Source organism: Triticum aestivum, chromosome 1A, assembly GCF_018294505.1.
Source record: "Triticum aestivum cultivar Chinese Spring chromosome 1A, IWGSC CS RefSeq v2.1, whole genome shotgun sequence".
Taxonomy (NCBI): domain Eukaryota; kingdom Viridiplantae; phylum Streptophyta; class Magnoliopsida; order Poales; family Poaceae; genus Triticum; species Triticum aestivum.
In genome coordinates, this window is record NC_057794.1 from 447709090 (window position 1) to 447780493 (window position 71404).

General features: G+C 47.2%; 3 protein-coding genes across 3 annotated transcripts; 1 reads left to right on the forward strand and 2 right to left on the reverse strand.

Annotated features, from left to right (window-relative positions):
* Positions 1 to 10783: 10783 nt before the first annotated feature.
* LOC123055273 (uncharacterized protein At4g15545) lies at positions 10784 to 13650 on the forward strand. Its single transcript, XM_044479267.1, has 9 exons — positions 10784 to 11282; positions 11452 to 11520; positions 11895 to 11951; positions 12090 to 12150; positions 12244 to 12336; positions 12432 to 12650; positions 12854 to 12896; positions 13157 to 13235; positions 13324 to 13650. Exons 1-9 carry the CDS (start codon positions 10986 to 10988, stop codon positions 13414 to 13416), a joined length of 1011 nt encoding a protein of 336 aa, XP_044335202.1. The 5' UTR covers positions 10784 to 10985; the 3' UTR covers positions 13417 to 13650.
* Positions 13581 to 27169, reverse strand: LOC123055265 (uncharacterized). Its single transcript, XM_044479258.1, has 7 exons — positions 26822 to 27169; positions 26529 to 26708; positions 15228 to 15425; positions 14896 to 15131; positions 14649 to 14826; positions 14253 to 14558; positions 13581 to 14136 (listed from the first exon to the last, which is right to left on the reverse strand). Exons 1-7 carry the CDS (start codon positions 27017 to 27019, stop codon positions 13819 to 13821), a joined length of 1614 nt encoding a protein of 537 aa, XP_044335193.1. The 5' UTR covers positions 27020 to 27169; the 3' UTR covers positions 13581 to 13818.
* A 3049-nt stretch (positions 27170 to 30218) lies between these two features.
* LOC123055280 (uncharacterized) lies at positions 30219 to 34730 on the reverse strand. The gene is made up of 10 exons (XM_044479278.1): positions 34391 to 34730; positions 33693 to 33872; positions 33020 to 33595; positions 32629 to 32913; positions 32415 to 32537; positions 31910 to 32107; positions 31570 to 31805; positions 31297 to 31474; positions 30903 to 31208; positions 30219 to 30764 (listed from the first exon to the last, which is right to left on the reverse strand). The coding sequence occupies exons 1-10, from the start codon at positions 34586 to 34588 to the stop codon at positions 30447 to 30449; spliced, it is 2598 nt and encodes an 865-aa protein (XP_044335213.1). The 5' UTR covers positions 34589 to 34730; the 3' UTR covers positions 30219 to 30446.
* Between the last annotated feature and the right edge of the window lie 36674 nt (positions 34731 to 71404).

The window sequence follows — 71404 nt, forward strand, 5'->3', positions numbered from 1 at the left end:
GTAGAGATGGCCGGCGGCTAGGGCAAAGAGAAGATGAACGAGGATAAAGGGAAAAAGACAACCCTTCAGCCCCGTCGAGTATATATAGGCCCGTAGACACGCCCCGGTAGAACCGCTAAGGGGAGCGGTTGTACCGCTCGTCTGGTGCAGACCGGTGGTTGGAGGTGATACTTCCGGTGCCTGGGAGGCAGCAGTAGTACCGCTTGGCGACAGCCGGTAGTACCGGACGTAGGTTACCGTGGGTTGGGCGGTGGAACCACCCAAGCACCGATCCATTGGGACGGCACAACTCGATACCAGCGGTAGAACCGCCCGTGATACCGGTTGTACCGCCCGACCACCTATACCCAAGCCAAGATCAAATGAGTGCAATCCGAAGGGAGGAAGAAAGAGCACAAAAGCAACACCCAAGGAGAACCCAACACAAAGAGCAAAGAAGGAACGAGAGAAAACAACACGAGGACAACAAGGCTAACTCCAACCTCTCGAAGAGAGGACGACGACCGAGGCCACCTATGTTTGAGTCAATTGGTATGGCACCGCGAAGAATTATCCTTGGGTCCATGGCCAAAACTCGTCTTTGAAGCACAAGTACCATCAAACATGGCTAATGTGAAAAGACTCGATCAATTTATGCATAATAGGGGGAGGGAGAGTTCATTGAGAGAACATCACTCCCCCTATGTTCATGCCTACATCTAAACAAGACAACATGTTGAGTACGGTGGGGTGTGCAAGAGTTCAAGCAACATTGCTTGAATCAATGATATTTAGCTCATGCCTTAACTCGTGAAATCTTGCTTCATCCAAGGGCTTCGTGAAGATATCTGCAAGGTTATCATGAGTGTTGACATAGTTGAGCTCGATCTCTCCTCACCTAATGTGATCCCGGATGAAGTGATACCGGATCTCAATATGCTTCGTCTTGAAGTGTTGCACCGGGTTGAGAGAGATCTTGATGGCACTTTCATTATCACACCAAAGGGGCACTTTGTCACAAATGACACTGTAATCCTTTAGAGTTTGCCTCATCCATAAGAGTTGTGCACAACAACTCCCAGCTACAACATACTCTGCCTCGATGGACGAGAGAGACACACAACTTTGCTTTTTGGAAGACCAACTTACCAAAGAGCAACCAAGGAATTGGAACCCTCCGGAAGTGGACTGCCTATCCACTTTGTCTCCCGCCCAATCGGAATCCGAGTACCCTACAAGCTTGAAGTTTGATCCTCTTGGATACCATAAGCCAAAGTTTGGGGTATGAGCCAAATATCGAAAGATTCGTTTGACCGCCACATAGTGACTTTCCTTAGGTGCAGCTTGAAACCATGCACAAATTCCCACACTCAACATGATATCCGGTCTAGATGCACAAAGGTAAAGCAAGGAACCAATCATGGAGTGATATACCTTTTGATCCACCACTTTACCATTGGGATCTAAGTCATGTTGGCACTTGGTGGGCATTGGAGTGGAAGTCGGCTTGACGTCACTTAGTTTGAATCTCTTGAGCATGTCTTGAGTGTATTTGGATTGATTGATGAAGGTTCCTTCTCTTCTTTGCTTCACTTCGAACCCTAGAAAGAACTTCAACTCTCCCATGGAGGACATCTCGAACTTTGAGGTCATGAGAGCGGCAAATTCCTCATTGAAAGCTTTGTTAGGAGAACCAAAGATAATGTCATCAACATATAATTGGCACACAAACAACTCCTCTTTGACCTTCTTAGTAAAAAGAGTGGGGTCGATTAGACCAACTTCAAAACCACGATCTTGTAGCAACTCGGTAAGGTGGTCATACCACACACGTGGGGCTTGTTTAAGGCCATAGAGTGCCTTATCGAGTTGATACACATGATCGGGAAGGTAGGGATCCTCAAAGACGGGGGGTTGCTTGACGTAAACCAATTCATTAATAGGACCATTAAGAAAAGCACCCTTCACATCCATTTGTTGTAACTTAAAGTTATGATGAGAAGCATATGCAATCAACATGCGAATGGATTCAAGACGAGCAACGGGAGCAAAGGTTTCACCGTAGTCAATACCCTCGACTTGGGAGTAGCCTTGTGCTACCAAACGAGCCTTGTTGCGAATGATCATCCCATGGGCATCTTGCTTGTTCTTGAATATCCACTTGGTTCCAATGACATTGTGGTTCCCCATTGGCCTTGGCACCAATCTCCACACTTTGTTGCGCTCGAAGTTGTTGAGTTCTTCATGCATGGCATTGAGCCAATCCGGATCTTCTAGCGCCTCATAGACCTTGTGGGGTTCCACACAAGAGACAAACGCGTGATGCTCACAATAATTTGCTAATTGTCTACGAGTGCTTACCCCCTTTTTTAAGCTTCCAAGCACATTCATCATGAGATGATCCTTGGTGGAGAGCTTGGATGCAATCTTGGCGGCATGACGCTCTAATTCCTCCTCGGTGGTGAGTTGAGGAGCGGTTACTTGATCATCTTGAGCGCCGTCATGAACTTGTTCTTGATCTTGAACTTGCTCGGGGGAGAGAACTTGACCTTGGGCATCACTTGGTGTCAACACCGTCTTGAGTATGATATTGCCCTTGGTCTTGTTCATGAGGTTGAGGGCCTTCACTTTGTTCTTCAAAAGCGTGTGGGCCTTGGGTTGGTGATGGATCCACTTGAGTGGAGCATTGTCCTTCTCCTTCGGCCACAAGGGTTTCCTCAATGGGTAGGATAAAACCAACACCCATTATTCTTATGGCTTGAGGAGGAATTTCATCACCTACATCACAAGTGCCACTTTGCTCCACTTGGGAGCCGTTATTCTCATCAAACTCCATGTTACACGTCTCCTCAATAAGTCTCGTGGATTTATTGAGGACACGGTAAGCATGAGAGTTTGTAGCATAACCAACAAATATGCCCTCATAAGCTCTAGCCTCAAATTTAGACAACCGAACACCTTTCTTGAGAATGAAACACTTACACCCGAATACCCGGAAGTACTTGAGGTTGGGCTTATTACCGGTGAGTATCTCATATGGAGTCTTGTTCAAGCCCTTGCGGAGGTAGAGCCGATTGGATGCATGACACGCGGTGTTGATGGCTTCGGCCCAAAAGTTGTACGGAGACTTGAACTCCGCCATCATGGTCCTTGCCGCATCCATCAACGTCCGGTTCTTCCTCTCCGCAACACCGTTTTGTTGAGGGGTGTAGGGTGCGGAATATTGATGCTTGATTCCCTCATCACTAAGAAACTCATCCAAGGTGTAGTTCTTGAACTCGGTGCCGTTGTCACTTATTATTGTCAAGATCTTTGCATTATGTTGACGTTGTGCTTCATTTGCAAAGTCAATGACAGTTTGTTGGGTCTCGCTCTTCCTCTTGAAGAAATACACCCACGTGTACCTTGAGTAGTCATCCACAATCACCAAGCAATACTTCCTACCTCCAAGACTATCGAAGGATGGAGGCCCAAAGAGATCCATGTGAAGGAGCTCCAAAGGCCTCTTTGAATAAATGATAGTCGTGGGAGGGTGAGCCTTCTCATGTAGCTTTCCTTCGATACAGGCACTGCAAGCACGATCTTTAGCAAAACTAACATTCGTTAGTCCACGGACATGGTCCCCCTTGAGGAGACTTTGCAAAGATCTCATATTGACATGGGCTAAACGGCGATGCCAAAGCCATCCCACATCAACTTTAGCCATTAGGCATGTCGCGGTCTTAGTGGGTCGCTCCGAAAAGTTAATCACATATAGACCGTTCTCGACATGCCCAACAAAGGCTACTTTAAGAGTCTTGCTCCACAAGAGGGCCACGGTATCGATATCAAAGAAAGTGGCAAAGCCCATGATTGCAAGTTGACGAACCGAAAGTAAATTGTATGCAAGGGACTCAACAAGCATGACCTTCTCGATCGTGAGATCATGAGAGATGACCACCTTGCCAAGTCCCAATACCTTAGAAGATGAGGCGTCACCCCACTCGACATTGGTGGGCATAGATGGAACCTTGTGCACATCCACCACCAAGTCCTTGCTTCCGGTCATATGATTTGTAGCTCCGCTATCGAGCAACCATGATCCACCACCGGAAGCAAACACCTACAAGAGATCAATGCTTGGTTTTAGGTACCCATTTTGTAATGGGTCCTTTGATGTTAGTAACAAGGGTCTTTGGAACCCAAATAGACCATTCAATGTACTCATGAAGAGAACCAACAAATTTGGCATAAACATGCCCATCACTAGCACGGCATAACACATAAGAAGGATTAAAATCGCCAGCTTTGTTGGGAGGGGTGACATTGCCCTTCTTGACATTGTTCTTCTTCTTCTCCTCGAAGGCACTCTCTCCCTCCTTCACAAAGGTTTGCATGAGAGGAGGAGGTCGTTTGGTCTTGTCATTCTTCTTCTTGTTCTTGGAGTCGGGCACGTACCCAACCCCTTTCTTGGCCACAACCCCCTTTTGGTTGATCAAGAGATCGTTGAGGTTCTTCTTGCCTTGTATGCAAGTTGCAAGACCTCTCTCAAGTTGTCCCTTTAGCTTAGCGTTCTCCTCAACGAGATGCACATGCTCACAACACGGGTTAGTAGCATTTGCATTATCAATTAACATCATACGAGGGAAAGTGGCTTTTTCCTTGGTTAGCTTTACTTGAAGTTGATCATGAGACTCTTTGAGGCTAGCATGAGCACCCTTCAAGACCTTGTGAGCCTTGTCAAGTAGATCAAACTCCCCTTTGAGTCTAGCAAGATCAACCTCAAGTTCGGCCTTCTCGGAATTTAGCACATGAGAAACTATGAGGACATGATCATAATCTTTCTTTAACTTAGCATGATCAACGTTGTGTGACTCCTCAAGAGCCAAACGTAGACCACGCTCTTCCTCAAGAGCATTGGAAAGATCCGAAATCTCATCGGCATAGTCACGACTATGCCCTTCCATCTTAGTGATGGTGTCTTCGTGAACCTCAATCATGTCATTGGCTTCACCAAGTTGTTCCAAGAGAGCAACAAAGTGCTTCTTGGATTTTCCCTTGAGTTTGCCCATAAAGGCCTCAAACTCGTTAGCCTCCACATTAGCTCCCTCAAGTTCATTAATGCTATCCGTCGGAGAAGGATGATTAATGATGGTAGTTTTGATGTTGGGGGTTACCTTGTTGGTGGCTTTATCCATGAGGCACTTGGCGGTGATGCTCTCATTGGGTGAGTCGAAGAGAGACACCCGTGACGTCGTCGCAATGGCAACAGAGGCCATGGCAACCGACTCATCATCTTCATCATTGTCATCATCCTCATTGTACTCTTCTTGCACAACCAAAGCCTTGGGAGGAGTCTTCTTGGTGAAGTTGTTCTTGTTGGGGAACGACTTGGCCTTGTCCTTTCAGATGAGCTTGCCACCATTGTCTTCCCTCTTCTCATACGGGCATTCTGCAATGAAATGACTCACGTTGCCGCAATTGTAGCAAGTCCTTATACGTTGCTTGCCCCTCGTGCCACTCGAGTTGTTTTTGCTAAAGTTTGGCCTCGACTTTTTCTTGCTCCAAAATTGCCTTGAAGCAAGTGCCATGTGTTCATGATATGCATACTTCGTATCTTCGGGGTTGCTCTCCTCTTCTTCCTCTTCTTCTTCTTCCACGGTGAGCTTGGCCTTTAATGCAAGGTTAGGCTTCTTTGCACGTTGAGAACGGAGCACCGCATTGTCAGCGGTCTTGTCCAAAATGTTCATGGCCACAAACTCATCCAACACTTCGCTTGAGGTCAAAGTGTGGAAGTCCGGTCTTTGACGAATGATGGAGGACATGGCCTTGTGATAGGGCATCATTGCCTTGAGGAATTTGCACTTGATCCAATTGTCATCCGTGTCCTTGCTCCCATGATCTCGTAGTGAGACCGCGAGTTTGGTTACTCTCCGATAAAGCTCACGAGGTTCTTCATCTTCTTTCATTGCAAACTCATCGGCCTCATCTTGTACCACTTCATAGTTGGAGCGTTGAATGCTTGCGCTTCCCCGGTAGAGAGAGACAACACAATGCCATGCATCTTTGGCCAAGGCGAAGGGACGAAGATGAGGTAGGTCTTCGGGTGGAATTGCATCTTGAATGATGAAGAGAGCATTCTCATTGAATTGATTGTCCGCGGCTTCTCGAGGAGTGAAGTTGCTTGGATCATGTGGATAGAAACCTTCTTCAATGATTCTCCAAAGGTTAGTGTTCACATGATTTAAATGACGTTTAAAGCGGTAAACCCAAGAATCAAAATCCTCATTTTTCACAATCTTAGGGGGAGGACCGACATGATTCAAATGAGTGGAAGGAACCGGTCCACCATAAACAAGTGGTGGTTCCACATGGGCAAAGATGCCGGTGCCATTCTTACCACTAGAAGAAGGAGCCTTTTCACTACTAGCTTCCCCCTTGTCGGGGATAGCATCCGTCACCTTGTTGGCGGGGTCACCCACTTTCAACGGTGTGGTGGATAGTTTAAGCCCCTCAATAAATTTAGTAAACATGCTTTCAACTTCGGTCATCATGGAGGTTATCAATGTCTCCAAGGCCACATTGAACTCCTCACGAGAGACCGAGGTTCCCCCATCGCCCGTAGACGAGATTGGATTCACACTGGAGTGTTCCTCCACACCGTCTACGGTATCAACCATACTCTTTGGACGGTAAAGTCCTTAATAAAGAGATGAGGCTCTAATACCAATTAAAAGGATCGATATGGTTGACTAGAGGGGGGGGGGTGAATAGGCAACTAACAATTTTAGCTTTTCTTTAACAATTTAAACTTTGCATCAAAGTAGGTTGTCTAGATATGCAACTAGGTGAACAACCTATATGATGCAACAAGGAGAGGAACACAAGCAAGCAAGAGATAAGAAACAAATAAGCTTGCTCAAATAAAGGCACGAGATAACCAAGAGTGGAGACGGTGGAGACGAGGATGTGTTGCCGAAGTTCCTTCCCTTTGAGAGGAAGTACGTCTCCGTTGGAGCGGTGTGGAGGCACAATGCTCCCCAAGAAGCCACTAGGGCCACCGTATTCTCCTCACGCCCTCACACAATGCGAGATGCCGTGATTCCACTATTGGTGCCCTTGAAGGCGGCGACCGAACCTTGACAAACAAGGTTGGGGCTCTCTCCACAACTTAATTTGAGGCTCCCAACAAAACCACAAAGCTTCACCAGAATGGAATATGGCTCCGAGGTGACCTCAACCGTCTAGGGTGCTCAAACACCCAAGAGTAACAAAATCCACACAAGAAAGTATGGGAGAAGCAAAAATCCTTTGGTGGAAGTGTAGATCTAGGTCTCCTCCTTCAATCCCTAGCAAATCAACAAGTTTGAGTGGCTAGAGAGAGAGATCGGGCAAGAGAGCTTGAGGTGCATTAATGGTGGAGTGGGAGAGGTCAAAGGTGAGAGTGGTAGGTGGGAGAAGCTCTCTTAAATACCAACTGTCTAAATCCAGCCGTTGCTGCGCTTTCAGCCCCGCAGCGGTACAACCGGTCCTTGTCCCGGTACAACCGGGACTCACGGTGTAGCTGCAGAACCCTACCAGGCGGTACAACCGGGCCACTAGGCGGTGGTACCGGTTTAAGAGAATGACCGGACCAACCGCCCAGCCACCGCACAACTACCACCTCGAAACAGAGACGAGACCGGTACTTGAGTGGTGCAAGACCGGAACAACCGCATGGCCTTGAGCTCTTGGGCGGCAAAGTTCTGAGCAGAAGAACCGCTCAGACCACCGGTGGTACCGGTCAACGAGGATCAACCGGATCAACCGGGCCACCACCGCACAACTACCGCCTCGGAACAGAGATGAGACCGGTACTTGAGCGGTGCATGGCCGGAACCACCGTCCTAGCCTTTGTTGAGCAAGGTGGCGGTACCACCGCCGGGAGGCAGCGGTACAACCGCTCGGTCAAAGTAGGAGAGCGTCAAGGTCCAGCGGTACAACCGCTCCAGGGAGCGGTAAAACCGCTGGGAAGAGCAGAAACACGAAGGAAAGACAGGGGGATCTCTCTCTCACAAATGAGGAAGACAAAGGAGGGGTGAGGAAAGTGTACGTGAACTGATTCCCCTAGAGCTTCCTAATGAGGATTCCCTCTTGATAGTACGGGAACTCTACGACCAAAGAAAATAAAAGCGTAGAGGACACGTCTTCGATCTTTTCCTACGAGAGGCAATAGCAATCCGATGTAAGCCTAAGCATCGAGAACCTGAAACATATAGCACACGATTAGACCACAAAGGGTTGTCATCATCATCCAAAACATAAAGTAGGGAAATGCCCTTTCAATTAGGGTGAATGGCGAGCTCCTTCCGTTTTTTGATCCCTCTAGGGGTCTGCGACAGGGCTGCCCCATGTCACCGTTTCATTTTCTCCTTTGTGCGAAAGGTCTCACATCATTGTTGAATTCTTATGGAGACGGTTATGTGGACAGGGGCATACGAGTGTCTTTTCGAGCGCCCTGGGTGAGCCATCTGCTTTTTGCCGATGACAACCTCATTTTTATTAGTGCAACACAGGAGAGTGCTGACAGGCTCAATGCTATTCTACTCATATATGCAATGTGTTCGGGCTAGTCAGTGAATCAAGATAAAAGTGCTATCTTCTTCTCACCAAATACGCCGAACACCAAAAGGCATACTGTTAAGTTTGTCCTAGGCATTCAGGTGGAAGCTTTCAGTGATCGATACCTTGGTCTACCGACCGCGGTTGGTAGGATCACCAGTGGCACCTTTGATCATATCGGTGACCGATCGAAGGGGAAGATGAATGGTTGGGCAGAGAGGCTTCTAGCTTGCGCTGGAAGAGAGTCACTCATTAAATCAGTCATCCAAGCTATCCCAACTTTCAGCATGAGCTGCTTTCTTTTGACAAAGAAGGTACGCAAAGGGTTAACTGCTAGCATGGAAAAATTCTGGTGGAGTGGATCCCTTGATCGACGGTCTATGCATTCGCCGTCTTGGGAGAAACTTGCATCTCCAAAAATCTGTGGTGGAATGGGTTTTCGTGATCTTGAGCTGTTTAATCTTGCGCTCTTGGGCAAACATGGATGGAGATTCATCACAAACCCTAACTCACTATGTGTGCGGGTAATGAAGGACGTTATTTCCCTGATTCTGAATTCATGGAGGCTACTGTTCCGCAATCAGCCTCGGCCATTGGGCGAGCTATAGTGGCAGGAAGAGGAGGGCTTCAAACAGGGCTGGTTAAGAGGGTGGGTGACGGGAGCTCTATCTCCATTTGGAACGACCAATGGATACCCGGTCTCTCCACCCTTGCCCCAACGGTTATGCCAGGAGGAACCACACTGGCTACTGTTGATGAGTTGATTGATACTAATAATTGGACTTGGCGAAGGGAGCTAATCCGAGACACCTTCATAGCCCCTGATGCCGATGCAATTCTGAATATCCCACTACGACGGGGTGGTGGGGATGATTTCCAAGCTTGGGCCCATGAAAGAAGTGGCATCTACTCTGTCAAATCTGCGTACCGTGCTCTTGTGAATCAGAACGAGCGAATTGCTCTAGATGAAGGGACGGTTACCAATACCTCACAGACAAACGAGCAGATGTGGAAGAAATTATGGAAGCTCAAGGTACTGCCGAAGGTACGTGTGTTCTGGTGGTGAGTCATTAGGGGAATCCTACCAGATGAAAGCACTCTGCGGCGTCGTCACATCAAAGTTATAAGCAGATGCAATGTCTGCCATGCTATGAATGAGGACTTAATGCATGCACTAATGCATTGCTCTCACGCTAAGCTATTTTGGGAGCAAGCCTTTGCTCTTTTTGGCACTCGGAGGCCGTGCTTGCATCCTAGTACCTGGTCTTGTGATATCATTTGTGATGATCATTTTTCAGATATTGAGAGGGCTCAAATGATCTCAGTTATGTGGACGATATGGCACTCAAGAAACAGAATCACGCATGATGACGATCAGTTGGATCCTTTCTCTTCGGTTCGACGCATCAGAGAGGACCTGGCCTTGTTAGAAATCCCACAGGCCCATGCTTCGATACTCCCAGGTCATGGGTGGCGACCTCCTGATCCTGGTGTGGTTAAAATTAATACTGATGCGGCACTGAATATGGACTCAGATAAAGTGGGTGCAGGGGGTTGCCCGTTCAAGCAACGCTTTGCTGGGTGCATGGAGCAAACCACATGTTGGAGTGACGGATCCATTTATTGGTGAGACCTTGGCACTCCGTGATGGTGTTATATTTGCAAATCTGCGCGGTTTCACACATGTGATTATGGAGACGGACTGCCTGGAGATTGTTAATCTTTGGAAAAATCGCCACAATAGTTTTTCTGTGATGGCACCTTTACCTCTAGAAGTTGGAGAGCTTGCTTTATCTTTTGATTTATTTGATGTTCAATATGTATCCAGAGCGGCTAACGTACCGGCCCATCTTTGTGCAAAACATGCTTGCACGCTGATGGTCACCGAGAATTGGACCGACTCGAGACCTTCCTTCTTGCTCACCAGTTTATTGGCTGATGATCTAAGAAGTTCTTTCGTTGAATAAAAGCTCCCAGGTTTGAACAGACACACAAAAAAGAGCCCTGCATTACCAAACGTGCCGAATGGCCGTCCAGATTAAAGTACAGCCCCAACAATCCATGCACCGGCGCCGGAGTAACGGAGAGGCGTCGCCCGGATCCACACGCCGCCTCGCCGAAACGCGGCGAGCCTTATTACCCCACGACCGAGGCGACCCCAGCCCACCCGCCCTGGCTGCACATACATCACGCACGAGACGAGAGCGACGAGGGAGGAAGCCTCCAAAGCCCGACCCAAGCCCACGGCCTCCCGGTCGCGGCCACCACCACCACAGAAACCCCGCGCTCCCTCCCGTCCCGTGATCCTCATCCCCCGCGGCTAGCCTCCCTCCCCTCTCCTAGATAACACTCCCACCATGCACCGGGGGGCGAGGCGACGAGGAAGACAGAGTTAGGCGGAGGTTCGGCAGCACGGAGGAGCAGTGATGTCGGACGAGGGGGAGGACGCGCCCGTGGCGGCCGTGGCGGCGGGCTTCGGGCTGCCGGAGGAGCTGGCGGCCGTGCTGCCGGCGGACCCGTTCGAGCAGCTGGACGTGGCGCGCAAGATCACCTCCATCGCGCTCGCGTCCCGCGTCGGCCGCCTCGAGGCGGAGGCCGCGGGGCTCCGCGCGCAGCTCGCCCGGCGCGACGACGCCGCCGAGGACCTCCGCGAGCGCGTCGAGCAGCTCGAATCCGCGCTCGCGCTCGCCACCGACCGCCTCAGCCGCGCCGAGGACGACAAGGTAATCACAGTTTGTCCGCGGCGGTGGCTTGCTGAGCTCGGCTTTCGCTGACAAGCCTCAAGTGGTCCAGGCCATCCAGGCTCACTTCTCAGCCGGTGACTTCTTGGCTGTTTGATCAGTGCTCCAGTGCGAATTGACAAAATGATGTTTCTCTGTCTTTTGGTTGCAGGAGACGCTGCTGAAAGAGAAGGCGACGCTGTCAAACACCGTCAACAAGCTCAACAGAGATGTCGCCAAGGTAACAGGACCAGGACATACTGTTGCACTGCATTTTTGAATCAAAATTCGAGAAATGCCTGTCTGCTATATGCCTATATATCAATGACACAGTCTTAAATTTATCAGTATATCAATTATACGTAGTATTTTCTACTTGTTAAGGTCACCTATGCCGACTGGTGTAGTCGTTACTCATGGCCTGGATTGCAAATTATATATTTTTCCCGACAAAGGGTGGATAGCAAATTATATGCAAGTAAATCAACTTGTTAGTATGAAAATGCCACAAGTTCTCTCCTGCTGTAGCCTGTACAGAGGTTTCCTCTTTACGATTTCAGAGTCTAAAGATTGCGTGCTTTGCTTTCTGTTTGTTCCTCCTGCTTGGTTACGCAGTTGGAAGTTTTCAAGAAGACGCTTATGCAGTCACTTCAGGAAGATGATGACAAACCAGTAAGTTGCCTGCATTTATATGTTATAATGGTTTAGTTCCTGCAGTAGCCCAGCAATGACTCTGGAATTCTTCTCCTGATTTTTCTTAGAATTCATCTGCATAGCAAGTAATTTTTCTGTTATAATACTTTCCTGTAGAACATTCCCAAGGCTAAGCTCACCGAAACATCGAATTTCTCCCCCGCGCCATCTGTCGGAGGTACTGCAGAATTTTCATGGTTCTTGTCCTAGTTGTACTGCACGAGATCATATTTAGACCACAAGAATTAACTTGACTTGTGGATTTTATCAGATGACGATTCAGCATTTACAACTTCTAAATCATCACAGTTGTTTGAAACTGCAAGTTCTGCTTCAGAGGAAAGTAGCCATGCTGAGCCAGATGGTACACGCACTAGCCACTTCTCAGTTGGTTCACACTATTGAATGTGAACTTTTTCTCACTAATATTCAACAGATAACACCCTTTTACACTCACAGAACCTAGGCCACCCCGCTCGCATGTATATATGCCATCGTACAACAGTACACCAAAGCTTACTCCTCCAGGCTCACCTCCAAGGGGTTATGCACCACTTTCACCACCAAGGAGACATTCAATCTCGATTGCGTCAATGAACAGGCTCGATGACAGGTCTTCGGTCTTTTCCAGTAGCCATAGCGCAATGACATCTCCATTTGACACACCAAGTCCAACAGGTTAGCTTTGATAGCTTGGGTAGTTAGATTATGTTATCTGTAAAATACTTGCTTCCTTCATGTGAAAAAATATGAACACCTGGGTCTGTATAATCTCTAGAAGTTTATAATAAATGAATACAGCTGTGATTCTTAAGGACATAATGCTGGTTCATAAATTATCAGTTATTTATTCTGCTTAATTATTTGTGCATTTGTTTCAGGACGAACACGAGTTGATGGGAAAGAGTTCTTTCGCCAAGTCAGGTATATATATGTGTGTAAATGAGCTCAACTCTGGAACACACATTATTTCAATCTGTTATTAGGCAGGAAGTGGATATACCATTTGTTATGTTTACCTTCCTTTTCTAATATACTTGTAAATCATTGTTGGGTCTCCGCTTTTATGTACAAGCTTTTGAATGCTTTTCCTTTCGGAGTACGTAAAATGTTTATGGCTATTCACTACTAGTATGGGTGAATACCTCTACTGCCCTCTTGACCTCTACTTAACAACCATGCAGAAACCGCTTGTCTTATGAGCAGTTCAGCGCATTCCTAGCCAATGTGAAGGAACTGAATGCACACAAGCAGACCAGAGAGGTATACTGTTTCTCTGCTATGTATCAAGTATTATCATGTCCTTGATATATTTTTCTGGTGCTCACTAAAGCTTTTGTGACTTCTGCAGGATACACTAAGAAAAGCTGATGCGATATTTGGACCTGAAAACAGTGACTTGTACACCATCTTTGAGAGTCTAATTACTCGCACTCATCATTAGAGTTCTACAATCTGAATCTTTTACCATGGTTAACTGTGAGCCAGGTTTTACTGGCATTTGTGATTAATATATTTGTTATTTATTGTATTTAATATCTGTAGAAGTCACCTGCTATCATTGCAGATTTCGGATATATAGTTTTTAAAAAGTCTTGTTGCAGTCAATGTAAAGTCATGGATTGTCTGTAAGCTAGAACCTTTACATATTAATACAAATGCAGAAGTTTGCAATTTAGAGGCAATGCTTCTTCCCCTCTTAAATTTATGATGATATTGCTTTCTCTCTAGTGCCAGAATCAATGGAGCCCACCTATTTTTTATTTTATTTTGCTAAGACGATTAAATATTCTGTGCTCCAGGTGGAGCTTTTGGCAGTAATCTTTATTCCCTTGTAGCAGTACTACTATAAGAATTTGGTATGTTTAGGCCCTGAATTATCTGGCAGCCTGCTCCAAATTGCCTTTTGTTCTTCGAAGTTCGCAATAATGGCGGATTGCTTCTTGTTCGCTAAAGAATTTGCCAATCGATTGTAATATATATCACCATTGAAATCACTTAACACATGCACCAGATTTGAACTCTGATTGCTGATCACAATCTGCCCATCTGTGCTTTTCGTTGTGTTGGCAACGACGCTTATTCGCTTGGGCATTACTGTCGATTTCAGGTCAGATCCTTGAACCATGTAAACCGCACCAAGAACTTCTCCCAAAAATATATCCTGAAAACATGAACATTTGTAGATAATTATTAAATATGAAATGAAACTAATTTTGAAAAGTTACACGGAGCATCAAGTATGTGCGCAGGGAAACAAGGTGATTTGCAGTCAGTTACCACATGATGATAGAGCTTCTCTTTGATCCGAAGTTCCTTCAATAATGCAAATAACTCTCGGACAAACTTTGACTCGGGAGTTTGCTGGGTTTGCTCCAAGGCTTCCAGGACAGACTCAAATGAAGCAGCTTTTCGTTGCGCTGCAAGGGGAATGAGTGTGATATTCAGATTGGATTCCAGGACTGTTTTTGCAGCCAGAGGATCAAGAAACATGTTCAACTCTGCGTATCTGTTCGATGGAACAGTGAACACATTCCCCTTCTCATGACCTCCATCTCTGATGAGCCCTCCAACAACATAAACTCTCTGCACATGGAGAAAATGTGTTGAGCAAGGTCAGTGTTCACAGATATTGGGTCAAAACTATAGAGGTCTGGAGATAGGGAGCATACTGACCTCTATCACAGAGCTTGCATCCCTGTCAGAGAGTGAAATGTTGGCCAAATTGGTGAGAGGTCCACTGGTAAGAAGAGTTATCTTGTCACCTGGACAAAGTTGCCTCCTGACAGACTGCCACACTTCAAAAGCCAGTGGCTGCCGATGCTCCGGATCATCTGAGCTTTCAGGAGTGTACCTGTGTCAATATTCCGTGCCATCGTCACATTTTTGTTCAAATGAAGTGAATGCGGAATTTTTTCTTTACCTTCTAGGGCTTATTGGCAATAACCGAGCCAGTCCATACAATGTATCTGAGTCGATAAATCCACCACTGCCCACGGGAATAGCATAGGCATTGTCGCAACCAAGGGTTGGGTTGCCCAATGCAGTGGTATTGCCAAGGCCAACTGGAATGTCATCGCGGCCCATCATATGTAGAATGTCATAAACGATATCGATGGTTGCGATGTTCGCCCAGCCGTTGCCGTTGACCAAAACCCCCTAGAATATGTTAGTAAAGTAGTCTTTATTAGAAATTTTTGCTGTTGCATAATGTCCCTTCAACAGATTTCCAATTAAGGTAATATTTTGCCTCACCTTTACATCTATAGCTTCTCTTGGTGTCTTCAATAGATATATAAGGGAAATAAAATCTCCAGGGCTCATGTCCATGTCAAAAATAACTGGCTTTCCCCTGCTCACGTTCATGAAATCTGGCTTATAAAGGACTTCTCTGTAAAATGGGAACTGTTTACTGATGTTAAAGCGACCTGATTGCCTAGGGAGATTTAGGACCTGGTGAAGGAAAGAGTTCAGTTAAAATTTATGCATATGATTTCTCATACACGATACGTGTTCAAACTGTTTAATTAAATTTGAATGCTGCAATCTTTTAGATACTACTCCAAATGCATGCCAACTGTCAATCATGCATATATACTGCTCACCTCTAGGAAGCTCTTGAAAAATTCCCTATCAAGCGTGCTATTGTTATCCGTGTTTGGCTTTGCGCTCGTGGCAACTCAACCCAAACTCCTTCTGAACCAGCCACTTCCTTGGTGTACCCATCCTATACATAAGGAGAAATGCAAGTTAATGTCCGCCTTTTTGTTTTGCCTTTGGGACCTTTTTTATGCTTGTAAAATTTGCAATAACTGACTGCAGGTTGTGTGCATCCATCGATGCAGAGGCCGGGGGTTCCACCCTTTTTTCAAAAGGAAATACAAGTTAATGATAACTATTCCTTCTGTTCCGAATTACTTGTCATTGGTATGGATGCATCTAGATGTATTTTAGTTCTAGATACATCTATTTCTGCGACGAGTAATTTGGAACGGAGGGAGTACCTGGCATCTTCCTGTGTTGCTTCCCTCCACCAGGCAGAAGCTATCTCTGATCCCAGTCTGGACATGGCCACTGTGAACTCCACCCTCCTTCAGACCAAACTTAGGTGTCGCACGGCCGTCGAAAAACGGGTTCGAGCCGTCGCGCGCACCGTACGGCTTGTTGGAAGTGATCACCGTGATGTTCATGTACTCTAGCTCAGCAAAGTCGTTTCCGCCATTGACCTCGCCATTGCCCATGCTAGAGATCGCCACACCGACTGAGGGAGTCCTGGATTAGGGGGTGTTCGGGTAGCCGGACTATACCTTCAGCCGAACTCCAGGACTATGAAGATACAAGATTGAAGACTTCGTCCCGTGTCCGGATAGGACTTTCCTTGGCGTGGAAGACAAGCTTGGCGATGCGGATATTCAAGATCTCCTACCATTGTAACCGACTTTGTGTAACCCTAACCCTCTCCGATGTCTATATAAACTGGAGGGTTTTAGTCCATAGGACAACTTCATCATACAACAATCATGCCATAGGCTATCTTCTAGGGTTTAGCCTCCTTGATCTCGTGGTAGATCTACTCTTGTACTACCCATATCATCAATATTAATCAAGCAGGACGTAGGGTTTTACCTCCATCAAGAGGGCCTGAACCTGGGTAAAACATCGTGTTCCTTGCCTCCTGTTACCATCCGGCCTAGACGCACAGTTCGGGACCCCCTACCCGAGATCCGCCGGTTTTGACACCGACATTGGTGCTTTCATTGAGAGTTCCTCTGTGTCGTCGCTTTTAGGCCCGATGGCTCCTTCGATCATCAACAACGATGCAGTCCAGGGTGAGACTTTTCTCCCCGGACAGATCTTCGTCTTCGGCGGCTTCGCACTGCGGGCCAATTCGCTTGGCCACCTTGAGCAGATCGAAAGCTACGCCTCTGGCCATCAGGTCAGGTTTGGAAGCCTAAACTATACGGCTGACATCCGCGGGGACTTGATCTTCGACGGATTCGAGCCACAGCCAAGCGCGCCGCACTATCTCGATGGGCATGATATAGCTCTGCCGCCGAACAGCGCCTTGGAGGCCGCACACACATCGGTTCCGACCGTTGATTCGGAGCCTACTGCGCCGATCGAGGATCAGCAGTTGGACGCTGCCTCAGGGGCTGCGATCTCAGAGGCGATCGAGCCGAACTCCAGCTCCGCACTCCGCATGGCCCGTGACTTCGAGGAGCCGGATTCCTCTCCGAACTCCGAGCCCCCCGCGCCCCTGCCGATCGAATCCGATTGGGCGCCGATAATGGGGTTCACCGCCGCGGACATCTTTCAGCACTCGCCCTTCGACGACATCCTGAATTCTCTAAAGTCTCTCTCTTTATCAGGAGAGCCCTGGCCGGACTACAGTCAGCAAGGTTGGGATACGGACGATGAAGAAATTCAAAACCCACCCACCACCCACTTCGTAGCCACTGTCGACGACTTAACCAACATGCTTGACTTTGACTCCGAAGACATCGACGGCATGGACGACGATGCAGGAGACGAACAAGAACCAGCACCTATAGGGCGCTGGAAGGCCACCTCGTCATATGACATATATATGATGGACACTCCAAAGGATGGAGATGGCGATGGAACAGCGGGGGACGATACCTCTAAAAAACAGCCCAAGCGCCGGTGTCAGCGGCGCCGCTCTAAATCCCGCCAAAGCAAAAACAGTGATTCCGGCACGGGAGATAATACTACTCCGAACAGCGCCGAAGAACACCCCCTCCAGCAAGATTCAACACAGGAGGACAGACAAGCCAGCCCTCACGAGAGGGCGGCGGACCAAGAGGCTGAGGACGATAATAATACGCCTCCCTCCGAAGACGAGGCAAGCCTCGACGACGACGAGTTCGTCGTGCCAGAGGATCTCGCCGAACAAGAGCGTTTTAAACGCAGGCTTATGGCCACGGCAAGCAGCCTCAAGAAAAAGCAGCAACAACTTAGAGCTGATCAGGATTTGCTAGCTGACAGATGGACTGAAGTCCTTGCGGCCGAAGAGTATGAACTCGAACGCCCCTCCAAGAGTTACCCAAAGCGCAGGCTGCTACCCCGACTAGAGGAGGAAGCACCTACATCACCAGCGCATGACATGGCCGACCGGCCACCTCGTGGCCGCGACAGAGAGGCCTCTTGGCCCTCCGCTCAAGCCATGCCCCGACGCCGCGTCAAGCATACTAAGGCACGGGAAAATGCGCCCGACCTGCACGACATACTGGAGGACAAGGCAAGGCAAACAAGATCGATCTACGGATCACGCAGGCGCCCCACGACACGTGACGGTGATCGTCACTCCGGATGCAATAAATCCGGCCGGGCCGAACTCAACAGACAAAGCTCCTTCGAGCTGCGTCGTGATATAGCCCAATACAGAGGCGCCGCACACCCACTATGCTTCACAGATGAAGTAATGGATCATAAAATCCCTGAGAGCTTCAAACCCGTAAACATCGAATCGTACGATGGCACAACAGATCCTGCGGTATGGATCGAGGATTATCTCCTTCATATCCACATGGCCCGCGGTGATGATCTACACGCCAGCAAAGACCTCCCACTCAAACTTAAGGGACCGGCCCAGCATTGGCTTAACAGCTTGCCAGCAGACTCAATCGGTTCTTGGGAGGACCTGGAAGCCGCATTCCTTGACAACTTCCAGGGCACTTATGTGCGACCACCGGACGCCGATGACCTAAGCCACATAATTCAGCAGCCAGAGGAATCGGCCAGGCAATTCTGGACACGGTTCCTAACAAAGAAAAACCAGATAGTCGACTGTCCGGACGCAGAGGCCTTAGCGGCCTTCAAGCATAATATCCGTGACGAGTGGCTTGCCCGGCACCTGGGACAGGAAAAGCCGAAATCTATGGCAGCCCTCACGACACTCATGACCCGCTTTTGCGCGGGAGAAGATAGCTGGCTAGCTCGCAGCAACAATTTAACCAAGAACCCTGGTAATTCGAATACCAAGGACAAAAGCGACAGGTCGCGTCGGAACAAACAAAAGCGCCGCGTTAACAGCGACAGCAACGAGGATACGTCAGTTAATGCCAGATTCCGAGGCTACAAATCCGGTCAACGGAAAACGCCATTCAAAAGAAATACTCAGGGCCCATCCAGTTTGGACCGAATACTCGACCGCTTGTGCCAGATACATGGCACCCCCGAAAAGCCAGCCAATCACACCAACAGAGACTGTTGGGTGTTTAAGCAGGCAGGCAAGTTAAGAGCCAAAAACAAAGACAAGGGGCTGCATAGCGATGACGAGGAGGAGCCCAGGCCGCCGAACAACAGTGGACAGAAGGGATTTCCCCCGCAAGTGCGGACGGTGAACATGATATACGCAACCCACATCCCCAAGAGGGAGCGGAAGCGTGCGTTATGGGACGTATATGCGATAGAGCCAGACGCCCCAAAGTTCAACCCATGATCCTCCTGTCCGATCACCTTTGATCGAAGGGACCACCCCACTAGCATCCGCCACGGCGGCTTTGCCGCATTGGTTCTAGACCCAATCATTGACGGATTTCATCTCACAAGAGTCCTCATGGACGGCGGCAGCAGCCTGAACCTGCTTTACCAGGATACAGTGCGAAAAATGGGCATAGATCCCTCGAGGATCAAGCCCACCAAAACGACCTTTAAAGGCGTCATACCAGGTGTAGAAGCCAACTATACAGGCTCAGTCACACTGGAAGTGGTCTTCGGATCTCCGGATAACTTCCGAAGCGAGGAGTTAATCTTCGACATAGTCCCGCTCCGCAGTGGCTATCACGCACTGCTTGGGCGAACCGCATTCGCAAAATTCAACGCGGTACCGCACTATGCATACCTCAAGCTCAAGATGCCAGGCCCTAGAGGAGTAATCACGGTCAATGGGAACACTGAACGCTCCCTCCAAATGGAGGAGCACACGGCAGCGCTCGCAGCAGAAGTACAAGGCAGCCTCTCTAGGAAGTTCTCCAGTTCGGCCTTCAAAAAGCCGGACACTGTCAAGCGCGCCAGGAGTACCCTACAACAAGACCGCCTGGCACCTTCTGAGCTAGCGTAGCAATGCGGCCCCAACCCTAGCCCTCGCGATATAGCGGAACCAGTGCTTCGCGTACATAACTACGCTCTTAAAATACCATGGGCACAGGGGAAGGGGCACTATCACGGCACGCCCGAAATATGGCTTAAACCGCACCAGGGGCTGCCGTATTCCTTTTTTTCTTTTTTCTCTTACTCTCAGGACTCCATACTTCGGATGACCCGTTCGGCAATTCAACTGCCGCACAAACGATGCAAGATCCAGGAAAGCAGACAAGCCATGCCGCATTATGGAACTCCCAGGTGGTCTCTATTGCGAGCAGTATACCTATTTTTTAATACAATTCCGCGGCCTGCCCTTGGCCAGGACATGTTAAATAGTCCAATTTCTTTTGCTCATCGCACTATTTGTATCGTTCCGCTTTCATAGCAGCCTTTCTATAAACAATGCATAGTTTTTTGTCTATTTTTTGCATTATCCTCTTTTTATATATATGTTTATCAATAACATGCTGCATCCGTACACTGTGGTATGACAAAAATACGCCAGGGGCTTAAGTACCCATCAATATGGCGTGAGAAGTCCGTACACTTTCACAAGTGCGGCACCCCGAACTTATAGCACTATATGCGTCGGCTCCGAATCATGATTTGGGTCAATAGTTGGGTTTGCCGGCTCCTATGTTTTGGTGCCTTATGTTCCGCTATATCGGCTAAGGTAGCACTAGGAGAATGCGATTGTGCCCCAGTTGAGCTGGGCTGAGCACCTCAGTAGAGAAAGCTAAAACTGACTGTCATGATGAGGCGAGAGACCGGTCGCTGTTCGAGAGGTTTTTCGAGTCCTTAAAGACTTATGCCGCTTCGAGCGAGGAACCGGCTTTGTCCGGCCAAGGCGTGGATAGCGCCCCGAACTCGGTCTTCCGAATACTAGGGGCTTCGCCGAAATTTAAAATTATAGAGTTCTATGGCTAAGTGAGAGTGTTCAAGCATTATAGTCCGATTGCCTTGTTCGTTGTGCTGAGCGCCTCCCTCGACGGACCCAATCATGGGAAAAAGAGCGCTCAGGTTTATCCCGAACACCCCAGCACTAGTGGCATGGGAGCAGAAGCCGACGACTGGCCATCTCTCAATTTTTTGATAAACGACCGCACAGAAAGTAATATTTTAAATTCAAGCATTGCTTAGCGCATATGAACAAGTTTTCAGCGCACAGGATAACACGAGCGAGTTCATTCAAAAATTACATCCTTGGTGCATTCATCCGCCATAAGGCGGGAACCGGCCAGAACATCCTTGTAATAGTTCTCGGACTTGCGATGCTCCTTCCCCGGCGGCGGCCCGTCCCTCACAAGCTTCTCACCGTCCAGCTTACCCCAGTGCACCTTTGCACGGGCAAGGGCCCTACGTGCACCTTCGATGCAGACGGAGTGCTTGATGATCTCGAGCCTTGGACAAGGCTCCACCAGCCGCCGCACTAGTCCGAAGTAGCTCCCAGGCAGGGCCTCTCCAGGCCACAGCCGAACTATGAAGCCCTTCAGGGCCTGTTCGGCCGCCTTGTGGAGCTCGACCAGCTGCTTCAGATGGTCGCTCAAGGGCACAGGGTGTCCGGCCTCAGCGTACTGAGACCGGAACACCTTCTCCGTCGAGCTGCCTTCCTCGGCTCGGTAGAATGCGGCGGCATCGGATACACTGCGGGGAAGATCTGCGAATGCCCCTGGAGAGCTCCGGATTCGGGTAAGTAACAAGTAGTTTACTTTTATATGTCTGCTTTGCATAGAGAATGCCTTACCCGCCGCTATCTTCTTCACCGCATCCAATTCCTGGAGGGCCTTCTAGGTTTCGGCCTTGGCAGATTTGGCAGTTTTAAGGGCCGCAGCAAGCTCGGACGCTCGCGTCTTCGAGTCGAGCTCCAAACTCTCATGTTTTTTCATGAGAGCCTGAAGCTCTTGCTGCACCTCACCGACCTGCGCCTCAAATTTCTCCCGCTTGGCGCGCTCCGTGGCCGCTCTCTTCTTGGCCTCGGACAGCGCCTGCTTGAGGGTCGCCACCTCAGCTGTGGCCCCTACAATAAACAGTATACTCCTGTCATTTTTTGCAATCGCGTCTTCTTATAGGCATTTTTTCTATAAGGTATCTCTTACCTTCTTTCTCCTCGAGCTGCCGTTTGGCAAGGCCGAGCTCTTGCTCGGTCCGCTCGAGGCCCTACTTCAGGGCATCCACCTCCGCAGTCTGTGCGGCGGTGGCCAGCAGCGAAGCCTGCATACGTATATTGACTCTTTTTTAGTTAGACTCCTGCGATATTTAATAGATCCTCTATTCGGCTTTTCTTTCCGAATGCCAAACAAAGCATCAGGGGCTACTGTCTATGCGGTAATATTTTTACATATTTTTACTTACCTCGAAGCCTGTTAGAAGGCTAGCACAAGCTTTAGTCAGTCCGCTTTTGGCGGACTGAACCTTCTGGACCACCGTACTCATAATGGTACGGTGCTCCTCGTCGATGGAGGCGCCCTTAAGCACCTCCAGCAGATTGTCCGGCGCCTCCAGTTGGGCGGAGGACGCCGGCTCAATAGGCTTGCTCCTCTTGGCAGGAGTTCGCCTGCCGCGGTCCAGAACCATTGATGATTCCGACGCGGTGTCCGGCTTAAAGCCGGACTTGAAGCCCTAGGGGGTCTTGTCCCCTTTACTCCTGGAGTCCGGGAGGTCGCCTCGCGGCTCCTCCTGGACCACCTCCTCTTGCCCCGGAGCTTGTCGCGACGCCACTTCGGCGTCATCCACAACGCAGGGGGAGGCAGCGGGCGGAACTGAATTCACGTCCGATGAATCCAGGGAGCCGCTCGACGACTCGTTGAGCCCGTCCTTGGGCGGGCTGCATGATTATATTCGACATCAGGGAAAGCTGTGCAACAAAAGGAATATCACGAGTTACTCTGGTATCCGAAAACTTATGATTTCGCGGACGCTTGGCCCTATCCGGCCACTCCTCTTCGTCCTCGTCGGTGTCGGGGGCGTAGTCCGGCGGAGGGGTTTTCCTCTTCTTGGACCCCTCGGCCTCCCCTACTAGGGTGGCCTTCCTCTTCTTTCCTCCCCCCACTGGAGGAGGAGAGGTTTCTTCTTCCTCCTCCTCGTCTTCACGGGAGGAGTGTGTCTCGGACTCGTCGGACGATGAGTCCGACACCACCATATGTCGGGAACTCTTTCGAGTCCCCGTGGCCTTCTTCTTCTTGGCCTTCTTCTCCGGCACCACATAAGGTGCCGGAACCAGCAGCTTCACTAGGAGACAGTGGCTGGGTATTCGGGCAAGGGAGCCGGACAGTTAATCAGTCCGGACTTCGCCTGCCAATCCTGTCAAAGGTGAGGGAGTTTAGATCCCGCATAGAGTCAAACTATGAAGAAAACTTAACATCTTGTAAAAGATGAAAATATTTTACCTCGCCAACAGGACGCTGCGAGCTGAATCCGCGGTCTTCGGAGGTGGATGTGGGAGCCTCGGCGCCTTGGTTAGCCCCTTCCAGACATCTTCGTACGTCATGTCGAAGAGCCTGCTCAGAGTTCGGTGCTGCGCCGGGTTGAACTCCCACAAATTGAAGTCCCGTTCTTGACACGGAAGGATCTGGCGGACGAGCATGACCTGGACTATGTTGACAAGCTTGAGCTGCTTGTTCACTAGGGACTGGATGCATTTTTGCAGTCCGGTCACCTCTTCTTTGTCGCCCCACGACAAGCCCGTCTCCTTCCAGGACGTGAGCCGTGTAGGGGGTCCGGATCGGAATTCAGGGGCTGCGATCCACTTCGGATCGCATGACTCGATGATGTAAAACCACCTTGACTGCCACCCCTTCAAGGTCTCCACGAAGGAGCCCTCGAGCCATAGGACGTTGGCTATTTTGCCCGCCATGGCACCTCCGCACTCTGCCTGGTTCCTGCGTACCACCTTTGGCTTGACGTTGAAGGTCTTGAGTCAGAGGCCGAAATGGGGGCGAATGCAGAGGAAAGCCTCGCACACGACGATAAACACTGAGATATTGAGGATGAAGTTCAGGGCCAGATCGTGGAAGTCTAGGCCATAGTAGAACATGAGCCCGCGGACAAATGGGTGGAGAGGAAAACCCAGTCCGCGGAGGAAGTGGGGAAGAATATTACCCTCACATGGGGCCTTGGGGTGGGGAGAAGCTGCCCCTCCTCAGGAAGCCGGTGCGCGATGTCTTTGGACAGGTATCCGGCCTTCCTTAGCCTTTTGACATGGCCCTCCGTGACGGAGGAGACCATCCACTTGCCTCCCGCTCTGGACATTGTTGGAGAAGGTTGAGGTAGGAAGTGCGGGCTTGGGCGCTGGAGCTCGGGTGCGCAGAAAATGGATAGGCAAAGGAGGAAGAAGGCGTAGGTAAAAAGGTGGATCCTTATCCCCTTATATGAGCGGATGCGACTATGCATCCCCACCAGCCTAGTAAAACTCGCTTGCCTCCCAAGCGCCGTGATAAATGGCGCGGTTGGGTTACCCACGTCCGTATTGATGAGAATCCCATAAATGGGGGACACGATCTCTGCTTTGACAAGACGTGCCAAGGAAACCGCCTCGCAAAACACGCTGAGGTGGAAAAGTGAAAACGATTCGAATAAAGGCTTGGCCGTAGTGTGATGTCACGCTGCGGAATACATCAGCAGATTAGATTTGTGTTAATATTATTCTCTCTGTGGCAATATGTGAAAACTTATTTTGCAAAGCCGGACACTACTCTTGGTGTTTACAAACTTTTATGAAGAATTTGGAGGAGGAACCCGCCTTGCAATGCCGAAGACAATCTACGCGCCGGACTCGTTGTCATTGAAGTATGGTTCAGGGGCTACTGAGGGAGTCCTGGATTAGGGGGTGTTCGGGTAGCTGGACTATACCTTCAGCCGAACTCCAGGACTATGAAGATACAAGATTAAAGACTTCGTCCCGTGTCCAGATGGGACTTTCCTTGGCGTGGAAGGCAAGCTTGGCGATGCGGATATTCAAGATCTCCTACCATTGTAACCGACTTTGTGTAACCCTAACCCTCTCCGGTGTCTATATAAACCGGAGGGTTTTAGTCCGTAGGACAACTTCATCATACAACAATCATACCATAGGCTAGCTTCTAGGGTTTAGCCTCCTTGATCTCGTGATAGATCTACTCTTATATTACCCATATCATCAATATTAATCAAGCAGGACGTAAGGTTTTACCTTCATCAAGAGGGCTCGAACCTGAGTAAAACATCGTGTTCCTTGCCTCCGGTTACCATCCGGCCTAGACGCACAGTTTGGTACCTCCTACCCGAGATCTGCCGGTTTTGACACCGACACCGACGGTAAAAGAATCCCACGGGTAAAACCCTTGCAGTAATTGATGAATTGAGATATTTGTGTAGCTAGGATGGACAAAATGGAAGAGTTTGAATTGAATTGAGAGCTTGCCGTGCTGCCATGGAGGCCGGGCGCGGGCCTTCTGAGTCTCCTCAGGACCTGGTCCAGCGACTGGAAGCAGTAGCGCGCCTCGGGCGTGCTCTGCCATTGCCGGCCGAACTCTGCGAAGAACTCCTCAGTGACCGGGATTCTGTTGGTGGCGTCGAGTGGGACGAGCGTGACGGGGACGCCGGAGTGGAGCACCACGTAGGCGGCGAAGGGGTCGCAGAACATGTTGAACTCCGCGAATGGGTTGGTGTCGTCGGCGGTGAAGAGGTTCCCCGGCACCCGCACGCCGCCGCCGGAGACGTAGACGCGCTCGACGTTGCGCCTCAGGTGCGGGTGCGCCCAGTACAGCTCTGAAGATGGTTTGGTGGCAGGTGGCTGCGGCGGCCTCATACCCGGCAGGCGTCCTGGTTGGGGAGTGTGCCGGACTGGTAGGTACCCCATACCCGGCAGGCGTCCTGGTTAGGACCTCAGGTCTTAGATGTTTAGGTTTGGCTGCGATATCTGTTTGGTATTAGGCCCAGACTATCAGCGCCCCTTCATCGATTGGATAGGTGTAGCGACAGTTGTTGCTGAGAAAGTGGCTTTAGTCTTGCTGTTGTATATCTTTGTAAGGTCTTGTGAGAATAATTAATAAAGTGGCCGTATGCATCGCCCAGATGCAGAGGCCGGGGGTCATCCTCCTTTTCTAAAAAAAAGGTGCGGGTGCGCCGTGAGGAGGAGCGCGGCGTTGGTCAGGGCCCGTAAGAGGAGCAGCGTGGTGGGGCCGGCCGACACCGTGTCCACCATCACCTGCTGCGCCGTGGGCTGCCGGAGCGGCTCGTACTGCCGGGGTCCCCGCGGGAGGAAGCCCCTCCGGACGCCGGAGTTGGTGTCGGTGTCCAGGCGCCCGTCGTGGCTTCCCGGGGGGATGGCCTGCCGGTACCGGCAGCCGCCCGCCGTGGACGGTGGACATGCCCTGCCGTACATACGTATTTTTACATGTCGGTAAATGGTAATGAGTAGCATGCCGGCGGCCGAGTCATCGATCAATGCATTTCTCATGTTGTTAGTAGTACCTGGTCTATGAGAGGGAGGTAGCCGCCGACGTCGGGGTGTATCTCGCCGGCGTCCGATATGCCTCCGTCGCCGCCCACGCCGACGGCGATGTCGTCGCGGCCCATCATGTAGAGGATGTCGTAGAGCTGGTTGATCCCGTGGCCGGCGTCGATCCATGCGTTGGCGTTGATGGTAATGGCCTACGACAGACAGTGTAGGTTCACATCACAACTTACCGACGGGGTCAGCAGAACATTCCATTTCCAGCATGCATGTGAGCGCGGCGACGACGAGTGGCATGGCACCAAATTACCTTGACGTCGAACTTGGACCGGTCCTGCTTGAGGACGTAGAGCAGCGCGAAGAGGTCCTCGGTGTCCATGTCCGTGTCCACCAGGATCCTCCTCGGCACCGGCGCCCCCGCCGCGGCAACGGCGACTACGGCAAAGAGTGACACCAGGGCCACGGCCGCCGTCCATGACCGTGAACTCTTCCTCCTCGCCTGCTCCATGGGAAGGAGGCGGTGCTTCGAACTTGCCAGTTGATGCCTGACTCGAGCTCGAGCTATGCCTTTCGGTGTGTGCGCCTCTTATGGGAGATGGCTCAGCCCCTCCTCCCCTTAGGCATTAATGGAATAATGGTAGCTTGTCGATCGGCTACAGTTGTGTACATGCGGGTGCGCGATTGATTGTTACACAAATGCAAAGGCAGGCACGTTTCTTGGGCTACGATCGATCGGTTTCTGATGGTACGCATGGCACGAGGAGCACAGTTTCATCACGACAGGGAAGGATTCGTGTCCGTCTATCGTATGGCCATGCGGGACTTGATCGTACTTTTTTCGGACTTCCGTGTAGTTGGGCTGGCTACGCAACTGCCCGCATCCATGTCAGCAGACCCAACCCCCCCCCCCCCTCCAGTCCGCGGACAGATGCGAGAACAAATTTACGAATCAGCGTTGAACACACCCTTACAAACATGCAAAAACCGCCTGCCTTATGAGCAGTTGAACAATTCAGCACATTCCTAGCTGATGTAAGGAATTGAATGCACACAAGTACACATACATGGTTATAATTGTGTGGTTAGGTATATTAGGACGGTACATATGTGTGGTTGTGCGATGATGGGTCGACAGATGGTGGCAGCACAAAGCGATGTCTGGTGGTGCTTTTTGAGTGCATATGCACGAGTTTCAGAGATGAAAACTCTAGGTACAACCTTCATTAGTTGAACCTGGCTCGTGCGCCATTCACTTCTTGGATCCGTTGTTACTGAAGCACCTCTATGGAGCACTTCTTGAAGGCGTTGTTACTGAAGCACCTCTTGTTGTCTGGGGTTGCCATCATTAATGGTGGTGGTGGTTGTTGTTTGTTGTAACTGTTATGTCAGGTCGCTTTTTTATATTTGTCATAATTTGTTATGTGCATCTTTGATGTCTTGAGTAAATCTTAAGTCGTGTTGATGCAGAGGCTAGATATAATTGATACTAATATCTTCCCTTTACCAAAAGAAAACACACACATCACGCATAAAAAACAGACCCCGCGTCGTCCTTGTGGGCGACTCGAGTGGCGGCTTGATCCCTTTTTTCTGGAAACCCTCTCGTGAGACCTCCCCTCGCCATCGCGGGCTAGCGCCGTCGGGCTTGTCCTCGAGGCTGATGATGGTGGCGGCTTCCACTCCCGTGGCTCTTTGGGCGACATTTGATGAGGTGTGAAGGCTGATGCTGCAGTAGCGGCACTGGTGCTCCACGTATCCCGCGGAAGCATGGTTGGGGACGACCAGATCGGCACGATGGTGCCTACCGCCGCCGCTCATGGATGCCATAGAGAGGGAGCGTTCATCATTGGAAGTGGCCGCTTGTGGCGCAGTCATCTTCCTTGATAGGAGGATGGGAGCATGGAATACATATGATTGAGTGGGTGTTCCCGGGTCGTGCTTCTGACTCGCTCTTCAAATTTCTTGCCTTCTTGCAGTACTGGCATCCGCTCGCTAGGCCGAGGGATCGTGATCGTCTTTAGCTCTTGCTGGACGCCCTGGTGTCTACCGCGCGTCGGCTCTCCGCCCGCCTGCCCGCCTGCTTCGTAGCTTGCCCCTGGTGGCCTTTGTCGTTTCTGTTTCTTTCATTTGGGCGTCTTTGTGTTGTGGCCCCAGCTTTTCTCTTTTATGACTTTGTTTGAGACGTGGTTGTACGGACGTATGCTTTATCTATAAAGCAGGGCGAAAGCCTGTTTCGAGAATACATATGATTCTCCTCATCCATGGTTGTGTCTTGCCTCTTCCTCCATCCCGCGCAGCCCGGGCGGTGCATACAACCTGGGAGGTGTTGACCACCCATGCTAGGGACGCTACTCCTCGGGTGACTCTTTGGTGTTGATGCGTGGCAAGTTGAGGTGGTGGACAAGTGCGGTTGTCGCCGCTGTCGCTCGCCTCCCCAGCAGGGAGGCGATGGTCATGGTGGTCCTCCACTCGGGCTTGGGCGCAAGGTCCGACGATGCCGTGAATATGGCCTGCATGCTACTGGGCAGTTGTCGGTTGGACGATGGTCATCTGAGGGACTTCGACATGTATGATCTGCGTCCATAGGCGAGGACGGCGGAGCTAGTGGCAGTGCATGCAACTATCAACTATATCATATAATACAGATTAGTCATTTGTTGCCACTTGTGAGGATGGTGCGGGGCTTCCGGAGTGTCCCCTACTCGGGATTTTGTGGGTGCCACCGTCCTTCCTCCTCGTGAAAGACTTCGTCAAGGTGGTGATGAGAGGCTCTTATCGCATCTCGTCAACCTACTACTCATGGGGGCTTGGCCATCACTCGTCATAAGGACCGTACACATATGCATCTATTGGGATTGAGGAAAGTGATGAAGACAATATAGGATGACTTCAATTGGTCAGAGTCTTGAGCTCCAAGGTGAAACCCTATGTCTAACTCTAGGTGGGCATACCTGGCAATGGCGGAGTTCTTTGCGTCGTTACGCTGATGAAAACCCACGATCTGATCTCGGTTGTTGGATTCGGCGATGGCGACACTTGAACATCGTTCCCTTCTTGGAGGCGTTGCATTGGAGAGCCTTTCTTGGAGTCCTTGTGCTGTCAAGGGACGGTTGGTGTCGGTCACTGTTGTATATTGTCAGTCGTTGTTTCCATTGCTTTGGTTTTTTCTCTCCATCCGCCTAGACATAGGTTCGGCCTTGTATGACTTTGCTCTTTGCCGGTGTGATCGTTTAGGTGCGTGTTTCGTGTTGGTTTTGTGCATCCTATTTATGCAGAGGCTAGGTGTGTACTCGTTATTATTGTATCCCTCCATGCTAGACTATGAGTCAATAAAAAACACACAATTTATCAATAAAATGTTGTGCATATGAATTGAATTTACTGTTTGTCCTGTATTAACATGTCCTCGGGGTGTTCTTGTGCTCGCTAAATGTTCTGCTATGTATCATGTATTAAAAATGAGTTGTACCCCATCTTTGAGAGTCCAATTACGTGCAGTCATCATTAGAGTCCTAAAGTCTGAATCTTTTCCCGGTGACTAACTGTGAGCAAGCTTTCACCGGCATTTGTGATTAATATATTTGGTATTTATTGTATTTACAATATATAGATTTTAAAATTTCTTGTTGCTCTCAATGTAAAGTCATGGATTTTCTGTAAGCTACAACCTTTACATATTAATAGAAATGTAATGATGTTGCATAGAATCGCAGGCAACTGACAACTTGAATTTTAAAGCAAAACAAACAATATCTCTCAAGTGCCAAAATCAATCGAACCCATCTTGAGAAGGTGAATCCAACGCATCAGTGCTCCTTCATAAAAGTGTAACTCTATTAAATCTTCCTTTTACTTTGACGCTAAGATGACTAAATATTCTATTCTCCATGTGGACTTTTTGGTATCTAATTTTTAATTCTTCTTAAGCTGTACCACTATAAGAATCTGTTGTGTCCAGGCCCTGAATTATTTGGTGGCCTGCTCCAAATTGCCTTTTGTTCTTCAAAGCTCGCAACGATGGCAGACTGTTTCTTGTTCGTTAAAGAATTTGCCAATCGATTGTAATATATTTCAACATTGAAATCACTTAACACATGCACCAGCTTTGTACTCTGCTTGCTGATCACAATCTGCCCATCCGTGCTTTTCATTGTATCGGCAAGGACGCTTATTCGCTTCACCTTTAAAGTTGATTTCAGGTCAGATCCTTGAACCATGTAAACCGCACCAAGAACTTCTCCCAAAAATATATCCTGAAAACACGAAAAGTTGCAGATAATTCTTAAATTTGAAATAAAATTATATCTGCAAAGAAAATAATTTTAAATTTTACAGCGAGTATCAACTATCAAGTATGTGCGCAAAAAACAGGGTGATTTGCTGTCTGTTACCACATGGTGATACAGCTTCTTTTTGCTCCGAAGATCCTTCAATAGTGACAACAACTCTTGGACAAAATTTGATTCAGGAGTTTGCCGGGTTTGCTCGAAGGCATCCAGGACAGCCCTGAATGAAGCAGCTTTTCGTTGCATTGTAAGGGGAATGAGTGTGATATTCAGATTGGATTCCAGGACTGTTTTTGCAGCCAGTGGATCAAGAAACATGTTTAACTCTGCGTATCTGTTCGATGGAACAGTGAACACATTCCCCTTCTCATGACCTCCATCTCTGATGAGCCCTCCAACAACATAAATTCTCTGCACATGGAGAAAATGTGTTGAGCAAGATCTTTTCACAGATATTGGGTCAAAACTATAGAGGTCTGGAGATAGGGAGCATACTGACCTCTATCACAGAGCTTGCATCCCTGTCAGAGAGTGAAATGTTTGCCAAATTGGTGAGAGGTCCACTGGTAAGAAGAGTGATCTTGTCCCCTGGACCAAGTTGCCTCCTGACAGACTGCCACACTTCAAAAGCCAGTGGCTGCCGATGTTCTGGATCATCTGTACTTTCAGGAGTGTATCTGATCATGCGATCGATAACCGTGTAAATATTTTGCGCCATTTTCAGTTATCACACTTCTATTCAAATGAAGCAAATGCAGAACTTTTTCCTTACCTTCTAGGACTTCTTGGCAATAACCGAGCCAGTCCATACAATGTATCGGAGTCGATAAATCCACCACTGCCCAACGGAATAGCATACACATTGTTGCAACCAAGGGTTGGATTCCCCATTGCAGTGGTATTGCCAAGGCCAACTGGAATGTCGTCGCGGCCCATCATATGTAGAATGTCATAAATGATATCGATGCTTGCGATATTCGCCCATCCATTGCCATTGACCAAAACTCCCTATAATTAGTCAGTAAAGTAGCTTTCATCAGTAACTTGGCTGTTTAACAGTACAGCATAAAGTTCATTTAACAGATTTTCAGTCAAAGTATACTTTCCCTCACCTTTAGATCTATAACTTCTCTTGGTGCCTTCAAGAGATATATAAGAGAAACAAAATCTCCAGGGCTCATGTCCATGTCAAAAATAACTGGCTTTCCCCTGCTCACGTTTATGAAATCTGGCTTATAAAGAACTTCCCTGTAATATGGGAATTGCGTACTGATGTTAAATCGACCAGCTTGTTTAGCGAGATTTAGGACCTGATGAAGGAAAGAGTTCAGTTAGGGGACATCAATTTAGGACCTGAAGAAAAGAGTTCAGTTAGGGGACAGCTATTTGGACCTGACCAAAAGAGTTCAGTTAGGTGGCAGCAATTTAAGAAATTTATGATTCCTCGTAGACAGAGTGAAATTTAGTTACACAATCTGGATGCATATTCTTCTGAAGTGTCTATGCATGTTCAAACTGTTCAATTTAATTTAAATGCTGCGCTCTTTTAGATACTAAATTAGCACGCAAACTCCACTCCAATTGCTAATCATGCATATATACTGCTTAGTGCTTTACCTCTAGGAAGTTCTTGGAAAATTCCCTATCAAACGCGCTATTGTAAACCGGGTTTGGCTTCGCGCTCGTGGCAACACGAACGCGGACTCCTTCTGAACCAGTCACTTCCTTGGTGTATCCATCCTATAAGGAGAAATGCAAGTCACTGTGAATTTATACTACTCTTACATGGGATTTTGTTTTTTGGCATTGGTGACACATAGAGATATCTTACCTGGCATCTACCTGCGTTGCTTCCCGGCACCAAGCAGAAACTATCTCCGATCCCAGTCTGGACATGGCCACTGTGAACACCACCCACCTTCAGACCAAACTTGGGCGTCGCGCGGCCATCGAAAAACGGGTTCGAGCCGTCGCGCACGCCGTACGGTTTGTTGGAAGTGATCACCGTGATGTTCATGTACTCTAGCTCAGCAAAGTCATTTGCGCCATTGGCGTCGCCATTGCGCATGCTAGAGAAAGCCACACCGGCGGCAAAGGAATCCCACATGTAATAGCCCTGCAGTTACAAGAAAAGAAAAACATTATCATAATTGATGAATTGAAATCTTTAATGACAAGGATGTAAAAAATGGAAAAGATTTTGAATTGGATGGAGAGCTTGCCGTGCTGCCATGGAGGCCGGGAGCCGGCCTTCTGTGTCTCCTCAGGACTAGGTCGAGCGACTGGAAGCAGTAGCGCGCCTCGGGCGTGGTCTGCCACCGCCGGCCGAACTCGGCGAAGTACTCCTCGGTGACCGGGATGGTGTTGGTGGCGTCGAGAGGGACGAGCGTGACGGGGACGCCGGAGTGGAGCACCTGGTAGGCGGCGAAGGGGTCGCCGAACACGTTGAACTCCGCGAACGGGTTGGCGCCGTAGGCGGTGAAGAGGTTCCCCGCCACCCTTACGCCGCCGCCGAGGACGTAGACGCGCTCCACGTTGCGCCTCAGGTGCGGGTGCGCCATGAGGAGGAGCGCGGCGTTGGTGTGGGTCCCAAAGAGGAGCAGCGTGGTAGGGCCCGCCGACACCGTGTCCACCATCACTTGCTGCGCCGTGGGCTGCCGGAGCGGCGCGTACCCCCGGTGGCCCTGCGGGAGGAAGCCCCTACGGAGGCCGCCGTTGGTGTCGGTGTCGAGGCGCCCGCCACGGCGTCCCGGCGGGACGGCTTGCCGGTATCGGCAGCCGCCCACCGTCGACATGCCCTGCCGTACGTAATCTTTTTAGCAAGCTTGTAAATTAATAATGGTAATTCGTGGCTTCGGCGCTTCGCCGGCCGCCGATTCATCGATCAGTACGTACCTGGTCTATCAGGGGGAGGTAGCCGCCGACGTCGGGGTGTATCTCTCCAGCCTCCGATATGCCGCCGTCGCCGCCGACGCCGACGGCAATGTCGTCGCGGCCCATCATGTAGAGGATGTCGTAGAGCTGGTCGACGCCGTGGCCGGCGTCGATCCATGCGTTGGCGCTGATGGTAATGGCCTACGCACAGTGTACGTACGTTCACATCACAACTTATCAGAGTAATGCACTACTACTAGTAGAGTCTAGAGAGGGAGAGAAAATCCGACGCAGTCAAAGGCCAAGATGCGCCATCGTTGTCCTATCTAAATGGCTTCCTCTTTTCCTCTCCAAAGATTGAACGCCTTCCTCTTTCTCTCTCTGAGAAGAGTGTAAACCGCCTCTCCTTTTACAAACCTATAATTAACTAATCGGCAATGTCGACAATGCAAACAATCATTCGAGCCGGCGCACGCGCGCATGCATACGACGATGGAGAGATCCAGCGGCCGTTTTCCACCAAAAGGTAACGTATATGCACGAGCGAACACGACCGGGCCGATGCGATCAGCAGAACATTCTGATTCGCAAATACAAAATTTTTAAAAAATCACCAGGACAGATGATCGGAGATCGATTACTGGGAGGCGATTACGAGTGCCACGACGCATAGCATGCAGCACGAGAGCGGGACGGAGGAGGACACGGCACCAAATTACCTTGACGTCGAATTGGGAGCGGTCCTGCTTGAGGATGTAGAGCAGCGCGAAGAGGTCGTCGGTGTCCATGTCCGTGTCCACCAGGATCCTCCTCGGCGGCGGCGCCCCCGCCGCGGCCACGCCGGCGACCGCAAAGAGGGACACCAGAGCCACGGCGGCCGTCCATGACGGTGAACTCGTCCTCCTCGCCTTCTCCATGAGGAGAAGGCGGTGCTACGACTACTACGGACTATACTAGGGGGGCGGTTGCCAGTTGGTGCCTAGCTCTCTAGCTATGGCTTTCTGCATGATGGGTGCGCCTCTTATGGGAGAGAAGATGGTTCGATCGCGTCCTTCTCCGTGGGCATTAATGGGAGGGGATTGGAAACAATTGTATACGGGTACGATTATTAATAACCACAATCACGCAAATGCAAGGATAAGCACGTTTCTTGGACCGTCGACCGATCCATCCATCGACGGCTCGGATCGAAAGCTCGACCCTATTTTGTTTCGACACCATCGTTTCAGATGTGAGGAACTACAAGGGGCATCTCAGGGGTTTATCTAATCGTATATGGTCATGGACACGTTCGAACGTATGCGCGGTCACATCTCTTCTTGTCTTAAACTTCCTACTTTTTTAAGGGCATCCATCTCATTTGTATATGTTAAACATCACGTAATAATCACATCCGTTCGACCACATCTATTCAATGGCCTACATCGCTCTGATGTTTAGCACTAAACACGTTTAGCACCCTCCATTAATAAACAAAATACATAATATCAATGTTAGTAGCATTAGCCAAGTAATTGTATTCTACCTAATATTAACATGCAATTTATATCTTGCTAATATTAACATGGAATACTTCTAATATATATATATATATATATATATATATATATATATATATATATATATATATATATATATAGAATACAATTAATATATTGCTTGATACTAACGTGCATTGCACATACACAATTACTCCCTCCATCTCATAGTGTCAAAAAAGTCTTACATTGTTGGACGGAGGTAGTACTAGTTTACCAAAGTACTTCTAATAAGATAGTATTTGAAAAGACCTTCTCGGATGTGGCATTGGCCGTTGCAACTTGCGAGTCAACGCGTTGTAAGTAGAAGAGGGCATCGTGGTAGCGCGCCATGGCGACCGCCTCGTTGTCTTCCGTATCAGTTGCCTGGACTTTGGCCTCGACGGCGGCCTTGTGGGCAACGTACCGGCGGGCAGCGGGGATGCGTTCATCCCGACACCGGATAGGACATCAAGGGGCATTGGCCATGATCTCCTCGGAGTTGTGGCGGGTGGCAGCCTAGCATTCAGCAACATCAGGGACAACAACGACCCGGTGACGGGCAGCGAATTCCTCCTCCTTGGTGACCCGAAGGGTGGCGCGTACCTCGCTCTTGGCTCGGGAGGCATCATGGGGCGGTGCTCCCTTCCTCCTCCTTAGCTTTAGGCGACACACTCCTCGCGAGTGAGGGCAACGCTAGGGGCGGTGCTCCATGGCATGGCGGATCAATGCGGAGACGGGCAACCCTCTTGGTGGTCTGAAGGGAAACATGGCAAGAAAGAGAGGGTGGCGACATGACGAAGGTGAGGTTGGTGAAGTGTGGCGAACAAAGAGGACAACCGGGGAAAACTTATGGTTTTAGCGGAGGGCTCCAACAGGAAATCAGGCAGAAGGGGAGGGATTCGGGGGTAAATGGAATGGGTGTGCCTCGGGGTGGGGTTTTGGGTAGGGCACGCGTGTCCAACCTGACAGCCCGGACATGTCCGGGCAACCCCGTTTCCTCACGTATGGGTTTGAATTGGGCATTCATAGATCTTCTGGATATTTGGAACAAGTTTGGAAACCTCATTGGGCAATCTTTTTTGTGTCCGCACATGTGCAAACGAACATACGGGGAAAGTGGGCTATGTCCTATGAAAACCAACCAATATTCAGTCCTATTTTTCTTATACAAGTATCCAGGTCTAAGCTTTTTTTTCAAGGAAAAACTTCCAATCTATTCATCAAACATCATGGCAGTACAAAAAGTACCAAAATAAAAAAAATACATCCAATGTCAATAGACCACCTAGCGTCAAGTACAATCATTGGAGTGAGCCGTCATCGCCCCTCACCCACCAAAGCAGGGCAACCCTTGTTATAGTAGACAGTCGAAAAGTCGTCATGCTAAGACCCCAAAGGACTAGAGTAGCAACCATCGCCAATGGGGAGAAGCGTAGATTAGAAAGATCCAACTTAGAGACACACAAATGCAGATGAAGGAAGACCGGATCCATGCAGATTCACCAAAGACAAACACCGACCAAATTCCGCAAGATCCACCGGAGACAACCCTCCACGCGCCCTCCAATGACGTGGGATGCACCACTGGGATGGAGTGTCGTGAAAAGAACTTTATCCCATCTTCAGAGAGCCGTCGCCGCCTCACCTTTTTGAGTAGGACACAAAACCTAAACAGATTAGAAAACACATAAAAGCAAAGTAGGAGCCCTTCGACTGGTAAGGGCCCAGGATCCACCATGCCTCTATGGGCCTAAGGCCACAGGAGACGAGCTGGCCGGAGGCATGAAAACCATAGATGCCTGAAGTCACTTGTGGGAAAAGTTTGGTCAACTGGAACAAGTTTGCTCGCCTGGAAGATATGGGGGATTGGGAATCAAGAACATTGAATGCTTCAGTCGAGCCATGCAGATACATTGGGATTCCGTTGGCATGAAGGGAACAGACCATGGAAAGGATTTGCAACATCATGTGATGACACAAATAGGCAGTTGTTCTACAATTGCACTAAAATTCAGTTGGGAGATGGGAGCATTGCAAGTTTCTGGAAAGGCCAATGGTTTAACAGTGAGGCACCAAATATAGTGGCTCATAAATTGTTCAAATAGGCAAGGTTCAAGAAAGTTACAGTTAAGGATGGGTTGCATACTGGAAGGTGGATGCAAGGGCTCCAAAGAATGGACAATAAGGAGCGGTTGGCTCAGTTTGTCAAATTATGGAAAGGGGTGCAAATGATCAATTTGTTGGCGGAGAAAGACACCATCGTTTGGAATCTCACTGTCAATGGGGCCTACACCACACACTCAGCTTATGAGGCTTAGTTTCTGGCAAAGATTGAACAATCGGGATCGGCAAGGGTGTGGACATGTAAGATGGAAGGAAAAGTGAGGTTTTACACGTGTTTTGCTGCAAAATAGGAACTGGGCGACCGATTGATTGCACGCGAGAGGATGGCCTCACAATGATCTATGCAAACTCTGTGACGAAGAGCTTGAAACCTTTCACTCCTTGCTCTTCAGCATGTACTCATGCGAGGGACTCTCAAATCTCTATTTCATACCATAATCTTTCGATCCCTTTACCCGTTTAACGAAGTGATTGATAGCAGGGCTAGACAAAAAAAAGGTCTCACGAAGAAACAAATCCTTTTTGACCACCATACATTGCGAGGATCAGGAAATAGAATAATCATGAATTTCGTGTAATTGGCCAACCTGCTAAGGTAGCTAAAGTAATGATAAATCTGGTTAATAAAATAGATCCTAATGAAAGTCCATCGACTCTCAGTCTCTAGTGCAAATCAAAGATATCTATCCATTTATAATCCTCCTTGAATTGGATTAAGGGATCCTCCAGTAGGAAATGATAACAGAACGCGTAAGTCATTAGAAGGAATTGTAATAAATAAATAGATATAGTGTACCACCTAATGATTTTTTTGATGAGGTAAAAAGAAAAATAATAAACCTTCAAATATCAGCAAAACAATATGTATCAAAATAGTGAAAAAGGTCAAATAAGAAGTGTTAAGCTTTTTATCATTCTGGCATCAAGCTATTTTTGCCACAGAGCCTCCCCTACAGAATCGTCACTGTAGTAAAGTTTAACCACCAAATTCGGGATGGATTAGTGTGGTTCCTCTACACGCCTAGGACACCAGAATATCGAACCCATAATGAGGAAAGGCATGAGATAAATACTGGCTAGTTGCACTGCACTGTTCGTATGCGAAGGATACTTGGTTTCGATTCCAACAGTGTAATGCCATGATGTGCCATGTGGCTACAACACCACCATCCATTGGTGAGTGGTGGAGGAGTTTGTGCTCTGGCAATAGGCCGAAAGACAAAATCAAAGAGGACCTCATGCTAGCAGTGTCGTGGTTCTAAGACTGACAGTAGAATAGGGGGGGGGGTAGGAATGTAGAGGCAAGATCCTAGCTATGGAGGAGTTGTACACATGAGTTTTACGAGTTCAGGCCCTTCTCGGAGGAAGTAACAGCCCTACGTCTCGGAGCCCAGAGGCGGTCGACTGGATATATGCGTGTGAATTACAGAAAGTGCGAACCCTTGTCCCAGAGGAGGGGGGTGGCTTATATAGAGTACGCCAGGACCCCAACTCCCCTCTGTTACACAAGGTTCAATGCTCATAAAGGAGGGGCATTACTGGTAACGTCTACAGTAAAGTGTTGTAAATGCCCATAAAGCTATGGTTTAATTCCTGATTGTTGCAGAGTGGAGAGTTTCTCATCTTCTGGTGGTCGAGTGTCTTCAAGGTGGTCGAGTGAGCACATCTTCACGGTCGAGTGGATGATGGTTTCTCTTCGACTGCTTCTGATTCTTTGTAGAGATGTCCTTGGGGAGGGTATGTTGGACAGATCCATGACCCTACCCTAAGTACATAGCTTCATCATTAGCCCCCGAATGGATTAGGGTTTGAGTGAGGAAGGAGTTGGGAACACTTCCGACCCATTCTTTGTGCTATGAGTATATCTTGTTCTGGAACAATGAGTTGAGGTGATGCCGTCGACTCCTTTCTCAGTCGCCTTGATCCATTCTTGGTTTTTGTCGAGTGAATTTTCACGGTAGAATTCCGAATGATGATGTAGAGGATGTTTGTCTTCAGTCTGACAGGTTGCTCTGCTCTTCGCGGATTTCGCGGGATTCAAATTTTGGGAAGTGCGCCAGACGGACGGAACCGAGGTTATCGGGACGGATTAGGCAAGTCTCCTTGATCCCCGCGCCACCCTTTTCGCCACGTACTGCGTGCGCGACTGTTGCGGGATTTGTTTAGATCGTCTGGGCCCACCAGTCAGTCACTCGGGGGACGACCTTATAAAAGGCCCCGGACCAGGCCTCTGCCCCGTGCGCTCCCATTCTCTCTTCTTCTTCTTCCGATCTCTCCGCCACGCTCGCTTCCGCCCTCGTCGCCGGACTCTCGCTCGAGCTCGACCCGTCGCCATGGGGAAAGATAAGACGGTGGCACTGGAGCACGCGAAGAAGGCGACCGCGAAGGCGAAGGGCAAGCGGACCAGCCGGGGCGGATCCTCGTCGAGATCCGGCCTGCCGCCGGGCTGGATCCAGGGCGACTGGATCCGCTCGATAATCACCCAGGACGACCTCGACGACCTGGTGGAGGGGGGGACTGATCCCCCACAAGTCGGCACGGCTCCTAGGGAACGAAACCGAGCCGCAGCCAAGGGAGGGTGAGTGTGTTCCCCTCGCCACCCATGTAGATCGCGGATTTTCACTGCCTCCCCATCCTTTCTTCCAGGGTTTTTTGTATTTCTTTGGGGTTCAACTTTACCATTTCACTCCGAACACCATAGTCTATCTGGCTGCTTTCGTGTCGATGTGTGAAAATTTCTTGGGCTGTCAACCGCACTGGGGTCTTTTCAAACACATCTTCACCTGCCGCTCCCAGTCGGTCAAAAAGGCCAATCCGAGTGACGAGAGGACACAAGTGATCTAGATGCGCGAGGGTTTGGGGATCCAGATGAGGAGCAAGTGTACCTTCCCAGCCATGATCCTTCCCGACTCGGTCCGGGGCTGGCAGTCGACTTGGTTCTACTGCAAGGATCAGCCGACCCCGGGTCAGTCGACTGGACTTCCTCCCTTTTCCTTGGCTCGAGTGGGGAAGCCTGCCCCCCTAAAGGTAGTTCTAGAAGAGAAGGCGCAGGTCAAGGTGCTGGTCGAGCGGGTCGTCCAACTCATCCGCGACGGGGTGACCGGAATGGACCTGCTGGAGGTCTTTCTCGGTCGACGCATCCAACCGCTTCATGTGCGTGATCATCCGATGTGGATGTACTCTGGGCTCGAGGATTCCACTCGGATCCACCCGAAGGATGTCAGCGAGGATACCTTGGAGAAGTGGTTGATGGGGATCACCAGCAACAAAGACAACCCTCGGGGGTCTAGGAGGGTGATTCCATTCGACAACTCGCACCAGCCGGAGCAGGTATAATTCTATTTTATCAAGTATCTTTCCGATTCACCGTGTGACATCTTGTTTATGGTCGACTGAATTTCCTTTGATCATTGTCCTTTCAGGCCCTCATCGACATGTACTCAATGCCCAACGGAGTGCAGGAACAAGACGTCGAGGAAGAAGCGAGTGGGGGCGAGAGCGGCGAGGGGCACTCGGATGCCGAGGAGGACGGGGAGAGCGACGAATCGACTGATGACGAAGAAGTCGACTCGCCTCCTCGCAGGGAGAGGAGATCCAAACACGCTCACGACCCGGCGAGCGCTCCGGACTTGGTGGCCGCGCCGATTGGACAGTCTTCGAAGCGTCCCAGGACGTCTTCCCCAACGCCAACTGAGAAGGCTCCAAAGCAGTCCAAAGTTGTGCCACCTCTAGTGCCGAAAGCACCGAAAGCCACCTCCTCCAAACTGCCAAAAGCTTTGCCCAGGATCAAAGTGACCGACCCTACTATCTCCAGGTAATCATCTGACTTGTCCTTTTCGTCGACTTGATTAACCGAACGTAACCGATTGAATGCGGGTCTTTGCAGTGCTGCTATGTCAGGAACCTCTTCTCTCCAGTACCGGGACGAGGAGATGGAAGATGCGGTAACCTCCAACCCAGGTATAAACTCTTGCGATTTTGTTCTTGATTCTTTGGTCGATTTGCGTTCTAGTGGTTCACTTGGGGTCAAATGATCTACCTTGCAGCTCCACCCAACGTCATCGATCTTCCAGATGACGATGAAGATGTGGCTCTTAAGCCCAGGAAGAGCAAGAAGGTAGCAGCTGGTAGGATGTCTCGGCAAGAACCAACTACGACACCTCCCATCCGTCAGCCTGAAGACGCGGGCAGGGCCTCTGTCACCTTCGATGCACCCTTGTCGAGTGAGCACTCCACACCACCGACTGCGCCTGTGATTCCTTCAGTCGTCCAACTCCACGCCACGGAGCTCCAAGCCGCCGCACTTGGGTCGTCTACTCACTTTTTCACCAGCTATCCCGTCCCGGACAACCAGTCGGAAGCAGCTGCGGAAGCCATCCGACAGGCTGACATGATGATGGAGTGGGTGAAGATGGTGCATGAAAACAGCCAGGCTGCCTACGACGCCAGTGCTGCTCTTCGGGCCAATGTCCAGGTGAGCAGACTTTCTGACTGTTTTTGCTCTATGAGGAAATGTTACTCGAAAAATCTTCTTCTACACAATCTCCTGTTGTTTGCATCGAATTAGAGCACCCGCTGGGTGTTTTGTTGTTTTTGGTAGTTTCGCTCTTCCACTTGGTCTGGGCGAGTGGGATCTGAACCGGTAGGGGCACGCTAAGTGCACCCACTGGGTGTAGTCCCCGAGACCGCGGTCGACTGCTGGCAGTCGACTGGGGTCTGAGTTCTACTTTCCTTTCTTTTTCACTCCTTACACTCGACTCAGGCGGACTGCTCGAGTAGGATCCGAACCGGTGGGGGCACGCCAAGTGCACCCACTGGGTGTAGTCCCCGAGACCGCAGTCGACTGCTGGCAGTCAGCTGTGGTCTGAACAACTTTTTTTTGACTTGGTTCGGGCGGACCGGACGAGTTGAGTCTTAGTCAGCGGGGGCACGCCAAGTGCACCCGCTGGGTGTAGCCCCTGAGACCGCAGTCGACTGTGTGCAGTCGGCTGGGGTCTAAGCGAACTTCTTTAGGTTTTATTCACTCGGAAGTAAACAACCTTTGATCTTATCGACTGATCCGTGTTTTGCCTTCTGTAGAAGTCTTGTACTCTTATTTCTAAGTTTGCTGAACTTGAGGAGAAACAGAGGCAACTCAACCTCGACTTGGAATTGGCCCAGCAGAATCTGAAGAAAGCTCAAGGCGAAGCCGCTGGCATGGAAGGTAACTGACTGTCGACTGACTTTCAATATATTTCTTTGATCTCTTCTTTGATTCGATTGTTTATTTTGTAGAGAAAATGAAGTTGGCTCTGGAGAAGGAGGACTCGGACCTTGCCGCCACGCAAAAAGCAGCCCAAGATAAAACTGCTCTCGCAGACCAGAAGCTTGCTTCAATCGGAACGCTGGAAGGGGAGGTGAACAAACTGAAATCTTGTCTTAATGAAGCTAACCGCGAAGTGACCAGTCTGAAGAAGGACAAGGTCGTCCTGAATGAAAAGTTGGAGTCTGTGATCTGCAAGAGGAATGACATGGAAGCTTATTTGAGGACTCTTGCCAAGAAGCTCTATCTCACACTGGAAGGAATTTCTTCTAAACCGACTGTGTTGATGCTTGCGATTGGATCTTGCTCGGTCGATTCACTAATTTTTGGCTGCAGAATTCTGCCAAGACTTCGACGAGGAAACTGGAAGGGTCGAGACGGGTCTGGACCCTATCGCTTCTCCAGTCTACGACGAAACCGCAATGAACGTGCTCCGACTGGAGTCCCGTATCGCCAGCGCCACAAGCTACCTCGTGCGCCTGAAGGAGGTAGTCTCCCGAATCGATTCATTGCTTTGGCCGAGGGCGACACTCCAAAATGACCTGGAATCCCTGATGACTCGACTGAACGAGATCCCTGACCGAGTGCAAGAATGGAAGAAATCCTTCGTCCGGTGTGGTGCTAACGTGGCGATGTCCTTGGTGTGAGTCCATTGCAAGGAGGCTCGTGAAGACAAGCTGGCTGCGATCAAAGTGGCTAACACCAAAAAGCATGACTTCCAGTCCTTCATGGAGACTTTCATTGCTGCCGCCACTCGGATCGCTGATGGGATCGATCTGGACTCATTCGTGGAGCCTGCCAGCCCTCCTCCGGCCGAATGAACAAACTTATGAAACTTGAATCTGCTTTAAATTTGCCTCGGAATGCCGAGTGATTGCTGTAACTGTTGAACTCCTTTGGGCTTGGTGCCCGAGTAATTTTGATTTGCTGCTTGGAACTTTTAGGATTTATGTGAATTTGGTTTATCTCCGAATGTGCCTGCGTTTGCCTTTGAATGGACTTTGCTCACTGCTCGGAACGCTTCGTCGTCCTTGCGGATAGGGATGGAGCGGACGGTGTACTTATGCCGTAGCTCCGAAGGAGAAGGTTGCAGTCGATCTGCACCTCGTCGTCCTTGTGGATAGGGATGGAGCGTACGTTGTACTTGTGCCATAGCTCCGAAGGAGAAGGTTGCAGTCGACCTGCACCTCGTCGTCCTTGCGGATAGGGGTGGAGCATACGTTGTACTTGTGCCGTAGCTCCGAAGGAGAAGGTTGCAGTCGACCTGCACCTCATCGCCCTTACGGATAGGGATGGAGCGTATGTTGTACTTGTGCCGTAGCTCCTAAGGAGAATGTTGCGGTCGACCTGCACCTTGTTGTGGTATGTTTCGGACTTAGGCGAGTACTGGACTGCAGCTAAGACCCCCGAGTGGGAAGACTGCCCTCCACTCGGTAAGATTTTTTCAAACATAGGCGAGTACTAGACTGCAGCTAAGCCTCCTAGTGAGAGAACTTAGGCGAGTGCTGGACTGCAGCTAAGCCCCCGAGCGGGAGGATTGCTCTCCACTCGATAGGATTTTTTCAAACTTAGGCGAGTACTGGACTGCAACTAAGTCTCCTAGTGAGAGAACTTAGGCGAGTGCTGGACTGCAGTTAAGCCCCCGAGCGGGAGGATTGCTCTCCACTCGGTAGGATTTTTCAAACTTAGGCGAGTACTGGACTGCAGCTAAGTCTCCTAGTGGGAGAACATGGGCGAGTGCTGGACTGCAGCTAAGCCTCCGAGCGGGAGGATCGCTCTCCACTCGGTAGGATTTTTTCGAACTTAGGCGAGTACTGGACTGCAGCTAAGTCTCCTAGTGAGAGAACTTAGGTGAGTGCTGGACTGCAGCTAAGCCCCCGAGCGGGAGGATTGCTCTCCACTCAGTAGGAATTTTTCAAACTTAGGCGAGTACTGGACTGCAGCTAAGTCTCCTAGTGAGAGAACTTAGGCGAGTACTGGACTGCAGCTAAGCCCCCGAGTGGGAGGATTGCTCTCCACTCGGTATGATTTTTTCAAACTTAGGTGAGTACTGGACTGTAGCTAAGTCTCCTAGAGAGAGAACTTAGGCAAGTACTGGACTGCAGCTAAGCCCCCCGAGTGGGAGGATTGCTCTCCACTCGGTAGGATTTTTTCAAACTTAGGCGAGTACTGGACTGCAGCTAAGTCTCCTAGAGAGAGAACTTAGGCGAGTACTGGACTGCAGCTAAGCCTCCGAGTGGGAGGATTGCTCTCCACTCGGTAGGATTTTTTCAAACTTAGGCGAGTACTGGACTGCAGCTAAGTCTCCTAGAGAGAGAACTTAGGCGAGTACTGGACTACAGCTAGCCCCCCGAGTGGGAGGATTGCTCTCCACTCGGTAGGATTTTTTCAAACTTAGGCGAGTACTGTACTGCAGCGAAGTCTCCTAGAGAGAGAACTTAGGCGAGTACTGGACTGCAGCTAAGCCTCTGAGTGGGAGGATTGCTCACCACTCGGTAGGATTTTTTTCAAACTTAGGCGAGTACTGGACTACAGCTAAGTCTCCTAGAGAGAGAACTTAGGCGAGTACTGGACTGCAGCTAAGCCCCCGAGTGAGAGGATTGCTCTCCACTCGGTAGGATTTTTTCAAACTTAGGCGAGTACTGGACTACAACTAAGTCTCCTAGTGAGAGAACTTAGGCGAGTACTGGACTGCAGCTAAGCCCCCAAGTGGGAGGATTATTCTCCACTCGGTAGGATTTTCTTTCGAACTTAGGCGAAACGGATTCGCGACTAAGCCCACCCACTGGGGGATTTCAGAAGTAAATAAGAACACAACAATCGAATGATAGGACCATAATCTCTTGTCTTTGATAAACAAATTACAAAGGTGTTCCTTATTACATTTTATTTAAACGAGTGCTTAAGTATAAAAGGGGCGGAGCAGCTCCGCGTTCCAAGCCCATGGCTCGTCTTTCTGATGCTCAATACTGTAAAGATGGTATGCTCCGTTGTGGAGAACTTTGGTGATGATGAAGGGGCCCTCCCAAGTCGGGGCAAGCTTGTGTGGTTTCTGTTGATCCACTCGAAGAACCAAGTCTCCTTCTTGAAAGGCTCGACCCCTCACATTTCTGGCGTGGAATCGACGCAAGTCTTGCTGATAAATGGTCGAGCGGATCAAGGTCATCTCTCTTTCCTCCTCTAAGAGATCAACTGAATCTTGCCGGGCCTGCTCTGCTTCCTCTTCGGAGAAGAGCTCGACTCGGGGTGCATTGTGGAGCAGGTCACTTGGCAGAACAGCTTTGGCTCCATAAACTAAGAAGAAAGGAGTTCGTCCGGTCGACCGATTAGGAGTTGTCCTTAAACCCCACAGAACTGACGGAAGTTCATCAACCCAAGCGCCTGCTGCGTGTTTGAGATCACGCATCAGTCGGGGTTTCAGTCCTTTGAGAATTAGGCCATTGGCTCTTTCTGCTTGTCCGTTCGACTGCGGGTGAGCGACTGAAGCATAGTCGACTCGAGTGCCCTGAGAGGCGCAGAAAGCTCTGAACTCATCGGAATCGAAGTTCGACCCATTGTCCGTGATGATGCTGTGTGGGACTCCATATCTGAATGTCAATTCTCTGATAAAACTGACAGTGGTGCTAGCATCAAGGTTCTTGATAGGTTTAGCTTCGATCCATTTGGTAAACTTGTCGACTGCAACGAGCACATGAGTGAAGCCGCTCCTGCCGGTTCTCAGCAGTCCAACCATATCCAGTCCCCAAGCAGCAAAGGGCCAGATGAGGGGGATGGTCTTCAGGGCTGACGCTGGCTTGTGAGACATGTCTGAGTAAAACTGGCAGCCTTCACATCTGTCGACTATATCTTTCGCCATTTCATTTGCTCGTGGCCAATAGAATCCAGCTCGGTATGCTTTAGCCACGATGGCCTGAGAGGACGCATGAGGACCACAGGTCCCCGAGTGGATGTCATTGAGGATCATTCTACCTTATTCTGGTGTTATGCATTTCTGACCGACTCCAGTCACGCTTTCCCTGAACAGTTGTCCTCTTATCACAGTAAAGGCCTTGGATCGGCGGATGATCTGTCGAGCCTCTTCTTCATCCACTGGGAGTTCTTTCCTGAGGATGTACGCAATGTAGGGCACTGTCCAGTCGGGAGTAATGGCTAGAACCTCCATGATCAGGTCAACCACGGCTGGGATCTCGACTTCAGTCGGATCTGTGGCGCTCTTAGGTTGCGGGGGCTCTTCAGTAAAAGGATCTTCCTGAACTGTCAGCGAGTGAATATGCTCCAAAAACACATTGCTAGGAATGGCTTCTCTCTTGGAACCTATTTTTGCCAAGTCATCGGCTGCTTGATTTTTCAGTCGGGGTATGTGGTGGAGTTCTAACCCCTCAAACTTCTTCTCAAGCTTTCTCACCATGTTGCAGTAACCAGTCATGGCTGGGCTTCTGACGTCCCACTCCTTCATCACTTGATTAACTACCAAATCTAAGTCGCCATAGACCATGAGGCGACGGACGCCGAGTGAGATGGCTATGCGCAACCCATACAGGAGTGCTTCATATTCTGCTTCGTTGTTGGAGGAATCAAAGTGAATCTGGAGGACATATCTGAGCCTGTCTCCTCGGAGGATACCAGAACTACCCCAGCACCAAAACCATTCAGCATTTTGGATCCGTCAAAGAACATGGTCCAGTGCTCAGAATGAACTTGAGTTGGCAGTTGCTGTTCGATCCACTCGGCGAGGAAATCTGCTATTTGCTTGGGACTTGATAGCTTTCTTTGCCTCAAACTTGATATCCAAGGGAAGGAGTTCAGTCGCCCATTTTGCCACTCGACCAGTTGCATCTCTATTGTGCAGAATCTTTGACAATGGAGCGTCGCTGACGACTGTAACAGAGTGATCCGAGAAATAGTGTGCAACCTTCTTCGTGGTCATGTAAATCCCATAGACAAGTTTCTAATAATGAGGATATCTCTGCTTTGACGGGGTCAGGACTTCAGAAATATAATAAACTGGGCATTGAACTTTATAAGCTTTTCCTTCTTCTTCCCGCTCGACCGTAAGTACTATACTGATGACTTGTCCAATGGCTGGTATATAAAGCAGTAGAGGCTCTTTGCTGATTGGAGCAGCAAGCACCCACTGGGTGGAAAGCAGGGCTTTTAGCTCTGCAAACGCTGCATCAGCTTCTGGGGTCCACTCGAACTTATCTGATTTCTTCATCAGTCGGTAAAGAGGTAGTGCCTTTTCTTCGAGGCGTGAAATGAATCGACTTAGGGCGGCCAAGCAACCAGTAAGCTTCTGGACATCATGCACACGCACATGGCGTTTCATTCGGAGTATAGCGCCTACTTTCTCTGGGTTAGCATCGATTCCTCGTTCGGAAATGAGGAAACCGAGTAACTTTCCACCTGGAACTCCAAACGTGCACTTTGATGGATTGAGCTTGATATCATACCTTCTGAGGTTGGCAAAAGTTTTAGCAAGGTCAGTCAGTAGGTCGGAACCTTTACGTGACTTGACCATAATGTCATCCATGTATGCTTCCACATTCCGACTGATCTGAGTGAGCAGACACTTCTGAATCATCCGCATGAATGTGGCTCCGGCATTCTTCAAACCAAATGGCATTGTGACATAACAGAAGCACCGAAACGGGGTGATAAAAGCTGTCTTTATCTCGTCGGGTCCGTACAGATGGATCTGGTGGTACCCGAAGTAGGCGTCCAAAAAGGACAAATGCTCGCATCCTGCAGTCGAGTCAACTATTTGATCGATGCGAGGGAGAGGAAAGTGATCTTTCGGGCAGGCCCGATTGATATGCTTGAAATTAATGCACATGCAAAGTGAGTCATCTTTCTTTGGGACCATGACAACATTGGCTAACCACTCGGAGTGGTAAATCTCTCGAATAAACTCAAATGCCAAAAGCCGAGCCACCTCTTCATCGATTGCCTTTCTTTTCTGGACGGCGGTACGTCGAAGATGCTCTTTGACTGGTTTCACCTTCGGGTTGACTCGCAAATGATGCTCAGCCAGTCCCCTGGGAACACCCGGCATGTCAGAAGGCTTCCATGCGAAGATGTACCAGTTCTCACGGAGGAACTGGATGAGCGCTTCTTCCTATTTGGAGTCGAGTGAGGTTGAAATGTGAGTCGGAGCGGCATTGGGATCTGTCGGGTGAATGTGAATCGACTTCGTTTCACCAGACGACTGGAATGCTGAATCTGTGGCTACCTTCTTGGCTCGCAGCAAGTCACTTGGATCTGCATTTTTCTGGTATTCTTGCAATTCTACCACGGCCATCTGGGCATCGGTGATCTTTGAGCCCTTCTGGAAGCACTCTTCTGCCTTCTTTCGATTACCAGAGATAGTGATCACTCCTCTGGGACCAGGCATCTTCAGTTTGAGGTACACGTAACATGGCCGAGCCATAAATCGTGCATAAGCTGGCCTGCCTAGAATTGCATGATAAGCACTCTGGAAATCCACAACTTCAAACGTCAACTTTTTTTGCGGTAATTTTTGGAATCAACGAAAACCACGTCGAGCGCAATCTGACCGAGGGATGCAGCCTTCTTGCCTGGAATGACCCCATGGAAACTCATACGGCTTTCACTGAGTCTGGACATCAGAATGCCCATTCCCTTCAACATCTCTGCATACAGTATGTTCAGGCCACTGCCACCGTCCATCAGGACCTTTGTCAGTCGAGTGCCTTCGACCACCGGGTCGACCACCAGTGCTTGCCTCCCAGGGGTGGCGATGTGCGCTGGATGGTCAGACTGGTCGAATGTAATGGCAGTCTGTGACCACTTCAAGTAACTGGGTGTTACTGGAGCGACCATGTTCACTTCCCTGTTGATGACTTTCAATCGACTTTTGCTCTCAACGTCAGCAAAAATCATCAGAGTGGAATTCACGTGGGGATAACCATCATCATCCTCTCCCTCATCCTCAGCCTTGTCTGCTTCCTTCTCCTTTTCCTTGGGCTGTTTCTCTCAGAACTGCTGGATGAGGAGCCGACACTGCCGAGTGGTGTGCTTCGGGTAAATGAAGTTACCTTCTTCATCTTTTTTGGTGTGGATATGGCACGGCAGATCCAACACGTCATTTTCATCTTGATCTTTTACTTTCTTGGGGTTCCACGGCCCTTTGGGCTTCCCCTTGAACTTTCCTTGAACCACAGCCAAGGCTTCACCCGGAGCAGCTGGCTCGGCCTTGCGCTTCTGTTTCCGAACGGAGTTTCCTCCTCCGGCTTCCTGGGCGACTGCTTTGTGCTTGCCACTCTGGAGTCGCTCTTCTTCTTCACCATTGGCATACTTGGTGGCAATTTCCATCATCCGAGCCAGAGTCATATTTCCTGTCCGGCCGAATTTCATATTCAACTCCCGATACCTGACGCCTTCCTTAAAGGCACAAATCGCCTGATGATCCGACACATCTTCTACCGTGTGGTGTAGGGTGATCCATCTCTGGATATAATCCCTCAAAGTTTCATTCGGTTTCTGAACACAACACTGTAATTCTGTCAAACCTGTCGGCCATTTGCAAGTGCCCTCGAATGTTCTGACAAACACTCGAGCGAGATCTTCCCAAGTATAGATGCTGCCAGGCGCTAACTGATTCAGCCATGCTCTAGCCGAACCCTCCAACATCAGAGGAAGGTGTTTCATGGCCACTTCATCATTGCCGCCACCAATCTGGACAGCCACTCGGTAGTCTTCAAGCCAAGTGTCAGGCTTGGACTCTCCGGTGAACTTACTGACTCCAGATGCCAACCTGAAGTTGGGGGGAATCACCGCAGCCCTGATAGCTCTGCTGAAGCACTTTGGACCAGAGACATGCACCCTGCTGCTGGTTTGCGAATCTCTATCATGGCCCTCTCGGTGAGCTCTGTTTCTGTCGACCAAGCCCTACACGAGAATAAATCTCGAATCAAAGCCTGGCTCCCTAGGGTCGACTGGAATACCTCGTCCGACACTGTGAGGGCGTCTGTCTTCATGTGGCCGAGGCACGTATGACCCACTCCTTGGAGGAGGCGTGGGCACTCAACGGCGATCATCGCGATCGGCACGACGATCATATTGCTCTCGGTTTCTGTACTGATCACGCTGATCTCCACGTCCCTCACGCCTTGGGGGCGATCTTGGGCTATGGGCCGACTGAACTGTGTCTACGACCACGGATCTACTATGGATCCTATTCCGCGACTGAGATACGACCGTATTCTGCTCCCCCGCTGCCCGGAGCAAGGCTCTGATCTGCACCAGACCTCGGCCAGCTTCTGATTGGGAAGGTTGGATCGACTCTGCTGTCCGGGCAGCAGCTGCTAGATTCTGGATCGGTGTTCGGTATACCTGAGTCGGAGGCGGAAAAAGATGGCATCGACTGGACTCGGGAGCTCGTTGTCGATCGCGATCGTCGAGTGTGCGCTGGAGGTTCTCCAGTCGAGGGCGCTCAGCCAGGTTGGCCAAGTGCGGCTGCTCCAAGGCCTGGGCCTCAGGGGTTTCTCCAACTATAGGAGTATGCAATGCATCCATGTTCCAGCGGCGAAGTTCCTCCCTCTGCTGCGAGGAGAGGGGTTCGTGGCGGTACTCCTCGTGAACGCGCGACGGATCGCCGTTCCCGTCGCCTTCGTCCTCACGGTTGAAGCCAGGAGGGCTGCGTGGTCCATTGACCATCAAGACTTCCGCCGCCGGGTCGCTGCTGTCGCACTCGGATGTGGTCTCTACGGAGCCAGTCGACAGATCAAACAAGCTGTAGAGAGTTTCGTCGGGCTCGATCGCCGCGACTTTAGGGGTGGCCAACTGGCGGGCCACCGCATGCTTCACCCACCGCTGAAGCCTCGACCGACCGGAGCGTTTGCTCCGGCGGGCCGCAGGGAGGGGGAAAGCTGCTGGAGTCGACTGATACTAGGTCGATGGTTGCCGCAGGAGGACACCACGGACGCACACGTGAAAGTGCGTCGCCCTGCGGGCGGGGAGTGCGTCGGTGTCGAGTGGTGCCTCCTGAAGCCAAGCGGAGTCGTCGGCGACAAACATGAGCGCGCCGAGACGGATCTCGCGGCCCTCAGCCAAACCTCCGCCTGGAACCATGATGAAGGGGATCGGAAAAATTGCAACTTCTCCAACAAGTCGCTAAGACACCTGCCCCATGGTGGGCGCCAACTGTCGTGGTTCTAAGACTGACAATAGAATAGGGGGATAGGAATGTAGAGGCAAGATCCTAGCTATGGAGGAGTTGTACACACGAGTTTTACGAGTTCAGGCCCTTCTCGGAGGAAGTAACAGCCCTACGTCTCAGAGCCCGGAGGCGGTCGACTGGATATATGCGTGTGAATTACAGAAAGTGTGAACCCTTGTCCCAGAGGAGGGGGGTGGCTTATATAGAGTACGCCAGGACCCCAGCTCCCCTCCGTTACACAAGGTTCAATGCTCATAAAGGAGGGGCATTACTGGTAACGTCTGCAGTAAAGTGTTGTAAATGCCCATAAAGCTATGGTTTAAGTCCTGACCGTTGCAGAGTGGAGAGTTTCTCATCTTCTGGTGGTCGAGTGTCTTCAAGGTGGTCGAGCGAGCACATCTTCACGGTCGAGTGGATGATGGTTTCTCTTCGACTACTTCTGATTCTTTGTAGAGATGTCCTTGGGGAGGGTATGTTGGACAGATCCATGACCCTACCCTAAGTACATAGCTTCATCAAGCAACATACATGGTATGGAACTTGTGGAAGAAATGGAATCACGTTTTCCCCTAGGGTTTCCTAGGATCCACCCCTGCTACCTCTTGAGCACTGCGTTGGTTTTCCCTTGAAGAGGAAAGGGTGATGCAGCAAAGTAGCGTAAGTATTTCCCTCAGTTTTTGAGAACCAAGGTATCAATCCAGTAGGAGGCTACGCGCGAGTCCCTCACACCTACACAAAACAAATAAATCCTCGCAACCAACGCGATAAGGGGTTGTCAATCCCTACACGGTCACTTACGAGAGTGAGATATGATAGATATGATAAGATAATATTTTTGGTATTTTTATGATAAAGATGCAAAGTAAAGTAAAAAAAGTAAAAAGCAAAGGAAACAACTAAGTGTTGGAAGATTAATATGATGAAGATAGACCCGGGGGCCATAGGTTTCACTAGTGGCTTCTCTCAAGAGCATAAGTATTTTACGGTGGGTGAACAAATTACTGTTGAGCAATTGACAGAATCGAGCATAGTTATGAGAATATCTAGGTATGATCATGTATATAGGCATCACGTCTAAGACAAGTAGACCGACTCCTGCCTGCATCTACTACTATTACTCCACACATCGACCGCTATCCAGCATGCATCTAGAGTATTAAATTCATAAGAACAGAGTAAAGCCTTAAGCAAGATGACATGATGTAGAGGGATAAATTCATGCAATATTATAAAAACCTCATCTTGCTATCCTCGATGGCAACAATACAATACGTGCATTGCTGCCTCTACTGTCACTGGGAAAGGACACCACAAGATTGAACCCAAAACTAAGCACTTCTCCCATTGCAAGAAAGATCAATCTAGTAGGCCAAACCAAACTGATAATTCAAAGAGACTTGCAAAGATAACCAATCATACATAAAAGAATTCAGAGATGATTCAAATATTGTTCATAGATAAACTTGATCATAAACCCACAATTCATCAGTCTCAACAAACAGACCGCAAAAGAAGATTACATCGAATAGATTTCCACAAGAGAGGGGGAGATCATTGTATTGAGATCCAAAAAGAGAGAAGAAGCCATCTAGCTAATAACTATGGACCTGAAGGTCTGAGGTAAACTACTCATACTTCATCGGAAGGGCTATGGTGTTGATGTATAAGCCCTCCGTGATTGATGCCCCCTCCGGCGGAGCTCCGGAACATGCCCCAAGATGGGATCTCATGGATACAGAAAGTTACGGCGGTGGAATTAGGGTTGTTTGCTCCGTATCTGATCGTTTGGGGGTACGTAGGTATATATAGGAGGAAGGAGTACATCGGTGGAGCAACAGGGGGCCCACAAGGGTGGAGGGCACGCCTGGGGGGGTAGGTGCGCCCCCTACCCCGTGGCTTCCCTGTTGGTTGCTTGACGTAGGGTCCAAGTCTCCTGGATCTTGTTCATTCCAAAAATCACGTTCCCGAAGGTTTCATTCCGTTTGGACTCCGTTTGATATTCCTTTTCTTCGAAACCCTAAAATAGGCAAAAACAACAATTCTAGGCTAGGCCTCCGGTTAGTAGGTTAGTCCCAAAAATAATATAAAAGTGTATAATAAAGCCCAATAATGTCCAAAACAGAGGATAATATATCATGGAGCAATCAAAAATTATAGATACATTGGAGACGTATCAAGCATCCCCAAGCTTAATTCCTGCTCGTCCTCGAGTAGGTAAATGATAAAAACAGAATTTTTGATGTGGAATGCTACTAGGCATAATTTCAATGTAATTCTTCTTAATTGTGGTATGAATATTCATATCCGAAAGATTCAAGACAAAAGTTTAATATTGACATAAAAATAATAATACTTCAAGCATACTAACTAAGCAATTATGTCTTCTCAAAATAACATGGCCAAAGAAAGTTATCCCTACAAAATCATATAGTCTGGCTATGCTCTATCTTCACCACACAAAGTATTTAAATCATGCACAACCCCGATGACAAGCCAATCAATTGTTTCATACTTTTGACATTCTCAAACTTTTTCAATCTTCACGCAATACATGAGCGTGAGCCATGGACATAACACTATATGTGGAATAGAATGGTGGTTCTGGAGAAGACAAAAAAGGGAGAAGATAGTCTCACATCAACTAGGCGTATCAACGGGGTATGGAGATGCCCATCAATAGATATCAATGTGAGTGAGTAGGGATTGCCATGCAATGGATGCACTAGAGCTATAAGTATATGAAAGCTCAGCAAAAGAAACTAAGTGGGTGTGCATCCAACTCGCTTGCTCACGAAGACCTAGGGCATTTTGAGGAAGCCCATCATTGGAATATACAAGCCAAGTTCTATAATGAACAATTCCCACTAGTATATGAAAGTGATAACATAGGAGACTCTCTATCATGAAGATCATGGTGCTACTTTGAAGCACAAGTGTGGTAAAAGGATAGTAGCATTGTCCCTTCTCTCTTTTTCTCTCATTTTTGTATTTGGGCCTTTTTTATGGCCTCTTTTTTTGGGCTTCTTTGGCCTCTTTTTTATTTATTTTTCGTCTGGAGTCTCATCCCGACTTGTGGGGGAATCATAGTCTCCATCATCCTTTCCTCACTTGGGACAATGCTCTAATAATGATGATCATCACATTTTTATTTACTTACAACTCAATACTTAGAACAAAATATGACTCTATGTGAATGCTTCCGGCGATGTACCGGGATATGCAATGAATCAAGAGTGACATGTATGAAAGAATTATGAACGGTGGCTTTGCCACAAATACGTCAACTAAATGATCATGCAAAGCAATATGACAATGATGGAGCGTGTTATAGTAAACGGAACGGTGGAAAGTTGCATGGCAATATATCTCGGAATGGCTGTGGAAATTCCATGATAGGTAGGTATGGTGGCTATTTTGAGGAAGGTATATGGTGGGTGTATGATACCGGCGAAAGGTGCGCGGTATTAGAGAGGCTAGCAATGGTGGAAGGGTGAGAGTGCGTATGATCCATGGACTCAACATTAGTCATAAAGAACTCATATACTTATTGCAAAAATCTACAAGTTATCAAAGCAAAGTATTACACGCATGCTCCTAGGGGGATAGATTGGTAGGAAAAGACCATCGCTCGTCCCCGACCGCCACTCATAAGGAAGACAATCAATAAATAAATTATGCTCCGACTTCATCACGTAACGGTTCACCATACGTGCATGCTACGGGAATCACAAACTTTAACACAAGTATCTCTCAAATTCACAACTACTCAACTAGCATGACTCTAATATCACCATCTTTATATCTCAAAACAATTATCAAGCATCAAACTTTTCTTAGTATTCAACACACTCATAAGAAAGTTTTTACTAATCTTGAATACCTAGCATATTAGGATTATTTAAGCAAATTACCATGCTATTTAAGACTCTCAAAACAATCTAAGTGAAGCATGAGAGATCAAGTTTCTATAAAACAAATCCACCACCATGCTGTAAAAGATATAAGTGAAGTACTAGAGCAAAACTATATAACTCAAAAGATATAAGTGAAGCACATAGAGTATTCTAATAATTTCCGAATCATGCGTGTCTCTCTCAAAAGGTGTGTACAGTAAAGATGATTGTGGTAAACTAAAAATCAAAGACTCAAATCATACAAGACGCTCCAAGGAAAACACATATCATGTGGTGAATAAAAATATAGCTCCAAGTAAAGTTACCGATAGAAGTAAACGAAAGAGGGGATGCCTTCTGGGGCATCCCTAAGCTTTGGCTTTTAGGTGTCCTTAGATTATCTTGGGGGTGCCATGGGCATACACAATCTTAGGCTCTTGCCACTCCTTGTTCCATAATCCATCAAATCTTTACCCAAAACTTGAAAACTTTACAACACAAAACTTAAAGTAGAAAATCTCGTGATCTCCGTTAGCGAAAGAAAACAAAACACCACTTAAAGGTACTGTAATGAACCAATTATTTATTTATATTGGTGTTAAACCTACTGCATTCCAACTGCTCTATGGTTTATAAACTATTTTACTAGCCATAGATTCATCAAAATAAGCAAACAACACACGAAAAACAGAATCTGTCAAAAACAGAACAGTCTGTAGTAATCTGTAGCTAACGCAAAATATGGAACCCCAAAAATTCTAAATAAATTTCTGGACGTGAGGAATTTATCTATTAATCATCTTAAAAAATGATTAACTAAATATCACTTTCCAAATAAAAATGGCAGCTGTTCTCGTGAGCGCTAAAGTTTCTGTTTTTTACAGCAAGATTAACAAGACTTTCCCCAAGTCTTCCCAACGGTTCTACTTGGCACAAACACTAATTAAACACAAAAAACACAACCAAAACATAGGATAGATAAATTATTTATTATTAAACAGGAGCAAAAAGCAAGGAAGAAAAATAAAATTGGGTTGCCTCCCAACAAGCGCTATCGTTTAACGCCCCTAGCTAGGCATAAAAGCAAGGATAGATCTAGGTATTGCCATAATAGTAAGATAGATCATTAAAGCTCATTTCATACTCTCTATGTTCGGCAGCAAGTTTTCTTTGAGGCAAGCAAAAGTAATCAAAAGGGCTAAATTTAATGGGACAAAAGTCCCAAAGGTCAACTTTGGGAGGTATAGGTTCCTCTCTTGGCCCTTCGTATTGCACAACCAATTCATCATTGTAAGCATTCTTTTGATAGAACTTTGTGAGCCTATATTCAAGAGAATATCCTAGTTCATTATTTCGAATAGCCAAATCATCATTAAGTTCAGAAATTCTATCAACTAGAACATTGGTAGGAACCCTTTTTCTAAGATTTCCATTGAAAGCAACATAGTCTAGAGATTGAAAACGCATTATTTCCTCTTGATCAAAAAGGATAGCCTCTATGGGAGGACGGCAAGCGTCCACCCTATAATGTGCAAAGATTTCTTTGGCCTCTTTTATTATGAATCTAAACTCATGAGCCAAAAAGATAGTAGCGGCACGCTTAACAGAAGAATGCTCAATATTAGAAAATTCTAGGAAAATTCTTTGTATGCAAGGTTGCATGTGCATAAATTGCATTTCAAGTTCAACTACAAGCATGGCAATAGAGTCCGCAAGACTACTAGTTCTATGAAGGATAGAACTGCCCATAGAAGGCAAAGCACTGGCACAAGAAAAGAAATCTTGGATGACTCCTTTTCCAATAATATTACCACTACCAATACGGAATTTTTTTGTATGTAAGATATGGGGTTCTTTAGCAGGAGCTTCAGAATTTGTCATGATGTTATTATTGTCCATGTCAACAATAATTTCCCCAATTTCAGACATAACGGCGGAAAATGTAAGGGGTAAAGAAAAGGCAAATTGAGAAAGAGAGGGAGGATAGAGAGAGAGTGGGCGAATAAAACGGCAAGGGTGAAGTGGGGAAGATGAAAACGAGAGGCAAATGGCAAATAATTTAATGCGGGAGATAAGGGTTTGTGATGGGTACTTGGTATGTTGACTTTTGCGTAGACCTCCCCGGCAACGGCGCTAGAAATCCTTCTTGCTACCTCTTGAGCATTGCGTTGGTTTTCCCTTGAAGAGGAAGGGGTGATGCAGCAAAGTAGCGTAATTATTTCCCTCAGTTTTTGAGAACCAAGGTATCAATCCAGTAGGAGGCTACGCGCGAGTACCTCGCACCTACACAAAACAAATAAATCCTCGCAACCAACGCGATAAGGGGTTGTCAATCCCTACACGGTCACTTATGAGAGTGAGATCTGATAGATATGATAGGATAATATTTTTTGTATTTTTATGATAAAGATGCAAAGTAAAATAAAAACAAAGTAAAAAAGCAAAGGAAATAACTAAGTGTTGGAAGATTAATATGATGAAGATAGACCCGGGGCCATAGGTTTCACTAGTGGCTTCTCTCAAGAGCATAAGTATTTTACGGTGGGTGAACAAAATACTCTTGACCAATTGACAGAATTGAGCATAGTTATGAGAATATCTAGGTATGATCATGTATATAGGCATCACGTCTGTGACAAGTAGACCGACTCCTGCCTGCATCTACTACTATTACTCCACACATCGACCGATATCCAGCATGCATCTAGAGTATTAAGTTCATAAGAACAGAGTAACGCCTTAAGCAAGATGACATGATGTAGAGGGATAAATTCATGCAATATGATAAAAAAACATCTTGTTATCCTCGATGGCAACAATACAATACGTGCCTTGCTGCCCCTACTGTCACTGGGAAAGGACACTGCAAGATTGAACCCAAAGCTAAGCACTTCTCCCATTGCAAGAAAGATCAATCTAGTAGGCCAAACCAAACTGATAATTCAAAGAGACTTGCAAAGATAACCAATCATACATAAAATAATTCAGAGAAGATTCAAATATTGTTCATAGATAAACTTGATCATAAACCCACAATTCATCGGTCTCAACAAACACACCGCAAAAGAAGATTACATCGGATAGATCTCCACAAGAGAGGGGGAGATCATTGTATTGAGATCCAAAAAGAGAGAAGAAGCCATCTAGCTAATAACTATGGACCCGAAGGTCTGAGGTAAACTACTCACACTTCATCGGAAGGGCTATGGTGTTGATGTAGAAGCCCTCCATGATTGATGCCCCCTCCGGCGGAGCTCCAGAACAGGCCCCGAGATGGGATCTCGTGGATATAGAAAGTTACGTCAGTGGAATTAGGGATTTTTGCTCCATATCTGATCGTTTGGGGGTACGTAGGTATATATAGGAGGAAGGAGTACGTCGGTGGAGCAACAGGGGGCCCACGAGGGTGGAGGGCGCGCTTGGGGGGGGGGGGTAGGCGCGCCCCCCTACCTCGTGGCTTCCATGTTGGTTGCTTGACGTAGGGTCCAAGTCTCCCGGATCTTGTTCGTTCCAAAAATCACGTTCCCAAAGGTTTCATTCCGTTTGGACTCCGTTTGATATTCCTTTTCTTCGAAACCCTAAAATAGGCAAAAAACAACAATTCTGTGCTGGGCCTTCGGCTAGTAGGTTAGTCCCAAAAATAATATAAAAGAGTACAATAAAGCCCAACAATGTCCAAAACAGAGGATAATATAGCATGGAGCAATCAAAAATTATAGATACGCTGGAGACGTATCAACCCCTTCCTTCGGCGGCGCTGCCGAAGTCCACCAAGTTTTCACGTTTGAACATCGAGAGATCGTTGTTTCCCCGCCGTCGCCTGTAGGGTTGAGGCCGGCTAACCCCAGGGTCGCGAGGGCATGGCGGATCAGGGTAGTCCGGGAGGTGAGGGAGGCAAGAAGGGAGTTGCAGGAGAGGGAGTTGTCCGAGGTGGGGAGGGATCGGGATGTGGGTTGGAGCCATCAGGTTTGTCCGGGGCGGAAGGAGATGCAGGCGAGGGGATCACAAAAACCATGGAGACAGATCAGGAAGATGCAAATGAAACATACTGGGACCATTATGGACCCGATCCAAATCTTGAAGATGCTTTTGAAGGATTGAATCTGCATGGTGAGGAGGAGGAAGATCTTGATCTATTAGGAGAGGTGGATGAATTGATAAAAGAGGTTCGGTGGCTGGCGCTATTTAGGGTTCGTACTATGCGGCCGTTTAGCCACGCTGCCCTACTAAACTCGATGAGGAACGCGTGGGCTTGAGCGCAAGGGGTGACTTTCAATATCAAAGGTCCCAACCTGTTTCTGGCTCATTTCCATTGCTTGGGTGATTGGAAGCGCGTAATGGAAGGAGGCCCGTGACAGTTTCGGAGGGATCCAGTTGTGATGGTGGAGTATGATGGTTTCACGAATGTATCCGACTATGCATTGAATATATACCTGCTGTGGGCAAGAATAAAAGGTTTACCGAATGGTTTAACAAGGAAGAAAGAGCTAGCTGAGAAGGTGGCGAAGAAGGTAGGAGAACCCCCATTCACGGTGGTGGTGAATGAAGGCAGAATAAACCCCTCAATCTACTTGAGGGTTAGGGTTTTTGTTAATGTCATGAATCCAGTTGTAAGGTTTGTCCCCATTACTCTGAAGGATAGGAAGAAATATCATGTGTACTATGAGAAACTTCCAGACTTCTGTTATTTCTGTGAACGTATGGGGCATGTAGTGGAGGAATGTGGTGATGGAATACATGACCGCAACCAGTGTGAATGGAACGATTCTCTGCTGTGGGTCGGGGAAGCAACCGGAGGTGGTGCAAGGGGAGGTAGGGGTAGCTAGAATGATGGGGGTAGAGGAGGTGGTGGAAACAGTGGAGGTAGTCATGGAGGAAGAAGGGGCAGTGGAGCTCGAGGGGAGAGAGGAGGAAGGATGCAGAATGCAGCAGGGAGGGGAGGTGACTCAGAGGTAGTAGATGATTTTGTGGGCATGGATTTGGTCCAATACAAGATGATGATGATGGATGAGGAACGAACTACTCGGAAGAGGCTGGTGTCTGATGATGGGACTATTAATGTAAGAGGACAACTAGTTCCTAATCTTGCTGGCAAGGTGGCTGGTACGGTCATGTTGATTGAGAATGGAGGGGCTGATGGACCTCATGCTATGGATCCTAACACCACTCCATGGAAGCAACCTATTGTGAAAAGAAGGCGCCAGGGGGAAGAAGTTGTAGGCGAGGTCTGAGATGATATGGATACGGCAAATGAGGCGGCCTCCAAGAGGGAGGACCACCATGCCAAATGAATTGCCTATGTTGGAACTGCCGGCGTGGGGGGAATACCCGGACAGTTTGCGAACTTGCGACATTGACAAAGTCGCATTCCCCCATAGTGGTATTCTTGTGTGAGACTAGACAGAAGGAAAGTAAGATGAAGAGAATAAGGAACCGACTGGGCTTGAAAGGTTTTGCCGGGGTGGACAGCGATGGCATGAGTGGAGGCCTTGCACTCTACTGGCATGAGTGATACGTCCATTTTGCATCATGCTTTTATATCAATATTTATTGCATTATGGGCTGCTATTACACATTATGTCACAATACTTATGCCTGTTCTCTCTTATTTTGCAAGGTTTACATGAAGAGGGGGAATGCCGGCAGCTGGAATTCTGGGCTGGAAAAGGAGCAAATATTAGAGACCTATTCTGCACATCTCTAAAAGTCCTGAAACTCCAAGGGAATTATTTCCAAAATATATAAAAAATATTGGGCGAAGAAAGTACCAGAGGGGGGCCACCCACCGTCCATGAGGGTGGAGGGCGCGCCCCCTGCCTCGTGGGCCCCCTGGTGGCCCTCTGATGCCCATCTTTGGCTATATGGAGTCTTTCACCGAAGAAAAAATAATAAGAAAGCTCACAGGATGAAACTCCGCCGCCACGAGGCGGAACCAATCTAGGGCTCCGGTGGAGCTGTTCTGCCGGGGAAACTTCCCTCCGGGAGGGGGAAATCAGCACCATCATCATAACCAACTGTCCTCTCTTCGGGAGGGGGTCAATCTCCATCAACATCTTCACCAGCACCATCTCATCTCAAACCCTAGTTCATCTCTTGTATCCAATCTTTGTCCCAAAGCCTCAGATTGGTACCCGTGGGTTACTAGTAGTGTTGATTACTCCTTGTAGTTGATGCTAGTTGGTTTATTCGGTGGAAGATCACATGTTCAGATCCTTTATGCATATTAATACCCCTATGATTATGAACATGAATATGATTTGTGAGTAGTTACGTTTGTTCCTGAGGACATGGGAGAAGTCTTGCTATAAGTAGTCATGTGAATTTGGTATTCGTTCGATATTTTGATGAGATGTATGTTGTCATCCCTCTAGTGGTGTCATGTGAACATCGACTACATGACACTTCACCATTGTTTGGGCCTAGAGGGAGGCATTGGGAAGTAATAAGTCGATGATGGGTTGCTAGAGTGACATAAGCTTAAACCCTAGTTTATGAGTTGCTTCGTAAGGGGCTGATTTGGATCCATATGTTTCATGCTATGGTTAGGTTTACCTTAATACTTCTGTTGTTGCGGATGCTTGCAATAGGGGTTAATCATAAGTGGGATGCTTGTCCAAATAAGGGCAGTACCCAAGCACCGGTCCACCCACATATCAAATTATCAAAGTACCGAGCGCGAATCATATGAACGGGATGAAAACTAGCTTGACGATAATTCCCATGTGTCCTCGGGAGTGCTTTACTTCATATAAGAGTTTGTCCAGGCTTGTCCTTTGCTGCAAAAAGGATTGGGACATCTTGCTGCACCTTATTTACTTTTATTACTTGCTACTCGATACAAATTAGCTTATCACAAAACTATCTGTTACCGATAATTTCAGTGCTTGCAGAAAATACCTTGCTGAAAACTGCTTATCATTTCCTTATGCTCCTCGTTGGGTTCGACACTCTTACTTATCGAAAAGGCTACAATAGATCCCCTACACTTGTGGGTCATCAAGACTCTTTTCTGGCACCATTGCCGGGGAGTGAAGCACCTTTGGTAGGTGGAATTTGGTAAGGAAAAATTTATATAGTGTGCTGAAATTTACTGTCACTTGTTACTATGGAACATAATCCTTTGAGGGGCTTGTTCGGGGTATCTTCACCCCGACCAGTAGAGCAAATAGTTGCTCCTCAACCTACTGAACCTACTAAAAATGTCTACTTTGAAATCCCTTTGGGTACGATAGAGAAACTGCTAGCTAATCCTTTTACAGGTGATGGAACATTACATCCCGATTTGCACCTAATCTATGTGGATGAAGTTTGTGGATTATTTAAGCTTGGAGGTATGCCCGAGGATGTTATCAAGAAGAAGGTCTTACCTTTATCTTTGAAGGGAGAGGCATTGACATGGTTTAGGCTATGTGATGATATTGGATCATGGAACTACCAACGATTGAAACTGGAATTTCATCAGAAGTTTTATCCTATGCATCTTGTTCATCGTGATTGTAATTATATATATAATTTTTGGACTCGCGAAGGATAAAGCATCGCTCAAGCTTGGGGGAGGCTTAAGTTAATGTTATATTCATGCCCCAATCATGAGCTCTCAAAAGAAATGATTATTCAAAAAATTTATGCTCGGCTTTCTCTCAGTAATCACTCCATGCTCGATACTTCTTATACTGGATCTTTTATGATGAAGACTATTGAATTCAAATGTGATTTATTGGAAAGAATTAAACGCAACTCTAAAGATTAGGACCTCGACGAAGGTAAGGAGTCAGGTATAACACCTAAGTTTGATTGTGTTAAATCTTTTATGGATACTGATGCTTTCTGTGAATTTAGCACTAAATATGGACTTGACTCTGAGAAAGTAGCTTCTTTCTGTGAATCCTTCGCTACTCATGTTGATCTCCCTAAGGAGAAGTGGTTTAAATATAATCCTCCCATTAAAGTAAAAGTAGTTGCAACTATTAAAGTTGAAGAAAATACTATCACTTATAATGATCCTATTGTTCCTACTGCTTATATTGAGAAACCACCTTTCCCTATTAGAATAAAGGATCATGCTAAAGCTTCAACTGTGGTCAACAAAAGTAATATTAAGACACCCAAACCCCCTGAGAAAATTAAAGTTGAACCTAGTGTTGCTATGGTTAAAGATCTCTTAGCCGGTAACATTGATGGGAATGTTATTTACTTCTGCAATGAGTCTGCTAGAATTGCTAGACCTGATACTAAAAATAAACATAGACCTGTTGTAGGCATGCCTGTTATTTCTGTTAAAATAGGAGATCATTTCTATCATGGCTTATGTGATATGGGTGCTAGTGCAAGTGCAATACCTCATTCCTTTACAAAGAAATTATGCATGATATTGCACCTGCTGAAATAGAAGAGATTGATGTTACAATTAAGCTTGCCAATAGAGATACTATTTCACCAGTTGGGATTGTTAGAGATGTTGAAATCTTGTGTGGGAAAGTTAAATATCCTGCTGATTTTCTTGTTCTTGGTTCCCCACAAGATGACTTTTGTCCCATTATATTTGGTAGACCCTTCTTGAATACTATTAATGCTAAGATAGACTGCAATAAGGATATTGTTTCTGTTGGTTTAGGGGATATGTATCATGAGTTTAATTTTGCTAAATTTCGTAGACAACCCCATGATAAAGAATTGCCTAGTAAACATGAAATTATTGGTCTTGCTTCTATTGCAGTGCCTCCTAGTGATCCTTTAGAACAATATTTGCTAGACCATGAAAATGATATGTTTATGAATGAAAGAAGGGAAATAGATGAAGTATTCTTTAAACAGGGACCTATTTTGAAACACAACTTGCCTGTTGAAATCCTAGGAGATCCTCCTCCACCTAAGGGTGATCCCGTGTTTGAGCTTAAACCTTTACCTGATACTCTTAAATATGCTTATCTTGATGAGAAAGAGATATATCCTGTTATTATTAGTGCTAACCTTTCAGAGCATGAAGAAAAGAAATTATTGAAAACTCTGAAGAAGCACCGTGCTACTATTGGATATACTCTTGATGATCTTAAGGGCATTAGTCCCACTCTATGCCAGCACAAAATAAAGCTGGAGAAAGACGCTAATCCAGTTGTTGATCACCAACAACGGTTAAATCCTAAGATGAAAGAAGTGGTAAGAAAAGAAATACTAAAGCTTCTGGAGGCAGGTATAATTTATCCTGTTGCTGATAGTCAATGGGTAAGTCCTGTCTATTGTGTCCCTAAGAAGGGAGGTATTACTGTTGTCCCTAATGATAAAGATGAATTGATCCCACAAAGAATTGTTACAGGTTATAGAATGGTAATTGATTTCCGCAAATTAAATAAAGCTACTAAAAAGGATCATTACCCATTGCCTTTTATTGATCAAATGCTAGAAAGATTATCCAAACATACACATTTTTGCTTTCTAGATGGTTATTCTGGTTCCTCTCAAATGCCTGTGTCAAAAGAGGATCAAGAAAAGACAACTTTTACTTGATCTTTTGGTACCTTTGCTTATAGATGTATGCCTTTTGGTTTATGTAATGCACCTGCTACTTTTCAAAGATGTATGACTACTATATTCTCTGACTTTTGTGAAAAGATTGTTGAGGTTTTCATGGATGATTTCTCCGTTTACCGAACTTCTTTTGATGATTTCTTAAGCAACCTTGATCGAGTTTTGTAGAGATGTGAAGTAACTAATCTTGTCTTGAATTGGGAGAAGTGCCACTTTATGGTTAATGAAGGTATTTTCTTGGGGCATAAAATTTCTGAAAGAGGTATTGAAGTTGATAAAGCTAAAGTTCATGCTATTGAAAAGATGACATGTCCTAAGGACATGAAAGGTATAAGAAGTTTCCTTGGTCATGTCGTTTTTATAGGAGGTTCATTAAGGACTTTTCTAAAATTTCTAGGCCTCTGACTAATCTCTTACAAAAAGATGTTCCTTTTGTCTTTGATGATGATTGTGTAGAAGCATTTGAAATACTTAAGAAAGCTTTGGTTTCTGCACCTATTGTTCAGCCTCCTAATTGGAATTTACCATTTGAAATCATGTGTGATGCTAGTGATTATGCTGCAGGGGTTGTTCTAGGACAAAGAGTTGATAAGAAATTAAATGTTATTCAATATGCTAGTAAAACTCTAGACAGTGCCCAAAGAAATTATGCTACTACTAAAAAGGAATTTTTAGTAGTTGTATTTGCTTGTGATAAGTTCAGACCTTATATTGTTGACTCTAAAGTAACTGTTCACACTGATCATGATGCTATTAAATATCTCATGGAAAAGAAAGTTGCTAAACCTAGACTTATTAAATGGGTTCTCTTACTACAAGAATTTGATTTGCATATTATTGATAGAAAGGGAGTTGAGAACCCCGTTGCAGACAACTTGTCTAGGTTAGAAAATGTTCTTGATGACCCACTACCTATTGATGATAGCTTTCCTGATGAACAATTAGCTGTCATAAATGCTTCTCGTACTGCTCCATAGTATGCTGATTATGCTAATTACATTGTTACTATATTTATACCACCTAGTTTCACATACCAGCAAAAGAAAAAGTTCTTCTATGATTTAAGACATTACTTCTGGGATGACCCACATCTTTATAAAGAAGGAGTAGATGGTGTTATTAGATGTTGTCTACCTGAGCATGAATAGGAACAGATCCTGCGCAAGTGCCACTCCAAGGCTTATGGAGGACACCATGCTCGAGACAGTACTGCACAAAAGGTATTGCAATCCGGTTTTTATTGGCCTACTCTCTTTAAGGATGCCCGTAAGTTTGTTTTGTCTTGTGATGAATGTCAAAGAATTGGTAATATTAGTAGACGTCAAGAAATGCCTATGAATTATTCACTTGTTATTGAACCATTTGATGTTTGGGGCTTGGATTATATGGGACCATTTCCTTCCTCTAATGGGTATACACATATTTTAGTTGCTGTTGATTACGTTACTAAGTGGGTAGAAGCTATTCCAACTAGTAGTGCTGATCATAACACCTCTATTAAGATGCTTAAAGAAGTTATTTTTCCGAGGTTTGGAGTCCCTAGATACCTAATGACTGATGGTGGTTCACATTTTATTCATGGTGCTTTCCGTGAAATGCTTGCTAAGTATGATGTTAATCATAGAATTGCATCTCCTTATCACCCACAGTCTAGTGGTCAAGTAGAACTGAGCAATAGAGAGCTTAAATTAATTTTGCAAAAGATTGTTAATAGATCTAGAAAGAATTGGTCCAAGAAACTTGATGATGCATTATGGGCATATAGGACTGCATATAAAAATCCTATGGGTATGTCTCCATATAAAATGGTTTATGGTAAAGCATGTCACTTACCTCTTGAATTAGAACATAAGGCATATTGGGCTATTAAAGAGCTCAACTATGACTTCAAACTTGCCAGTGAGAAGAGGCTTTTTGACATTAGCTCACTTGATGAATGGAGAACCCAGGCTTATGAGAATGCCAAACTGTTTAAAGAAAAAGTTAAAAGATGTCATGACAAAAGGATACAAAAACGTGAGTTTAATGTAGGTGATTATGTATTGTTATACAACTCTCGTTTAAGATTTTTTACAGGCAAACTCCTCTCTAAATGGGAAGGTCCTTACGTCATAGAGGAGGTCTACCGTTCCGGGGCCATAAAAATCAACAACTTTGAAGACACAAATCTGAGGGTGGTGAACAGTCAAAGAATCAAACATTATATCTCAGGTAATCCTATAAATGTTGAAACTAATGTTATTGAAACTGTTACCCCGGATGTCATGGTTTTGTCATGGCAGATATCCTCGTGAAAGGACTTAGTCGTGGAGCCATCGCTACGGGTTAGCTTAAAGGGGTTAAACCAGACAAGGGACACGAGAGTTTTATACTAGTTCGGCCCCTTCGATGAAGGTAAAAGCCTACGTCTAGTTGTGATGGAATTGCTGGGGTTTCGATGACTAGGGAGCGAATCCGCTTTGCCTGGATCTCGAGTTGTTGTATATGTTCTCCCTAAACCACTACTGGGTCGTCCCTTTATATACACAGGTTGACGCCCGCCGGTTTACAGAGTCCCGAGGCCGGATCATAAACGTGTCCGGCTTGGTCTCTATCCGTCCTATCTTACAATGCAAGTTACAGGAGAAAGTCGGTTTACATCTATAGGCCTTAACCCTCCTTTGGGCCTTGGGCCTTCGTAAAGCGCCACCATCCTCACGTCTTTATGGGCTTCTATCTTCATAGAGTTAATCCGGTTACTCCTGGCCGGTTTACGTTCAGTAGTAATATCCCCAACACCGAAGGAATATATAAAGGACACTTTCCAGAACGTTTCCTATTAAAACTTTGTTTTGCAATATGAATCTTGATAATGATATGACTGAAGATGAGCCACCTTTGGGCATTCCAAAAATTCGGAGTTTTTAGATCTTGATGCAAAAATTGTAAAAAGTGGGATTGAAGAGGTTAAAACTTTAAATATCAATGAACCTACTATTTTGGATTTCAAGGAATTTAATTATGATAATTGCTCTTTGATGGATTGTATTTCCTTGTTGCAATCCATGCTAAATTCTCCTCATGCTTATAGTCAAAATAAAGCTTTTACTAAACATATCGTTGATGCTTTGATGCAATCTTATGAAGAAAAACTTGAGTTGGAAGTTTTTATCCCTAGAAAACTTTATGATGAGTGGGAACCTACAAGTAAAATTAAAATTAAATATCATGAGTGCTATGCTTTGTGTGATTTGGGTGCTAGTGTTTCCACGATTCCAAAAACTTTGTGTGATTTGCTAGGTTTCCATGATTTTGATGATTGTTCTTTAAACTTGCACCTTGCGGATTCCACTATTAAGAAACCTATGGGAAGAATTAATGATGTTCTTGTTGTTGCAAATAGGAACTATGTGCCCATAGATTTCATTGTTCTTGATATAGATTGCAATCCTCCATGTCCTATTATTCTTGGTAGACCTTTCCTTAGAATGATTGGTGCAATTATTGATATGAAGGAAGGGAATATTAAATTCCAATTTCCATTAAGGAAAGGCACGGAAAACTTCCCTAGAAAGAAAATTAAATTACCATATGAATCTATTGTGAGAGCCACTTATAGATTGCCTACCAAAGATGGCAATACCTAGATCTATCTTCGCTTTTATGCCTAGCTAGGGGCGTTAAACGATAACGCTTGTTGGGAGGCAACCCAATTTTATTTGTATTCCTTGCTTTTTGCTTCTGTTTAGTAATAAATAATTTATCTAGCCTCTGTTTTGGTTGTGTTTTTTGTGTTTAATTAGTGTTTGTGCCAAGTAGAACCTTTGGGAAGACTTGGGGAAAGTCCTTTTGATCTTGCTGTAAAAAATAGAAACTTTAGCGCTCACGAGAATTGCTGCCATGTTTATTTGGAAGGTGATATTTAGTTAATTCTTTTTGAAGATGATTAATATATAAATTCCTCACGTCCAGAAATTTATTTTAGAATTTTTTGGGTTTCAGAAGTGGTCGAAACCTACAGATTACTACAGACTGTTCTGTTTTTGACATATTCTGTTTTTCGTGTGTTGTTTGCTTATTTTGATGAATCTATGGCTAGTAAAAGAGTTTATAAACCATAGAGAAGTTGGAATACAGTAGGTTTAACACCAATATAAATCAAGAATGAGTTCATTACAGTACCTTGAAGTGGTGTTTTGTTTTCTTTCGCTAACAGAGCTCACGAGATTTTCTATTTTGAGTTTTGTGTTGTGAAGTTTTCAAGTTTTGGGTAAAGATTTGATGGATTATGGAACAAGGAGTGGCAAGAGACTAAGATTGGGGATTCCCATGGCACCACAAGGTAAAATCCAAGGACACCAAAAATCCTAAGCTTGGGGATGCCCCGGAAGGCATCCCCTCTTTCGTCTTCGTCTATCGGTAACTTTACTTGGAGCTATATTTTTATTCACCACATGATATGTGTTTTGCTTGGAGCGTCTTGTATGCATTGAGTCTTTGCTTTTTAGTTTACCACAATCATCCTTGCTGTACACACCTTTTGAGAGAGACTCACATGATTTGAAATTTATTAGAATACTCTATGTGCTTCACTTATATCTTTTGAGCTATATAGTTTTTGCTCTAGTTCTTCACTTATATCTTTTAGAGCATGGTGGTGGATTTGTTTTATAGGAACTATTGATCTCTCATGCTTCAATTATATTATTTTGAGAGTCCTTTAGAACAACATGGAAATTTGCTTTTAGGAATAATATAAAAACTTTCATAGAAGTGCATTGAATACTATGAGAAGTTTGATACTTGATAATTGTTTTGAGATATGGAGATGGTGATATTGGAGTCATGCTAGTTGAGTAGTTGTGAATTTGAGAAATACTTGTGTTGAAGTTTGTGATTCCCGTAGCATGCACGTATGGTGAACCGTTATGTGATGAAGTCGGAGCATGATTTATTTATTGATTGTCTTTCTTATGAGTGGCGGTCGGGGACGAGCGATGGTCTTTTCCTACCAATCTATCCCCCTAGGAGCATGCGCGTAATACTTTGTTTCGATAACTAATAGATTTTTGCAATAAGTATGTGAGTTCTTTATGACTAATGTTGAGCCCATGCATTATACGCACTCTCACCCTTCCACCATTGCTAGCCACTCTAGTATCGCACAACTTTCGCCGGTACCTTGAACCCACCATATACCTTCCTCAAAACATCCACCATACCTACTTATTATGGCATTTCCATAGCCATTCCGAGATATATTGCCATGCAACTTTCCACCGTTCCGTTATTATGACATGCTTTATCATTGTCATATTGCTTGCATGATCATGTAGTTGACATCGTAATTATGGCAAAGCCACCGTTCATAATTCTTCATACATGTCACTCATGCATCATTGCACATCCCGGTACACCGCCGGAGGCATTCACATAGAGTCATATTTCGTTCTAAGTATTGAGTTGTAAGTAAATTAAAGTGTGATGATCATCATTATTAGAGCATTGTCCCAAGTGAGGAAAGGATGATGGAGACTATGATTCCCCCACAAGTCGGGATGAGACTCCGAACGAAAAAAAGAGACCAAAAAAAGAGAGAAAAGGATCAAATAAAAAAATGAATGAGATAAAAAGAGAGAAGGGACAATGCTACTATCCTTTTTCCACACTTGTGCTTCAAAGAAGCACCATGATCTTAATGATAGAGAGTCTCCTATGATATCACTTTCATATACTAGTGGGAATTTTTCATTATAGAACTTGGCTTGTATATTCCAATGACGGGCTTCCTCAAAATGCCCTAGGTCTTCATGAGCAAGCAAGTTGGATGCACACCCACTTAGTTTCTTTTGTTGAGCTTTCATATAATTATATCTCTAGTACATACGTTGCATGGCAATCCCTACTCACTCACATTGATATCTATTGATGGGCATCTCCATAGCCCGTTGATACGCCTAGTTGATGTGAGACTATCTTCTCCTTTTTTGTCTTCTCCACAACCACCATTCTATTCCACATATAGTGCTTGGCTTGTATTGCATGAAGATTGAAAAAGTTTGAGAACATCAAAAGTATGAAACAATTGCTTGGCTTGTCATCGGGGTTGCGCACGATTTAAATATTTTGTGTGGTGAAGATAGAGCATAGCCAGACTATATGATTTTGTAGGGATAACTTTCTTTGGCCATGTTATTTTGAGAATACATAAT

Excerpts from the sequence above, each read along its gene's own strand:
- LOC123055280 (XM_044479278.1), bottom strand. The coding sequence starts at position 34,588 with ATGGAGAAGGCGAGGAGGACGAGTTCACCGTCATGGACGGCCGCCGTG. Across the intron at positions 32,914-33,019 it reads CCGGCCTCCATGGCAGCACG|GGCTATTACATGTGGGATTC; the intron begins GCAAGCTCTCCA and ends TTGTAACTGCAG. Across the intron at positions 31,209-31,296 it reads ATGCAAGCTCTGTGATAGAG|AGAATTTATGTTGTTGGAGG; the intron begins GTCAGTATGCTC and ends CTCCATGTGCAG.
- LOC123055265 (XM_044479258.1), bottom strand. The coding sequence starts at position 27,019 with ATGGAGCAGGCGAGGAGGAAGAGTTCACGGTCATGGACGGCGGCCGTG. Across the intron at positions 26,709-26,821 it reads GGTCCAAGTTCGACGTCAAG|GCCATTACCATCAACGCCAA; the intron begins GTAATTTGGTGC and ends TGTCTGTCGTAG. Across the intron at positions 15,132-15,227 it reads GAGAAGCTATAGATGTAAAG|GGGGTTTTGGTCAACGGCAA; the intron begins GTGAGGCAAAAT and ends AACATATTCTAG.
- LOC123055273 (XM_044479267.1), top strand. The coding sequence starts at position 10,986 with ATGTCGGACGAGGGGGAGGACGCGCCCGTGGCGGCCGTGGCGGCGGGC. Across the intron at positions 11,952-12,089 it reads AGGAAGATGATGACAAACCA|AACATTCCCAAGGCTAAGCT; the intron begins GTAAGTTGCCTG and ends ACTTTCCTGTAG. Across the intron at positions 13,236-13,323 it reads CACACAAGCAGACCAGAGAG|GATACACTAAGAAAAGCTGA; the intron begins GTATACTGTTTC and ends TGACTTCTGCAG.